This window comes from Kogia breviceps, chromosome 5 (assembly GCF_026419965.1).
Source record: "Kogia breviceps isolate mKogBre1 chromosome 5, mKogBre1 haplotype 1, whole genome shotgun sequence".
Lineage (NCBI taxonomy): Eukaryota > Metazoa > Chordata > Mammalia > Artiodactyla > Physeteridae > Kogia > Kogia breviceps.
The window spans coordinates 124,225,259-124,297,347 of record NC_081314.1 but is presented as its reverse complement, the minus strand read 5'-3'; the positions used below and the strand labels follow the sequence as shown (position 1 = coordinate 124,297,347).

The window sequence follows — 72,089 nt, the reverse complement described above, 5'->3', positions numbered from 1 at the left end:
ATCACAAAGACAATGAATGAGGAAAAATATGACAACATCAAAATTTGAAAGTGGGGGGAGCTCCCTGGTGGCTTGGTGGTTAGGGTTCTGGGCTTTCACTGCCATGGCCCAGCTTCAATCCCTGGTTGGGGAAATGAGATCTCACAAGCCATGGCCAGTGCAGCCAAAAAAACCCAACCAAACAACAAAACAAACAAACAAACAAAAATTTGAAAGCTGGGAAGATTAATGAAAGGTAACTGATGTACCAGATCCAAGAGTATTGGTTCCCAAGATGATGATATAAAAGCTGATAAGCACTGATTATACACAAGTCTTGGGAATTTGTGGCACTGGGCAGCTCTGGAAGTAGGGTTGAAGCTAGAGCAAAAAATAAGAAGCAGTTAGAGCCTCAAGTCCCCTATTTACACCCCCAAAAAAGCCCAGAAGTTTATTTTTTGGAAAAGCTAAAACAGAGGGCTCTAGGAGAGCTGAGGGACTGCAATACTGAACAGAAAATTTTAAATATTCAGAGACTTTCCTGGTGGTCCAGTGGTAAAGAATCCGCCTTCCAATGCAGGGGACGCGTATTCAATCCCTGGTCAGGGTACTAAGATCCCACATGCCACAGGGCAACTAAGCCCACGCACCACAACTGCTGAGCTCACGCACCTCAGTGAGAGAGCCTGTGTGCCACAAACTACAGAGCCCACGCACTCTGGACCCCATGCACCACAACTACAGAGCCCATGTGTCCTGGAGCCCGTGTGCCATAACTAGAGAGAGAAAACCCTCACGCCGCAACAAGGAGCCCACACCACAATGAAAGATCCCTCATGCCACAACTAAGACCTGACGCAGCCAAAGAAATGAATTAAGTAAATGAATATGTTTTAAAAATATGTGAATGTTGGCATTTTGGAAACAAAAACTCATCCCTGCCCCTACTCCTCTTTCTTTACCTGGCTCTCAGCATGCTAGCAATCAGGTCTAAGCCTTCCAGAAAGGAGTTCAAAACTCTTTCTTTAATGAATCCAACCCAACTCACTAAAGAAAAAACGCAAAGGGAAAGCCTAGACCTGCATTGTCCAATATAGTAGCCACTAGCCACTTGTAGTGATTTACATTAAAACTTAGATTAATTAAATTAAAGCATCATTTCCTTAGTTGCACTAGCCACATTTCAAGTGATCGACAGACATGTATGGCTATTGGTTATGGTACTGTACAGTGCAGACAGACAACATGTGGAGTAAAGATGACGGACTGAACATATTCATTTGGTTTTTATACTTGTCTGAAACCCCATTAAAGCATGGTAAAGAATTTTTTTTTCAAGACATCAAATCACAAGGACAATGAATGAGGAAAAATGTGACAGCACCAAAATTTGAAAGTTGGGGGAGCTCATTGCATAAAGTTATATTAGATTGCACTGGGTCTACACAGATCTTTCGACAGCAGAGTCAACAGCCTCCACTCTCACACGCTGTGTGCCACACTCTCAAATATGTGCAGACATGAAGGGTCGCCAGATGTCTAAGACATCTTTTAACACAACAAAAAGAGAACTGAGTTACAACTTAATAAGCAAACTGGAAGAACCACAGAACATACTCAGAGAAAAAACATATTATCACTGATATCTTCATGGAGGTAAGAAAAAATAATTTCTCTGAAACAAGTATAGCTTGTTGTAAAAAAAAATCAATACATCAAAATATAAGATATTAGAAATTTTAAAAATACAATGACATAATTGAAAAACTCAATAGAAGTGTTAGAAGATAAAACTGGAAAAATTGCTCAGAAAGCAGAATGGAAAAGAGAGAAAATAATCAGAAAATTAGAGAACAAGTTCATAAGTTCAACTCCTTTTATTTAAAGGAGTTCCCAAGAAGCAGAACAGAGAAAATGAGGGGAGAAAATTATCTAAGAAACATTTCAAGTGAATTTCCCAGAACGGACGGAATGACCTAAGTATCCAGACTGAAAGAAACTCCAGAAAACCCAGGCAATGGCTGAAAATAAACCACACCAAAGTCACATCTTCATGAAATCTTAAAACACTGGGACAGAGGCAAGCTTGGGGTGGAGGCAGGGGGATGGTCACTTTAAAATATTGAGACTCTGAATAGTTTCACATTTTTTTCAACAGTACCCTAGAAGTACAAGAGCAATGCCGTAAAAAATTCTGAAGATAAATAGTTCTCAACATAGATGTCTGTATCCAGCCAACCTATCAATTAAGCATGAGGGAAGAGTAAGGACATTTTCAAATATTCAGGGTATCAAAAATTTTACATCACCTGCACCGTCTCTCAGCCACTTAGAAGCTGTGCTTCACTAAAGTCAGTGAATAAACCAAAACAAAGAAAAGGAAGGAAGCCATGACACCCTAGAGATGGGCACCTTACAGGGGAGAGATATGGAGAGAATCGCAGAGCCCTGGTTACAAGCAATTCCACGATCACAGGTGTGTGAGGGCTCCAAGAACAGCCTTTCCAGATTAGGACAGGCTAGCCTGCTACAGGAGGGAGTGCTTCAGGGATTATGCAATGTCAGAATACCTGAACACATCAACAGATTTAAGCGATTGGCATAAAGTTTCAATTAAGTATGCAGAGAAAATTGATTTTTTAAATTAAAGGACAATTTTTTAACCCAAAGAAAACACAGTTGTGAATGGGAAAAATAATCATGCTAATAATTGTGGGAGAAATCATTGTATTCCATAAGGCATAGCTGTGAATAGCATTTACAGCATCATACTAATGCAATAATTTTGCTCTGACTCAAATTAAGAAATAACTATACTAGACAGATGGGGAGCAAAAAAGAATGCATATGTTGGGGTGGGGTGAAAGTATGAGGACTAAAGAAAAATTATCAGCTTCCAAAATGGCATATGTTAATATTAATAGATAATGACTGAAACAAATCCAGAAAGGAGAAATTAGCATAAAATTTAGAAAAAAGATCATAAAGCTAAGGAAAAAACAGAACAAAGAGTTGAAAGTGGTTGCTTCTGGGTGTTGGGGATCAGGGAGGGTTGCTGGAGCAAAACTTGCTAACGTGGGACGTTGATTATTTTGAATTAAAGTTGCTTGAGAAACAACTGGTGTAAAAATGACATAAAAAACCACTCTGACTCCCCGCTGACCCACTGAAAATAAGAAATAAATCTCCTATGTGAAGGTATCCTCCCTATACCAGTAGGATAGAAAGCATCTTTATTGCCAGAGTTAGGGAATTCGAGGCTAAGAAAGCTGTATAAGTAAACTCTAACTGTTTTATTAGTTTGCTATTCTAAGTACAAGCTCTTTTGTTTTGTTAAATCTTCACAAGTAATTGTTTCTTTGTCTAAAAATGATATATATAAATAGTCTGCTTTGGTCACTTCAGGGCTCCTAGTTATATAAGACCTCTGTTCAAGCAAATTACATTTTTTTCTCTGTGTCAATTTAATTATTAGAGCAGCCAAAAGAACTCAGGAACGGTAGGGGAAATTTTTCACCCTCCTCAACAGTTGGTGTAGTCAATAGGATACTGGCTGAACCCCACTCCCCAACCCCCAGTCACCCACTCACTTTGAGCTACTGCAGCTGAGAGCTCCTTGAACCTCTGACAAAAGCTGACAGAAGGTAAGAGTTCTTACCTCATCAACTTCCTGGATCTCTGCCTGCAGAATGCAATGGAAGGGAAAGTGGTAAGAATCCTTTTTCTCTCTTTTAAAATTTAGATTAACAAGAGAAAATATGTGTGGAACTTGTTTCTTGGACACAGAAACTCTGGTAAATTTGGTAATGAGTACTGATCCTTTTCCTCCCAGAGATGATCACTATTTTCTTTGTGTTTGTCTTCTGTGTCATTTATCATAAGGGGGAAAAACCATAGGACAGAATGCAAGAATACCCCCTATAAGACTGCTGTTCCAGCCAGCTTCACAGAACCAAGTTCACCACTCTCACCAGATGGAATTCTGTTTAGACAAACTTTCCTGTGAGTGCCCTATGTAGAAACCAGATGAGGTTTTTCCTTCCAGCTTTTTCTGTGTCCTGAGAGCTTGGCCTTTTGACCAATGAGGATATTCTCTGTGGTCTCTGCCATCCAGAGGGTGTACTTATTGGGGTGCACCTTGGTGACTAATTAAGTAGACTAGGGTTCTGAGACACAAAGTCACAAACAGCACTCTCTTTGTCCAGTGATGCCAGTTCTCTGGGGAATTTGTCATAAGGGGCCTTTGATGTCTCAACCTTCGTTGTTTGTTAGCGCTGAAAAAATCCCATTCCAGTGTCACAGATTAGCAAGTTTGTAACTGGAGTTGTCTCATATTCTCAAGGGAGACCAAAGACACCATTTTCACTACACCATTCTTACCAACTGTATCCACAAAAGGCTTTCACTTTCTTCGACTAACTGAGAGTGAAATTTCTGGATCTTAGAAGGGCTGCATACTCTCTGTGAGAGGCCTCTTGCATCTCTGGTTAAGCAAAAAAATGTTTATTGGCTTGAAAGGAATTCTATGTGTGATCAAACTGTATAAGATTTAATAAATTTGTTATAAGGGTTTTAAAAGTAAGCTTTAATATCAATAGGGTACATATGGAAAACTGCAACTTAATTTTCTTTAATCTGCTAGAACAAAGTTTGATTGGACTATTGGTATGCTCCTGATAAGAGATTGTTAAAGGTTTTCTGTACCTTTTAAAGTAATCTGCCTTAAAGCAAAAACAGAAACAACAAACAAAATAAGGATTTTGTGTTTTATGCAAAATAATTTCCTGTGTTTGCTATCTTCATTAGTTCTTTGATTACTTAAGTAAACTGAGTCTTTACAATATTAAAAAACATAAGGCTTTTTACAACTATTTAACTTTCTGTATTGGCCCATTAAGTCTTTGTCACTTTGGTTAAATGATAACTAAGTATTGTTTCACAGTAACCTATGAGCCTATTTGACCAAGTGTTTTAAAACCTTTTGATATCTCTGACAAACTTCCCCAAATCAAATTCTAAATAAAGTCTTACTGACCTGCAAATAACTTTGGGGTTTTCCAGAAGCCCCTGGAACACCTGAAAAGATTTGTTCTCTCTCCTTATAAAAGAGAGGTTAAACTAATTAGGTTCATTTGGTATGTTAAATTACATGGGAAGTACTGTCAAATAAGTGATGATAAACCTTCTTAGGTTACATTTTATATATATATATATATATGTGTGTATGTACATACACACATATATATATATAATGAGTAAATGTTATTAATATAAATTTCTTTAAATTGTATGAAATTCCTAAAATTTGGATGTCCTGATATAATGTTATCAGTCATAATTCTAGTTATTATCTTCAGTGTTTTATTCACAGAAATAACCAAATTTTCTTGTCACTTGCACTGTAATGGACTCTCATCAAGACCTTCAGCCATGGCCATTTTTAACTCTTTTATCATTTAGACAGTTATACTCATTTGCTTTTACAAAAGCTTCCTGCAAACATGTTTCATCTTCAGAGAAGTTCATGGAAGGGAATCCAAAAAGTACTCTAGAATATAATTTCTGAATATAACTTTCAAATCATACCATTGAACTGGGTAAAAATTTACAGAACGCTAGTGAAAAACAACAAATGGCTTGATAAAACTAACAAAAGATCAAGATGAACAAGAATTAATTACATGGGGCTGAATGAACTAAGGAAGATGATTATAATGTTTTATGATATTTTTCACTTGAAACTTTGCTAATTTTTAAAAAAATGTTTTGTTTCTCCAGATTTAAGAAAAACTTCTCTTTTATCTAACTTAGAGCATTTTTGTTCTTGTCTTTTAACAGTTTAGAGCAATTTGGTAAATTATACCTTTGTAAGTAGAATAGAAACATTTATCCTTTTTCTCCCTGACTGATCCCTCCAGAACTCAAAAACTCATAATGATTATTCTTATTTTCATGGCAATATAGTTATCTCCATAAGTTCAATAAGAATCTGTTCTCTGGACTTCCCTGGTGGCACAGTGGTTAAGAAACCTTCTACCAATGCAGGGGACATGGGTTCAATCCCTGGTCCAGGAAGATGTCACATGCCACGGAGCAACTAAGCTTGTGCACCACAACTACTGAGCCTGCGCTCTAGAGCCCGCGAGCCACAACTACTGAGCCCACATGCCACAACTACTGAGCCCACGTGCCCTAGAGCCTGTGCTCCTCAACTACTGAAGCCCGTGAACGTAGAGCTCATGCTCCACAACAAGAGAAGCCACTTCAATGAGAAGCCTGCGCACTGCAACGAAGAGTAGCCCCCACTCACTGCAACCAGAGAAGTCCTCATACAGCAACAAAGACCCAATGCAGCGAAATATTGAAAAAATGTTTTTAAAAATAGAATCTGTTCTCCTTGTAACAGGACACAACTAGAAACATTGGTTGTTGTATTGCCAAGGCTTTAGCTGGAATTTCATATTTGAGAATATATTCAGATATGACCAGACAGCTTTGAGGAACTAAGACAGACTTTATGGAGCCAATACAGCCCCTTGGAAAATCAGCCTGGTACCTTGCTTATAGGGGTCCCAGAAACCTTACCAGGTGTGTAAGGAAGGTCACTTCCTGGCAGGCCCAGGAGCCTCAGGATATTTGGGGAACCTCAAGAAGAGAGGGATTCAGCCACACCTATAGATATTGCAGGTGATGTCTGATGGCAAATATTTGGCTTGGCTTCTTAGCCTTAAGAGGCTATTAAAAGTTCAATCTGAAGATTCCTTATGAAAAGTTCCAGCAAAACAGATTTTTAAAAATCTATATAATAATCACTATTCTTGCTGAACTCATATAAATAACCAGACCAAATTTATTAAATCTAGACTTATTTTGCAAACAAATTAGTCTTAAAGGCCATCTTTGGTAAAAATGTAAGTGATATATTTTTTTTTTTTTTTGCGGTATGCGGGCCTCTCACTGTTGTGGCCTCTCCCGTTGCGGAGCACAGGCTCTGGACGCGCAGGCTCAGGGGCCACGGCTCACGGGCCCAGCCGCTCCGCGACATGCGGGATCTTCCCGGACCGGGGCATGAACCCGCATCCCCAGCATCGGCAGGCGGACTCTCAACCACCGTGCCACCAGGAAAGCCCTGTAAGTGATTTTAAAGAGGAAAATTATGTTTCAGTAGAAGCTATAAAACACACTTGCAGATATCAGCTTCCAGCTCTTTTTTTTTTTTTTGCAGCTTCTAGTTCTATTCATTTTGAGATTTTGTTTTCTACCTATAAACTGGACGGAATCTTCTATTCTTCTGGTATCCTCCAATATTTGGCTACAACTCTTGAAATAGGTTTCTAATTTTTCCTCTCATCCTTTTGACTTGGAATCATTGCCTAAGATTGCCCTTTTTCCTGAAGCCCTGCAAACTGAAGCTAGATGACTTGATATAAACTTCAGAGAAATCACCAAAATTGCTCATATTTAAGCAATCTTCTTCATGCCTGTTGATGTGTAGGCTACTCAAAAAGTTTTCCTGAACACCCAGTAACATCATCAGAGACATTTCAAGCTGCAGAAGGTGCTTCAACCCTGATATTGAGAAATCATCTTGACTAGCTGCTCCCTGAGCTCAGAAACTGATTTATAGTTCTCCAATCATTAACCTCTGTTTTTCTTTTATTTCCATAGATACACCTTTTATTAAATACCTGATTGCTTGTGCAATGTAGGCCTGACTTTGGGGGCCCACTTGCATCACCACCTCCTGAAATGAATTTAACTAAACTGACCTATTCTCAAGACTAAGAAACTGATTCGATGAAATAATAGAGCAATCTATCAACTCAGCTTTTAATATGTGAAATTTCCAGGGACGTTTCAGAGGAGGAAACTGTTGGGGCTCAGGGCAAGCCACCCCCAAATATGCCAAAGTGACATATTAATTATTTTGAATTAAAGTTACTTGAGAAACAGCTGATGAAAAAAAGGGTTATAAAAAAAAAAATTCTGACCCTCCTTTTTCCCCCTGAAAGTGGGAAATAAATCTCCCATGTGGGACTTCCCTGGTGGCACAGTGGTTAAAAATCCTCCTGCCGGGCTTCCCTGGTGGCGCAGTGGTTGGGAGTCTGCCTGCCAATGCAGGGGACATGGGTTCGAGCCCTGATCCCGGAAGATCCCACATGCGCCACAACTACTGAGCCTGTGCTCTGGAGTCCATGAGCCACAACTGCTGAAGCTAACGTGCCTCGAGCCTGTGCTCACAGGAGAAGAAACGCAGCAGGAGAAGCCACCAGGATGAGAAGCCCGAGCGCCGCAACGAAGAGTAGCCCCCGCTCAGCACAACCAGAGAAAGCCCGCGTGCAGCAACGAAGACCTAACACAGCCAAAAAAATAAATTAAATAATTTTAAAAAAAAAGAATCCTCCCGCCAATGCAGGGGACACAGGTTCGATCCCTGGTCCAGGAAGGTGCCACATGCCGTGGAGCAACTAAGCTCGTGCGCCACAACTACTGAAGCCCACACGCCAGAGCCTGTGCTCTGCAACAAGAGAAGCCATCGCAATGAGAAGCCTGCACACTGCAACAGAGTAGCCCCCGCTCGCTACAACTAGAGAAAGCCCGCCCGCAGCAACAAAGAGCCAACACAGCCATAAATAAATAAATAAACAAACAAACAAATAATTTTTAAAATTTCCCATGTAGAGGTATCTTCCATATACCAGGAGGATAGAAAGCATCCTTATCACCAGAGTTAGGGAATTCAAAACGAAGAAAGCTGTAGAAACAAACTCTGTTACTTCTTCATTAGTTTGCTACCCCAAGCACAAGACCATTTGTTTTGTTAAATCTTCACAAATAATTGTTTCCTCTGTGTAAAAATGATATATAAACAGCTTGCTTTTGTCGCTTTGGGGGTCCTATTTCTATGAAAGCTCCATACCTATGAATTAATATTTTTTCTGGTTAATTTGTCTTGTGTCAATTTAATTATTAGAGCAGCCAAAAGAATTCAAGGTTAGAAGAGAAAATTTCCCCCTCCCTGACATGGGTAAAGAGAAATAGATGAGAGAGACTAAACTTTTTTTTGCACTTTCCTGTTGGGTTATTTTATTTCCTAAATTTTGCACACATATAACTGATTTTTTTTTTTTTAATCACGGGGAAAAGTTACAGGGGAAAAAAACCCACACCTGCAGGCCAAATGTTGTATAAATGACTACTGTGTCTTGGGGAAATCTTCTAATGACAGCATCATACACAAATTCCGTTCACCCCCAGAGTTGCTATCTCTTCTAAGCTTCCCACAGGTTTTCTGTTTTATGTCATGATGCCTGCCTCCAAATTCTTCAGTTTCCCTATGGCCCCTCCCATGTCTCACCTGCCTGTATTTCTTGCTTAGAGTTATGAATCTAGTACTTCTAAATAGTTCTATATGCTTATCTACATCTGTAATTAAAGTTTTTGAGAACTGGAAGTATGTCTTGTACTTCTTTGAAAACCTAGCACCTGATTCCATTCTTGCAACAGTGTGGATACACATAAATATTTCCTAGTAATTATTTATTGAACATGTATTATGTGATACAGTCACTGTATACATGTCAGTCATCTAAGCTAAAACAACTCTGCAAGGGGAGTTTAATAATTGTCCTTTTACAGATGAAGTGGGGAAAAGAGAAAGGGCAATAAATTTTCACCATAATTCTGAGTGTAAGAAATATCACATTTCGGGCTTCCCTGGTGGCGCAGTGGTTGAGAGTCCGCCTGCCGATTCAGGGGACACGGGTTCGTGTCCCGGTCCGGGAGGATCCCACGTGCCGCGGAGCGGCTGGGCCCATGAGCCACGGCCACTGAGCCTGCGCGTCCGGAGCCTGTGCTCCGCAAAGGGAGAGGCCACAACAGTGAGAGGCAAAATCACATTTCTTCGTTTTATTTAAATCAAATTGAGCTGCTTAAAGCAGCTATAAACTGGCAGGAAATTCTCTTTCAGTCATTTCTGGACTACCTTCCTCCACTCCCATTTCCAGGTGATACAAAAGTTGAGGACGGGACTGTCTTTTGCAATCTAAACTATTGAAAGGAAAGCTGTGGTCCCCACTGATCCCCACTGTATGCTGATTGTCTAGGCCACATGGATAAGCTTGAACAAGAGTATCTGTCATCCCCATTCCTGAGACCATGGCTCCTAAAGGCCTTCCTCCCTAGCATCCTGTAGGAGCCCCCTCGCTGGGAGTTAACAAGCAGGACCTGGCTGGGCTACCTCCTTTGAAAACCACCCAAACCTCTTTCCTCCTGCTTGTCTCAAGGAATTGCTGCCAGAAGTCAGTTCTATCTCCACTCCCAGCAACCCCCCAAAGCCATTATCTTTCTTTTCTTCCACTCTGTGTGAGGGGGCATAATCCCCTCAATGAGTATAACTTTCCAAAACATGCCCCATCCCCCTAAAAAAAGAATGAAGCTAGCCTCTGTCTGACAACATCTGGCTTTCCATTCAGCAACCCAAGGCCCCTGGGGCGAAAGAACACAATGGCTTGGCTACTTTCTTGGAATGGGAAGGGGAAAAAAATCCTTTAGCGGTGAAAACAAAGTGAATTTTTTTTTTAATTGTAGAGAAAAGAAATTCTGCCTCCAATATAAATACACATATATAATATAAACATAGAGAAGTATTCATATAATTATAATATACACAGTTGAATGAGTGCCTGTGTGAAAAGGAGATTTTCACTGTAAAAGCAGTAACTTTTATTACAATGACTTGTCTCATCCTCCAGTCTTCTACTATTGCCTTTGAACCACATTCCAAACCCAGGGAAAAAACATGTTTATAAAACTGCAAAGGTCAAGGCCAGTAATGGAAATTGATTTTACATGCTCAGTGAAGTGTTTTTAAACCCATGGAACAGTCTAAGGGAAAAGAAATCTATTTAATTACTAGACAGTCTTTTGTAGCCCATTAAAAAGGCTCCACAATTGTCCACCTCTCCTGAACCAACTTAACATAAATCCCTCCCATTAAAAAAGTGCTTAGAAATTGCACAGAATGTGCCCTTCTGAAGAGATGAAAACTACAGAGGATGAATTCGAACTGAGAATAATGATTCCTACATGAAGACAAGCTGCTTTCTTTAAATGTTTTTAATGAGGCAGAAATTTTCACTTGAAGCTCCTGCCCAATACCTGAATAGCTTGTCCCTTTGAACTTGTATTTTTCTCCCTTCATTCTCTGTTTGATGAGATAATGGGTAAGTAATCAATAGCCTTTGCTTCAGGAGCAATTATGGTGCATTTCTGCCTTTATTCTTTTTGAATTTCAGTCTATCATGGTCCACACTAAAAATCTTTTTCCCCGCATTTCAAAGCAAATTCATGATAATCTGAAATATGATTTTACTATTATTAACAATTGACTGCTTTTTAAATTCTTACCAACTTTAGATAGAAAATAAAGAAAAATAAAACGACATGTAAATTAGATTTAAGGAGCTGTATATCTGAATAACTACTTGGTTATACAAGCAAGTGTGCTTTTCTTGATAGGTCAGTGCTAAATGAGTTTCCTGGGACAACTGTCCTCCAGCTAGGGAAGTCAGGTTGCAAGTCCTTCTAAAGATCAATATGTTCATTAGATCATTAATTTAATTAATTCCACTTAATTAAAGTTCTTGAATAAGTATATAGTCAAGCACTATTGTCTGGAATTTTAGTCGTCTTTCTATAAAGCCATAATTAATTAATTATGCATTAACTATACAGTATCTATTCTAGGACACTAACTTGAAAACCATGATTAATCGTTTTGTACTACCACTACTGGTTTGAAACAAATTATATTTCAGATTGATTTATAGTTCCCTCTCCCCATACTAACAAGACTTCACTATATCATAACTGTTATTTCAAAGTAGGTACTCATCTAAAGCTACTCCTACCTTCTTGTCTTAACTGAAATTTACCTTTCACCTGATTCCTTCCCTTGCAGCCCAATTCAGTGACTGTTGCTTCTTTCAATTGGTCCTAAACCTGCCAGAGAGTTGCCATTTTTCTTCTTCCACACTGTGGTTTCCAGGTCTTGTTTTTTAAACAAACTTCAATAATTTCTATTGCTCTTTTGAAATTCATGTTATTTGCTTCTATGAGACCCACCTCAGCCAATTATCCATGACCTTCCATAAGTTTTTTTTAAATACTTTGATTTAATTTATTTTATTTTATTATTTATTTATTTTTGGCTGTGTTGGGTCTTCATTGCTGTGCACCAGCTCTCTCTATAGTTGCGGTGAGCGGGTACCCTGAAAGAAATGCTGTAATTTCCTTCACCATAACCAGTGTCAGTAGATTGGCTTCACTGCACATGGGTGAGCGGATCCAAGTTTGGCTTGGTCGTAGGTGTCCTTACAAGTGAGAGGTGGAGGGAGATTTGACACACACAAAGGAGAAGACAATGTGAAGACAGAGAGATTTGAAGATGCTGACCTTAAAGAGTGATGCAGCCACAAGACAAGGAATGCCAGTAGCTATCAGAAGCTAGAAGAGAAGAGGAATCTATTCTCCCTTAGAACCTCAGGAGTGAGCATAGCTCTGCCTACACCTTGATTTCAACCTAGTGATACTGATTTTGGACTTGTGGCCTCCAGAACTGAGAAAGAATAAATTTCTGTTGTTTTAAGCCATCAAGTGTGTGGTATTACAAAGCCATAGGAAACTAATATACTATCCAATTCTTTACCTTCATTCTCTAAGACTCAGCCATCTATATAGTGCCAAGAAGTCATATAGAAAACCAGTAGAGAAGGACTAACAAAAGCCCATGAATACTCTCAAGAACAAGGGAGTAATATCAATATCTTTAAATATTACCAAAAGGTTGAGATAGAGATTTTAAAGTGCCTATTGGATTAGGCAATTAGGAAGTCTTTAGTAACCATAAGAAGAATAGTTTCAATATGGTAGTAGGGGTGGCAATCCATATACAGTATCCAGTAGATTGAGCAATGAAGTGGAAGTTAGAAAGACAAAATTAGTAAGACTAGACGCAGTTTTCAAACATCATGTTTGTACACAACTGATGCTTTAGTCACAGAACCGAGGACCCACAAAATTGTTTTAATTTATTTTGGAATCTAATGAAAAAAATAACTTTTAGGTCAAAGAAAGTGTTTTAATATATATTAATATGTTTATCTTTGTATAAGTGCAATTGTAAAATATAAATGTAAAATCATTTTTTTATGGAGGAGGGGGGCCCATGAAGGCAAAAATGCATAGGGCTTATGAAAGTCATTATGTGGTCCTGCCTAGGAGGGGCAAATAATATAAGAAAAAAGGGAAATATTAAAGGTGCCAACTAGGGACTTCCCTGGCGGTCCAGTGGTTAGGACTCCATGCTTCCACTGCAGGACGGGTTTGATCCCTGGTCAGGGAACTAAGATCCCAATGCCGGCCGTGCAGCGTGGCCAAAAAAAAAATTTTTTTAATTAAAAAATAAAGGCGGCCACTAAAGAATGTTGCTCGCCACCCGGTTCTGCAAGAATTAAGTCATTAGCCACTGCAGTTGCTGACCTTCAACACACACTGAGAGGAATTCAGGACAGAGATCAGGAATGAGGCACTCTGTGCTCTGGGAACACTGACAGAACAGACTTTCTGCTAGTTAGATACTTTCAGGAGAAAATTTTATGAACCCCAATTCTTGCATCTTCCCATACTTAGAAAAGCACTAAAATTATTAACAGAGACAATCTGTTCCTCGTGACTAACAGTGACCTTCTGCCAAGATGTGTGTTTGATTACACATACTCCTTCTCCCAAATCACATACATGCTGACCTCCCCGCTGACCTCTTTGGAGAAGTTCTTCAGAGTCATCTGAGACACTGTCTTCTGGTATAATCCTCAGGAAGTCCCCAAATAAAACTGAAACTCACAGCTCTAACACTGCATTTTTAATATATATATATTAATTATTGAAGTATAGTTGATTTACATGTTGTCTTAGTTTCAGATGTACAGCACAGTGATTCAGATAGATATATATATTCTTTCTCAGATTCTTTTCTTTTATAGGTTATTACAAAATATTGCATATGGTTCCCTGTGTTATACAGTCGGTCCTCGTTGGTTATCTATTTTATATATAGTAATATGTGTATGTTAATCCCAACCTCCTAATTTATCCCTCCCTGCCCCTTTCCCCTTTGGTAGCCATAAGTTTGTTTTCTATGTCTGTGGGTCTATTTATGTTTTGTAAATAAGTTCATTTGTATCTTTTTTTTTAGATTCCAAATATAATTGTGCATTTTTATTTCCGTCAACAAATCAGAGATCTTAATGAAACTATTATGAATTTATAGTCAAAAGAGCAAAAGACCTAGAAGAATAAAAGATGATCGTGATGAGGGATGGAATGTAAGAGTTTTAAGTTTTCAGAAATGGAGAAGGGTCTTACAGATGATAAGCTCTGCGATGTGGTGGTGAAAGGTGGAAGGGAGGCAGCTGTTGTAGTAAAAGAGATCAAGGACCATGATAGTAGGAGGTTGAGAAGGTCATTTATGCTGAAGTGATCCAGGATGGTGCAAAGGTTAGAAAGACTAGGATTACAGATGGACCAAAGATTTATGTAGAAAAATAAACACCAAAAAATTTCAAGTTCTATAAGAAACAAAGGAAATGTTTTCTCATTTGTTTACAAAATTCACATTATGAGGAATTTTGAGAAGCTCCTTAATAAAGTTTTATAATAATGAAATCTATTTTAAGTATTTCTTTTCTGCCAAAAAAATATGTGAACTTCTTTCTTTTTGTGTTTAATTGATGTAATGGACATATAACATTACATTAATTTCAGTTGTTCATCATAATGATTTGATGTTTGTATGTACTGCTAAATGATCACCACAATAAGTCTAGTTAACGTCTGTCACTACACATAGTTACAAAAGTTTTTTTCTTGTGATGAGAACTTTTTTTTTTTTTTGCAGTACGCAGGCCTCTCACTGTTGGGGCCTCTCCCTTTGCGAAGCACAGGCTCCACACGCGCAGGCTCAGCGGCCATGGCTCACGGGCCCAGCCGCTCCACGGCATGTGGGACCTAACCGGACCGGGGCACGAAACCGTGTGCACTGCATTGGCAGGCGGACTCTCAACCACTGCACCACCAGGGAAGCCCGTGATGAGAACTTTTAAGATCTATTCTCTTAGCAACTTTCAAATATGCAATACAGTATGATTAACTATAGTCATCATGCTGTACAGAATTTTTTTAAATTATCTCAAAACAGGGACTGTATAGGTATGATATAAAATATGCAATTGGAGAGATTAATAAACTAAACCCATGTGAATAAAATTGTTCTGCCTGACAAACACCAAAACCAAAATGGCAACTTAATAAACTAGAAAAAAAAAATATTGCAACTCCTATTTCAGTAGAGGTATATTTTCCTTATTATATAAAGACATGCAACAAAATAACAGGAAAATAGGTAAGGGTCTGCACCCAGTTACACCATGGTGCAGGGGTGGCGGTCCCCACACTACCAAACAATTCTCTGACACAAGTTGTATGTTCTTCTACAAATTCAACTCAATTCTGACACTATCTACCTGGAGGTAGCATCAGATTCCACAGATTAAAGGTTCAGTGCCACAAGAATCCCCTCTACTTCAGATGCCAATCATAAGTTCAAGTTGTTACCTGTGCTTCTGACCTACCGGCTATAAACTGGAGGTTCCCACAACTCTATCCTTAGGTTTGATTAATTTGCTAGAGGAGTTTACAGAACTCAGGAAACCCATTTGTTCACTAGATTACCAGTTTACTACAAAGTACATTAAAGGATACAATCAATAGCCAGGTGGAAAGATACATAGGGTGAGGTCCTGAACAAAGAAACTTCTATCTTCATGGAGTTTGGGGTCCAGCATGGTGGCACATGGAAGAGTTCTGTTTTACCAACCTGGAAGTTCTACAAACCCTCTCCTTTTGGATTTTTATGGAGGCTGAATTACTTAGGCATGATTAAATCATTGATATTTGATGATTAATTTGACTTCCACCCCACTCTTCTCTCTTCTCTGGAGGTCAGGGGATAGTAGCCCCAACCCTCTAATCACATGGTAGATTCTCCTAGCAACCAGCTCCCATCCTTAGGTGTGGACTAAAAGTCATCTCATTAACATAACAAAAGATACTTTTAAATCACTCTCATTACTTAGAAAGTTCCAAGAGTTTTAGCTCTGTGTGAAAAAACGGGACCATTGCAGATATATATATATAGAGAGAGATAGATATAGATATATAGATATATATAGATATATAAAGATATATAATATGTTTAATAAGATACATATATATCTTATTATAAAACACACTGTCAAAATAGGCAAAGGAGATAGCCAACAATTCACAGAGAAGGAAATATGCTGTTAAACATTTAAAAAGTTGCTCATCCTCACTCAATGTAGGAGAATCACAAACTAAAATTTCAATGAAATATTTTTCAATTATCAAATTGGCAAAGGTAAAAAAATGAATAAAATATGGTGTTGGCAAGGATAATGGGAAACAGACTCAAATATCACTGATAGGGGCTTCCCTGGTGGCGCAGTGGTTGAGAATCCGCCTGCCTATGCAGAAGACACGGGTTCGTGCCCCGGTCCAGGAAGATCCCACATGCCGCGGAGCGGCTGGGCCCATGAGCCATGGCCACTGAGCCTGCGCATCCGGAGCCTGTGCTCCGCAACGGGAGAGGCCACAACAGTGAGAGGCCCGCGTATCGCAAAAAATATATATATATATATATCACTGATGGGTGTGTAAATCAGTACACAGCCTATGGAGAGCAATTTTCTTAATATCTACCACAACTTTTTTTTGTGGTAACAATGGAATATTTATGTGGGAATATCTTATTACACATGTAAATAAATACACACAATTCCCCACCCCCACCCTGCACACACCTGCGTACACACACACACATTTTCCTATCTAACATTTCTTTGGAAAGAGAAAGGACAGAGAGCTCTAGAAATTCTTGAATAGAAACCAGAACATTTTCTACCACAACTTTTAAAAAGCAAATAATTTTGACCCAGCAATCTCACTTCTAGGAACTGCCACCACAAATAACTTGCAAATATAAAAGGTGACACAGGTAAAGTGCTATTTATAGCAGCCTCATTTGCAATGGTAGAAAGTTTTTTAAAAGAAAATTTGCATATACTGATAAAAAATTTTTTTTAAATCTTTTGTTAGTACCTATCAATAATTACTTTAAATGTCAGTGGACTAAATACTCATATCAAAACACACAGGGTGGTTGGTTTGATTAAAACAAACAAACAAACAAACAAGACCCATCTGTATGACGCTTACAAGAGACTTACTTTAGAACTAAACACACACACAGACTGAAAGTGAAGAGATGGAAGAAGATATCTCATACAAATGAAAATAGCAGGAAATTGAGGGTACCAATACTCATATCAGACAAAACAGACTTTAAAACAAAAGTCTATAACAAGGAAAAGAAGGACATTATATACTGATAAAGGGATCAATACAAGAAGAGTATATTACTCTGGTTAATATTTACACACCCAATACAGAAGCACCTAAATATATAAAGCAAATACTATCAGACATAAAGGGAGAAATTGCCAAGAATTCAATAATAGTAGGGAACTTTAACACCTCACTTACATCAATGGACAAAAAAAATCAATGAGGCAAAAGTGGCCTTAAAATATACAATACACCAGTTGAAATTAATAGATATCTATAGGACCTTCCATCCCAAAGCAGCATAGTAGACATTCTTTTCAAGTATACGTGGGACATTCTCCATAATAGATCATATGCTGGGCCACAAAACAAGTCTCAACAAATGTAAGAAGATAGAAATTGTATCCAGCATTTTTTCCAACCACAACAACAGTATGAAACTAGAAATCTCTTATAGGAAGAAAAATGGGAAAAGCACAAACACGTGGAGACAAAACAATACGCTACTAAAAAACCAATGGGTCAATGAGGAACTCAATCAGGAAATCAGAAAATACCTCGAAACAAATGAAAATGGAAATACAACTTTCCAAAATGTATGGGATTCAGCGAAAGTAGTTCTAAGATGGAAGTTTATAGCGAAACAGGCCTTTCTCAAGAAGCATGAAAAATCTCAAATAAACAAACCAACCTCCTATCTAAAGGAATTAGAAAAAGAAGGACAAATAAAGCCAAAAGAAGAAAGGAAATAATAAAGATCAAAGAGCAAATAAATAAAATAGAGGCAAAAAATAGAAAAGATCAATGAAACCAGGAACTGGTTCTTTGAAAAGACAAACAAAATTGATAAACCATTAGCTATGTTCATCAAGAAAAGAGAGAGGACTTAAATAAATAAAATAAGAAAGAGGAGAAATAACAACCAATACCACAGAGATACAAAAAATCATAAGAGAATACTATGAACAGTTGTATGCCAACAAATTGAACAACCTAGAAGAAATGAACAAATTTCCAGAAACATACAATGTTCCAAGACTGAATCAGGAAGAAATTGATAATCTGAACAGACCAGTCACTAGTAGTAACATTTAATTTGCAATTTAAAAAAACTCCTAGAAAACACAAGTTCAGGACTAGGCAACTTCACAGGCAAATTCTACCAAACATATAAAGAAGAGCTAATAACTATCCTTCTCAAACTATTCCAGAAAATTGAAGAGATGGGAACACTCCCAAATCCATTGTACAAGGCCACGATTACCACGATACCAAAACCACTATCAAAAAAGAAAATTGCAGGCCAATATCTTTGATAAATACAGATGCAAAAATCCTCAACAAAATATTAGCAAATCGAATTCAACAATATATAAAAAGGATAATACACCATAATCAGGTGGGATTTATTCCAGGGATACAAGGGTAGTTTAATATCTTCAAATCAATCAACATGATACACCACATTAACAAAAGGAAGGATAAAAATTACATGATCATATCAATACACACAGAAGAAGCTTTTGACAAAATTCAACATCCATTCATGATAAAAACTCTCATCAAAGTTGGTTTAGAGGGAATATGTTTCAACATAATAAAGGCCACTTATGACAAATCCACAGCTAACATCATACTCAGTGATAAAAAGCTGAAAGTTTTTCTTCTAAAATCAGGAAAAAGACAAGGATGCACACTCTTGCCACTTCTAGTTAATGTAGTATGGAAATCCTAGCCACAGAAATCAAACAAGAAAAAAATAAAAGGAATTCAAATTGGAAGGGAAGAAGTTATCACTATTTGCAAATAACATGATATTATACATAGAAAACCTGAAGTTTCCAAAAAAAACTATTAGAACTAATAAATGAATTCAGTAAAGTTGCAGAATATGAGGTTAATATACAGAAATCTGTTGCATTTCTATACACTAACAGTGAAATATCACAAAGAGAAATTAAGGAAACAACCCCATTAACAATCACATCAAAAAGAATAAAATACCTAGGAATAAACTAAACCAATGAGTAAAAGACCTATACTCTGAAAACTATAAAAGACTGATGAAGGAATTTGAAAATGATACAAAGAAATAGAAAGATATACTGTGTTTTTGTATCAGAATAATTAATATTGTTAAAATGTTCATACTACCCAAAGCAATCTACAGATTTAATATACTCACTATCAAATGCCCATGACATTTTTCACATAACTAGAACAAATAATTGTAAAATTTATATAGAACCTAAAATTTATAAAGACTCAAAATTGCTGAAGCAATCTTGAGAAAAGAAAACAAAGCTGAAGGTATCACACTCCCTGACTTCAGACTATACTACAAAGCTACAGTAATCAAGACAGTATGGTACTGGCACAAAAACAGATTAATGGAACAGAATAAAGAACCCAGAAATAAACCCATGAACTTATGTTAATTAATCTATAACCAAGGAGGCAATAATATATAATGGAGAAAAGACAGTCTCTTCAATAAGTTATGCTGGAAAAACTGGACATCTTCATGTAAAGGAATGAAATGAGAACATTTCCTCATACTATAAACAAACAAACAACTCAAAATGGATTAAAGACCTAAATGTAAGACCAGAAACCATAAAACCCCTAGAAGAGAACATAGGCAGAACATGATTTACATAAATTGTAGCAATTTCTTTTTTTTGGATCTGTCTCCTAAAGGAAAAGAAATAAAAGCAAAAATAAACAAGTGGGACCTAATTAAACTTAAAAGCTTTTGCACAGCAAAGGAAACCATCAACAAAACAAAAAGACAACATACTGAATGGGAGAAAATCTTTGCAAATGATATGACCAATAAGAAGTTAATATTCAAAATATATAAACAGCTCATATAACTTAATGTCAAAAAAACACAAAAAAAAATTTAAAAATGGGTAGATTTAAATAGATGTTTTTCCAAAGAAGATATACAGATGGGAAACAGGCACATGAAAAATGCTCAACATCGTTAATCATCAGAGAAATGCAAATCAAACCCACAATGAAATATCGCCTCACACCTATCAAAATGACTGTCATCAATGGCAGTAGAGAAAAGGGCACTCTCCTACACAGTTGATGGAATGTAAATTGGTACAGCCATTACAGAGAACAGTGTGGAGGTTCCTTAAAAAACTAAAAATAGAACTACCATATGATCCAGCAATCCCACTCTTGGGCATATATCTGGAGAAAAACATTGTTCGAAAGGATACATGTACCCCAATGTTCATTGCAGCACTGTTTACAATAGCCAAGACATGGAAGCAACCTAAATGTCCATCAATAGATGAATGGATAAAGAAGATGTGGTACATATTTACAATGGAATATTACTCAGCCATTAAAATGAATGAAATAATGCCATTTGCAGCAATGTGGATGGACCTGGAGATTGTCATACTAAGTGAAGTAAGTCAGACAGAGAAAGACACATATCATATGATATCACTTACATGAGAAATCTAAAAAAAAAAATACAAATGAACTTATTTACAAAACAGAAACAGACTCACAGACTTAGAGAAGGAAATTATGGTTACCAGTGGGGAAGGGTGTGGGGGAGGGATAGATTGGGAGTTTGGGATTGACATGTACACACAGCTATATTTAAAATAAAATGCCTTTCCACAAATAACAAATGTTGGCTAGGATGTGGATAAAAGGGAATCGTAGCACACTGTTAGTGGAAATGTAAATTGGTGCAGCCAGAGTGGAAAACATTATGCAGGTTCTAAAAAACCCAAAAGAGAACTACCATATGATCCAGCCATTCCACTGCTGTGTATATATCCAAAGAAGTTAAAACACTAATTTGAAAATATACATGCACCCGCATCTTCGCAGCAGCATTATTTACAACAGCCAAGATATGGAAGTAACCTAAGTGCCCATCAACAGATGAATGGATAATGGATATATATATATAATGGAATATTACTCAGCCATAAAAAAGAATGAAATTCTGCTATTTGTAGGAATGTAGATGGACTTAGAAAGTATTATGCTTAATGAAATAAGTCAGATAGAGAAAGACAAATAGTCTGTTATCACTTATATGTGGAATCTAAAAAATAAAACAAACAAATATATATAAGAAAACAGAAACAGATTCACAGATATGGGCAACAAGTCAGAGGAGGGGCAAATAGGGGTATAAGATTAAGAGATTAAAAACTACTATATGTAAAACAAATAAGCAACAAGGTATATTGTAAAGTACAGGGAAATATAGTCATTATTTTATGATGACTTTAAATGGAGTATAATCTGTAAAAATATTGAATCACTATGTTGTTCAACTGAAACTAATATTGTAAATCAACTATACTTCAATTAAAAATAAAAATAAAGGGACTTCCCTGGTAGCTCAGTGGTTAAGAATCCACCTGCCAATGCAGGGGACACGGGTTCGAGCACTGGTCTGGGAAGATCCCACATGCTGCAGAACAACTAAGCCTGTGCGCCACAACTACCAAAGCCTGCACACCTAGAGTCCATGCTCTGCAACAAGAGAAGCCACCGCAATGAGAAGCCTGCGAACCACAAGGAAGAGTAGCCCCCGCTTGCTGCAACTAGAAAAAGCCCGTGCACAGCAACAAAGACCCAATGCAGCTATAAATAAATAAATAAATAAAAAATTTTAAATGAAAATAAAATACGTTGTTAAGCAAAAACATGAAAGGTTTTAGAACAGTGCATATAATATAATAATATTGTACCATTGTCTATTTCTAAAAACAAATAATTTATATATAAATAGGCATATATATTCATATATATGTATAAATATGCATATATATTTTTATATATGCATATGATTGTATTTTCATAAAATATTTCTGGAAGGATAGCCAAAAATTGGTGATAATAGTTGCTTCTAGAGAGGGGTACTGGAATACCGAAAGACATGGGGAGAAGATAATTTTCATTTCACACTTTTTTATGAGTAACTACTTGTCAGAGTCCTCATTAATCATGGAAGTGACCCAATTACTTGAGGCAGGTGAGTGGGTGTTAGAGTTGTGTATCACACAACTCAAAGACAAAGGGCTTTTTGGATATGATTGGAGAGTCAAGGTTTGAAAGTTACTAAGAAGGTCTAAGTGAATATCATCTGCTGGTTCAGAGATACAAATGAAGAGAGAATGGCTAACATGTTTAAAGAAAGCTACCTGAGTAGTGATGATGTCAAGGAAAAGCCAAGTTTACATTAGGACAAGGACACAGTGAGTTCCTATAAGAGATTGAGGATTTTGTGGAGAATGGAATAATATTTCTAGAGAGCAACAGAAAGGGTTGTGAGAGAGGTCAGCACTGGGAAGCAATGAGAAGATGACTCAGAGGAAAAGAAGCACAGAGCATGAAGAAGATAATAAGAAAGAAATGCCTGAGGAGCCTGCATTCTAGACCTGAAGGTAAGGTGGGAGGGGGAGGCGGAATGGGGAGTTAGTGTTTAATGGGTACAGTTTCAAGTTTTAAAAGGTGAAAAATGATGATGAGAGTTGCACAACAATGTGGATGTACTTAGTGCCACTGAACTGTACAGTTAAATATGGTTAAAATAGTATGTTTTATATTATGTGACTTTTACCACAATAAAAAAAACATTGAAAAAACTAGTGTATTGTATACATGAAAGTTGCTAAGAGAACTTAAAATTTCTTACCACGTACAAAAAAATTAAAAATGTAGCTATGTGAGATGACAGATGTATTAACTAGTCTTATTAACAAACGTGGTAATCATTTCACAATATATACATATATCAGATCATCACTTTGTACACCTTAAACTTACACAATGTTACATGTCAATTATATTTTAATAAAGCTGGGAAAAATATCACCTGACATGTTAGTTTTGTTTTTTTTTTTTTTTTGCGGTACGCGGGCCTCTCATTGTTGTGGCCTCTCCCTTTGAGAAGCACAGGCTCCAGACGCGCAGGCTCAGCGGCCATGGCTCACGGGCCCAGCCGCTCCGCGGCATGTGGGATCCTCCTGGACCGGGGCACGAATTCGCGTCCCCTGCACCGGCAGGAGGACTCTCAACCAGTGCGCCACCAGGGAAGCCCCTGACATGCTTTTTAAAAAAACAAACAACAATAACAAAAACCAGGTATCTAGGTCACACCTCCCAATCTGATTTAATTATTCTAAGATAGGGACCAAGAATAATATTTTTTTAAACTTCCCCAGGCAATTCTCTGTATAGCCAAGGTTGAGAGCTAATTTACTTCAGCACCTTTGTTATAAAGATAAAGGAACTAAGGAAGATTATCCAAGGTCTACCATCTAGAAAGTGAAGCTAGAGTAGGAATCCAAGTCTCCTGCCTCTGAGTCTAGTACTCATTCCCTGGCATCACGTTGCTTTGACCCATGATTCTGTCCTCTCTCTCAGCTTCACTTGGCTCTTTACCCAACCTTAAGGCAACAATTAAAAATACCCAAATTTGGGCTTCCCTGGTGGCGCAGTGGTTGAGAGTTTGCCTGCCGATGCAGGGGACGCGGGTTCGTGCCCCGGTCCGCAAAGATCCCACATGCTGCGGAGCGGCTGGGCCCGTGAGCCATGGCCGCTGAGCCTGTGCGTCCGGAGCCTGTGCTCCGCAACGGGAGAGGCCACAACAGTGAGGGGCCCGCGTACCGCAAAACAAGCAAACAAAAAACCAAAATGTGATGAGCATGGCCCTCACATGGACCCACATGTCCAACGCCCAACACCTGCGGAAGCCCAAGCCTCTACTTCTGTTCCATTGTGCACTGTTGCTGTGCATTGCTTGAGAAAGTTGCTGAATGGTGCCTGTTGGCCCACTACCTATTCATGCTATCTGATCTCAGCCTGTCCTCATTCTGCTTGGCCATCCTTACTTCACTCTTTTTGTTCCTTTTCATGTCACCCAGAGAGGTTGCTCCAAACTTGCCTTAGTTCTGTAACCCCTAGGCCGATTAAACCATCTGAAATTAATGCCATCTATTTCCCTAGCCTCTCCTCTGCCTGAAATCACCTCTATATTTTCATCTATTCTTTTTTCACGTCTATCTTTTGCCTGTGATTAGATTTAACATCCCCCGCCTTTTTTTTCTCTGATATATGTTTTCTCTGTCTCCCCCTCTTTCTCCAGTCAGGCATTTCTTCTCTACTGCCTCTTCCCTCTCTGCCTACAAACTTAGGAGTTTTTCCCATCCTGAATGCAATGCTTCCCTTTCAATTACAGCACTATTAACGCTACTAAATCACCACCCACTTTTCTTTCTCTGCTTAATTTGTCTATTGGACGGTTTACAATCACTGCCTCAGGGTTTCTACCGCCTCGCTGTAATGTGACTTCCAACATCCATCTGCTGAAACCATGCTCTTATTTATATATACTGGATTACTTGTCAAAATGAAGCTTTATTCATTGTGCTTGCACTAAGGAGCACTCTCCTTTCTTTCGCCTATTTTTCATTACGTTGCAGCATTGCATTCTCAATTTTATTTCTCCCCCCCTCTCTTTTCTGCCTCTGTCTCTTCTGGCTCTCAATTTTCTGACCATACCTCAGTCCCTCAGACTGTGCCAGTGGACTAGCAATACTGCTGTGGTCTGGGAGTTTATCAGACATACAGGATCTTGGGAGCCCACCTCAGACCTACTGAGTCAGTCTGTCTTTCAATAACATGCCCAGGTGATTCATATACATGGTAAAGCTTCAGAAGCATTGCTCTAATTTTCTGCCCTTGGCCATTTTCTCTAAACTTTGTTCACTCTATTCTTTTTTATTTATTTATTTTTTTTGCGGTACACGGGCCTCTCACTGTTGTGGCCTCTCGTGTTGCAGAGCACAGGCTCCGGACACGCAGGCTCAGCGGCCATGGCCCACGGGCCCAGCCGCTCTGCGGCATGTGGGATCTTCCCGGACCAGGGCACGAACCCGTGTCCCCTGCATCGGCAGGTGGATTCTCAACCACTGCACCACCAGGGAAGCCCCAGGGAAGCCCCAGGGAAGCCCCTGTTCACTCTATTCTTGATCTGATCCCAAACTCCGAGTAACCATTCTAAACAAAAATTCCCAAATTTATTCCCCTGACCACGAGTTCCTTCCATCCTTTTTCAATAAGCTTTTGAACATCGGCTATGGGTCTTCAATGGACAATGTATCACGTTCAAAGGAAGTCTTGATCTCTTCCCTCTGTTCTTTCTTCCTTATAACAATTAATGAACACTTTCCCAGGCACCTGGGGTCATAATTTTTTGTTGTTGTTAACTTTGATTCCTCTTTCTCTGCAACTGACCTTCACACAATAGTCGTAATTTGTTCCATCCCTTAAACGTCTTTTGCATTCTTATTACTTAAAAAACAGAGAAAGGTAAATAGATGATAATCACTTATGATGAGTTATGAGACAAGTATTCTTCTAGGAGCTTTACAAACATAAACTCATTTAAACTTGCCCTTGTTGGACAACATTATCTAATTATCTTGCCCCCTTATAGACTCTGGTCATTTTTTACTTGGATCTCTGCTATTGCCCACCTGCTCTGGTCACCTGCTTACTTCTACACTCTCTTCAATCAAGGAAGTTATGATGAAAATCCTAACTAACCTTTGGGTATAATATAAGCTTTACAGAGTAACTCCACAAGGATTATCTTATTTAACTCTCACAAGAAAAACAAAAAAATCCAAAAAAACTATGAGCATGGTGTTATATCTCCATTTTATAAATAAGTAAAATAGGATTCTAAGTATTTATATGATTTGTTCAAAACCAACAGCTGACTTCTTATACTTATCCTGTGCAGCTGTCTCTTCCTAAAATACAGATACAGCCTCCTCTTAACAAAACAAAATGAAACAACTTTGATGTCTTCTAAGCCCCTACAGAATGATGCAACCCACCTTTCCAGTTTTAACTCCCCTACACCCTATTCTACAATTACTCACTATTCCCAGAATGTTACAGTGCTTTCCCAATTCTTCTTCTATTCACACTATTCCCACCACCACCTGCAATGCCCTTTTTCCCATCACCATTCAACAAAGCTCTCCCCAACACTCAAGGCCTGCTCAAATGGCCTCACCACCAAGATACCCCTAACCCTATCACCTATGGCAGGCCAAATTAATGCATGCTTTCTCTCTTTTACCAAATCATTTAGAGCATGGTGAATCAGAGCATTGCTTCTGGAGTCTGCCCCTGGATTCTAGGCCTGGCCGTGTCATTTACCACCTATGGGCCTTGGGCTTCAGTTCCTATCAGTGAAGTGAGAACGGTAATAGCACCCAGCTCATTAGGTTATGATGAAATACCAGGCACAGGACTAAACACAGATACACAGCAGTGACAAAACTGATAAGGTTTCTGCAGCTATGAAGCTTCATTCAGAGGGGGAAATAAAAATAAATGTGGCTATGTAAATGTCAACAGCAAAGCCCATTAACAATTCCCAGGAAATAAAATTAAAATCTGGGTAATAAAATAAAGTCTAACCTTTTTCTTCCTTTGCGCTTGGTGTAGTCTCACTTGCTCATTGGGTGCCCGTGCAGAGGCCTCACACCTGGCCCTTCAGACCAGAGTTCCTGGTATGAAACGGCTGTGCCGACACCTCAGCTTGGGACCGTGGGCAGAAGGCGCACACAACACGGTGATACAAGACGGCGGCAGCAGGCGGTGTGCAGAGACGCCAGGCCTGGCGCTGCGATCTGGAGCGTGAGCCGCGCAGCCGCAGAGGCCCTGCGAGAACTCCGCCTCTTCCTCTCCCCAGTGAGGAGATCCTTATAAAGCAGCCCTGCGCACGGCCTGTTAGGTGGAGCATGTGCTCTAGAGCTGGAGCACACTTCCATTCTCTGATCTGAGAATGCTTTCCTTTGCTTCTGAACTGAGCTCTGTCTAGTCTCATTCTATGGCTCGAACCCCCTGTCTTAGCTAATTACTATTTAAAAGCCCTCTAAGAAGGTGGAAAATGAGCAGGGCTGATCCATTCAAAGTGCTGAAGGAAGAATGCTCCAGGTGGAGCAAACAGCATGTGCAAAGTACTAGAAGAATGAAAGAAATGGGTATGTTTGCAGAACTGACATGTCCTGTAGCAGAAGCCTAGCAAGTGAAGGGGAGAAGAAACTGAGATGAAGTTGGAGAGAGAAACCTGGTTCATAAACGACGGTAAAAAGATTTTATTACATTTGAGTTTTGCTGGGAAGAATTGAAACATTTTAAGTGGACAAACAACATTGTCGAAATTTTGTTTTTAAAAGAATGCTCTGGAGAAAAAAATGAAGGAAAGAGAAAGGGAGGGAAGGAGGAAGGGAGGGAGGGAGAAAGGAAAAAAGAAAAAAAGAAGGAAAGAAAGAAAGGGAAAGAGAGAAAGAAAGAAAGAGAGAGGGAGGGAGGGAGGAAGGAAGGAAGAAAGGAAGAGAGAAAGAAAGGAAAGAATGAAAAATGGATGCTGATGTTCGTAGAAATGAAACAACCATGTTCACATATTAGCACAGGGGCTGGTAAGCACTTAACTGGAAAATTATATCTTCCAAAGGTGCCAGCACCAATATATCCCATCCCACATGCTTTTCTTACAATATGATGTTGGCACTCCACTGTCAAGAGGTGGAGTCTAGGTCCCCTTCCCCTGATTGAGGTAGGCCTATGACTAGAGCAGTAGTGATACCATGTGACTGCCCAGGCTAAGGCATAAAAGACAACAGAGCTTTGTCACTGAAACCCACCCACCATGCGGTGAGGAAGCCAAGCAGCTACATGGAAGAGCCACAAGAAGGTGTTACAGCCACCGCCCAGTAGAGATACCAGGTAACAGCCGGAACCAACCTCTAGACCCTTGAGTAAGTGAGCCTTCAGGTGATTCTAGCCTTCAGCTTTGAGTCACTCCAAGTGATGCAGAGTAAAGCAGAGAGAACCTGTCCCTGCCAAACCCTACCAAAATGCAGACTTGTAAACAAATTAAATGTTGTCATTGTTTTAAGCCACTAGATTTGGGGGTGGTTGGTTGCACAGCATTAGAAAAACGAAGAAGTAAGTGTTAGTATTAATATCATGTCTGCTAATTGCCTATCCAATAGTATCTCGCCCCTTCCTTTTTAGAATCAGAACCACAATTTTCTTTGGAGCAGCAAAATAGCCAGCCAGAACTTATTTCTCTAGATACCTTGCAGCTAAGGGTTGACATGTGATTCATTTCTAGCTAATGAAATGTAAGTGGACATTTATTGTTAGGGCTTCCAGGAAAGCTATCGTATTTCCGAAAAAAAAGGGACAGTCTCAGTTAACAGGTATCTTTTGCCTCCATGTTTCCCACCTTACTGCCCAGAACTTGAATACAAAACCTGGAACCATCTTGCAATAGTAAAGGTCTAGCTTCATGGGCGTGCAACCCATGTAGTTGCACAGGGCCCTGAGTTGTGGTTTAATGTTCCTGAAATTCTTAATGTTTGAACAAGCCCCCCCCAGCATTTTCATTTTGCACTGGGCCCCACAAGTTACATAGCCAGCACTGGTCTCACACTAAGAAGAGCTGGAAGTTAGAAGGAGCTAGTGTCCCTGAAGTCTTATTGGAATAGAAGAGCAGACTTCTGCCCTTGGTGCTTCTTGCTGACATAAAGAAAATAAACCACTTTCTTGCTTAAGTCACTCCAGCAGAGCTCAATGTTGCTGATACCCTCTTTAGCACTCACCCCTGCTATCTCAGATTAATATAACTGGGTATCAAAGTTTCCCTTGTTACACTATAGGAATCTATCAGTACGTAAGAGCCAAGGCATTTCTCACTGACCGTGTGTTCTCTGTGGACTTTAGAACAGAGCTTTCATTCAGGGGCATCTCCTAATTCTAGGCAGCATGTTAAAGATAAGGACTCTGCCGCAGACACATAAAAAGATTGTTCCATACAATGCATTAAGTAAAATTATAGAGCTAACACACTTTGGGGGAAAGTCAATAAATGTTTGATAAATGTAACTGTGAACAGTTACTAACTGTCACCTCAGGTTTGCCATCAGCCCAAGAATGGCACCTTGGTATGTGGTTTTGTCGAACGGTTTTATTATACCTCTCTATAGCTTGATTAGGAAACCAGACCTATGCATGCTTATCTATTTTCCAGGTTTGGGGACAGTACAGCTAGCCCTCCATATCCGTGGGTTCCACATCCATGGATTCAACCAATCGTGGATCAAAAATATTTGAAAAAAATCCCAGAAATTTCCAAAAAGCAAAACTTGAATTTGCTGTGTGCCAGCAACCGTTTACACAGCATTTGTATTGTATTAGGTATTATAAGTAATCTAGAGATGATTTAAAGAATAGGGAGAGGGCTTCCCTGGTGGTGCAGTGGTTGAGAATCCGCCTACCGATGCAGGGAACACGGGTTCGTGCCGTGGTCCGGGAAGATCCCACATGCCGCGGAGCGGCTGGGCCTGTGAGCCACGGCCGCTGAGCCTGCGCTTCTGGAGCCTGCGCTCTGCAACGGGAGAGGCCACAACAGCAAGAGGCCTGCGTACCGGAAAAACAACAACAACAACAAAAAAAAACACAAGAATAGGGAGAAAAAAAAGTATTATATGCCAGTACTACACCATTTTAAATAAGGGACTTGAGCATATGCAGATTTGGGTATTGGTCCTGGAACCAATCCCAAAAATGTGCTCTGCCCAGGAATTTTAGGGCACTGACACTATTCTGTATAATACTATAATAATGGATACACTTGCCAAAACCCATTGAATGTACACCCCCACAAGTGAACCCTAATGTAAGCCATGAACTTTGGGTGATAATGTGTCACTGTAGGTTCATTGTTTGTCACAGACATACCACTTTTGTGGGGGAGATGTTGATACTGGGGGAGGTTGGGGAGAGCTGAGAGCATTCAGGGAATCTCTGTAGTTTCCACTCAGTTTTGCTGTGAACTTAAAACTGCTCTAAAAAGTAGCACTTACAAAATTAAAAAATATAAAGTGTATTAAAAAGAGAAACTATTCAAAAACATTTTTTATAAAAACAATTTTATACATTTTAATGTATCACCTTTAAGTATATTTTACAGAAATACTTCTTTCCTTTGGGGGTTTCTCCTGCTAGATTTGACTTGTGTTGTGTTCTCTTAATTCTTGAACATGGGCGGATTACATATGATCTTGGCAGTGAGTTAACTGAGAGGCAGTCAGGCAGAGGACTTAATTGCTTAGCCTTTGAAGTCAGAGAATCAGACAATTTGACCATATGAGTTTGGGTCTGTATGACACCTCTGAACCTCAGTCTCCTTATTTGGAGAACTGGAATAGTAACAGTCATTGTTATAGACTTGTTCTGAGGAGGAGTAAATGAGGAGATTTAAGGTACCTTGTACATACTGTGTGCTGAATAAACATTAGTACAGTGGACTGTTATTGATTCTGGCCATTCATAATCCATTCCCTCTAAGTTTGGTAACCACATCCCTATTTCCCTTCAGGGCAGTACCTCTGCCAATCTCAGACCACGTGGTTTTGTTGACGCTGGCCCCACCCCAACTCCAGCTGGTACGCTGGACACAAGCCAGAGCCAGTCAACTCATCACATTCCCCAGGCCAGGCCAATTCATTTAGGGATGGGCAAGCAACCCAACTCAGGCCGAGAATACAGTAAGACTTTTGCTGAAACTTCTGGACAGAGTCAGGCACTCTTTTCTTTTCTTTTAAATTTTTTTTAAAAAATTATTTATTTATTTATTTTATTTTTGGTTGTGTTGGGTCTTCGTTGCTGCACGGGCTTTCTCCAGTTGTGGTGAGCAGGGCTACTCTTCTTTGTGTGGTGCGTGGGCTTCTCATTGCCGTGGCTTCTCTTGTTGCAGAGCACGGGCTCTAGGCACATGGGCTTCAGCAGTTGTGGCTCTTGGGCTTAGTTGCTCCACGGCATGTGGGATCTTCCCAGACCAGGGCTCGAACCCATGTCCCCTGCATTGGCAGGTGGATTCTTAACCACTGCGCCACCAGGGAAGCCCAGGCACTCTTTTCTAGTGGCCCTAAGGCTGAGAAAATGTAAGGTCTGGGGCTGCTGTAGCCCTCTTATTTTTTGCGGGGGGAGGGAGGGGGATTGTAAACAAAAATTTATTTCTCGAGAAGTCCAAGATCAATGCCAGTAATTCCAGTGTCTGGTGAGAGCCCACTTTCTGGTTTGCCGATGGTCATTTTCTTGCTGTGTCCTCACATGGCAGAGAGATTGAAAAAGCAATCATCCTTCTCAAGTCTGTTCTTATAAGGGCACTAATCTCATTCATGAGCGCTCTACCCTCATGACCTAATTACCTCCCGAAGGCCCCACCTCCAGATTCCATCACATTGGGGATTTAGGCTTCAACATCTGATTTGGGGAGGATGTAAACATTCAGTCCATAGCAAGGAATCAATGGTTTATGAGACATTTGATAAGATTATTTCAGAGAACATCCTGGGGTACATTTTATTTCAAAGAAATTATTATCGTGTCCAGCCTTTGGAAGAAAGAGAGCATAAAGTAAATTGTAAACTAAAAATATCATTTATGTCTCTGGTTTATTACTGTTCTAAAACCCTTATTCATGCATATTTTACTAATTTGTTATAATTTTATTTAGGTTGAGAGTCATCACTCATTCTTTGAAAGAATTTAAGAAATAAATAAGTTTAACTTAGTAATAAAATCTACCAGCTTTGTAATCAGCCTAGTTGGATTCCTGGTTATGCCATTTACTGTCTGTATTTGGGTAAGTTACTAAACATCTCTAAATCTTAGTTTCCTCATCTATAAAGTGGGGATAGTGCCCTTCTCTTCAGTAGTTGTGAAGATTAAAAGAGGTAATGTAAGTGCTGTAGCCCTTTTAACATCACAGGAAGAGAGGATGTCTAAGAACGGCGTCAGAGACAAGAGCAGAGAGCCTGGGAGAGAGAAAATGGACCCTAATGGCATCACAAGTCCCTGCGCCTTTTAGTTATATGATCAAATAACCTCCCTTTTTAACTTCAGCCGACGTTGGTTGAGTTTACTGTCCAGGGCAAGAAAAGAGTTGCAACTGATTCAGCTATTATTACCAATGAAAATGTTATTGAAAAGATGATGTACATCAAGGTTGAAGAACATAATTGAGATATAATATTTTAATTACTCAAAATTATACCAACCTGACAATTACTTTTGCAGTCTGCATATTACTTCAGAAAAACAGAAGGGAACTCTCTCAACCTGGTAAGAGGCATATATGAAAATACTACAGCTAATGTCATACAAATGGTGAAAGATTGAACACATCCCTCCTAAGATGGGGAACAACGCAAAGACGTCCACTCTCATCATTTCCGCTCAGTGTTTTAATGGAGGTTCTAACACTATAATAAGGTAAGAGAAGAAAATAAAAGCAAACAGATTATAAAGGAAGAAACAAATCCCTATATATTCACAAATGACATGGTTACCTATGTGAAAATCGTAAAGAATCTGCAAATAAGCTACTAGAACTAAAACTGAGTTTAGTAAGATGGCAAGTTTAAAGTCAATATAAAAACATTGTATTTCTGTACATTAGGAATGAACAGACACTGAAGTTAAAATTTACCATTTACAATGGCATCAAAAACATGAAATGCTTAAGAATAAATTTGACAAAAGTTGTGTGTGACTCAAACACTAAAAATTACAAACATTGCTAAGAAAAATTTTAAAAGACAAGTAAATTGAGAGAGAAAATGTGTTCATAGATTAGAAGACTCAATATTGTTAAGATGCTAATTCTCTCCAAAATCTGCAAATATATTCAAGGCATCCGAGTCAAAATCCCAGGAGGCTACTTTGTAGAAGCAGCAAGTTGATTTCAAAATATATATGAAAATGTAAAAGGTTCAGAATAGCCAAAACAACTTGGGGAAAAAAGAACAAAGTTACAGGACATTTTGGGTTTTTAAAAGTATTTTTCTAGAAGTCATTTCTAGGAGTATAATTATTGGATAAAAGGCTAGAAACATCTTTAAGAAAAATGAATCTTATTAAAATAAATTTTGCAGATAAAAACTGTTTTAGATTTACAATATTTTAAAAGTAAATTCGTAGTTGTCACGAGCTTGAGAAATGCCTGAGAGACTCCGTCCTTCAGACCAGGTGAGAAGGAAGAGGGAAGGAGTGAGAGTGTGGCAAGTGAAGTATATGATGGACAGGGAGAAAAATCTAAGTTACTAAGTAAGTTAATATAGTGGTAAATTTACTAATAAGTAAAAGAAACATACCCTATTACACAGAGGATATTTACAAATATTTGATGCTTATTAATTATGCTTTAATTCAGCAAAAAGTAATAACATCAATTTTTAGAAGCTCCAGAAACTGCACTGAACTGGGAATCTGCTGACCTAAAACTTTAGTACTGGGCCTATCACTTATCAGCACTTGGACAGGTCACTTTACTCAGCTGGGTCTGAGCCTTGATATTTTCAAAAGGAGCCTACTCCATTAAAAATAATGAAATAATGCCATTTGTAGCAACATGGATGGGCCTGGAGATTATCATACTAAGTGAAGTAAATCAGACAGAGAAAGACAGATATCATATGATATTGCTTATATGCAGAATCTAAAAAAAAATGATGCAAACAAACTTATTTACAAAACAGAAACAGACTCACAGATTTAGAAAACAAATTTATGGTTACCAGGGGGAAGAGTGGGGGGTGTGTGGGGGAGGGATAGACTGGGAGTTTGGGATTGACATGTACACACTGCTACATTTAAAATAGACTTCCCCCAGAGACTTCCCTGGGGGCCCAGTGGTTAATACAGGGCGTCCAGGTTTGATCCCTGGTCAGGGAACTAGATCCCGCATGACACAACTAAAGATCCTGCATGCCGCAATGAAGATTCTGTATGTCACAACTAAGACCCGGTACAGCCAAAAAATAAAATAATAAAATAAAATAAAGTAGATAACCAACAAGGACCTACTGTGTAGCACGGGGAACTCTGCTCAATACTCTGTAATAACCTAAATGGGGAAAGAATTTGAAAAAGAATAGATACATGTATATGTATAACTGAATCACTTTGCTGTACACCTGAAACTAACACAACATTGTTAATCAACTGTCCTCCAATATAAAATAAAAATTTTTTAAAAAAAGGAGGCTACTGAAGGAAATAATTTCTAAGAGCTCTGTCCAGACCTATGCTAAAAATTCTATTTAAGATTTTCTGTGTTTTTGAGATAATTTCCATTCATTTCTTCTCTGTAGACTACAACTCCTTATAATTTACATATTTTTTTGGTAGAATATTACTCTGGGATTATTGTGGTTGTGTTCAAGGAATGAGAGGCTATGAAATGGTTTTCCCTTTCACCATCCAGGAAGAGTAGTCATTTAGCATGTTTCCGTCGTTGATTATGGGTACTTCTATTTTTTCTTCTTTCTGCAGTCCTCCAATATGCAGTCTTTGACACATTACATGCCTGAAATAGCACGTTATTTCTCTCTACTGATTTCTAGAGGAAAGCTAGAGTATTGGAGGATACATGAGTAAACTAAAAAAGGTTCAAGATTCTAAATAAAAATAACTAGTTCAAGTTCACCAGCCGACCTTTCTCTAGCTACATCTGAAAGGGTCCCTCTGATATTTTTGTAAGTCTGATTCCTGACTTAACTGGAAGAGCTATTGCGCTTATCAGGCTCTTGATTCAAAAAGATAGCCTATTTAGGCTATCTCTTTTTAGTGTATAAAGCCAGAATTTTAAAAAGATATGAAACGTGAACGAAATTTTGCAAAATCTTAAAAAGTACTTTTTCTTTTCGCTGTGGTAGAATGAGGTACCCCTACCTTATTCTGCCCTAAGCAGGTCCCAGATGGCAGATCCTCCCATATAGAGCTCCACTATTATGTAGAGTTTAAGAGAAATGAAATCTCTCCTCTGAAGATCATACCCCTGGGTTCATGACCTTTTGCAATTTTCCTTCCTCTTCTGTTCACTTTATTCCAGAACAAACCTTCGGTCCAAAAGACCTGCTAACCTTTACTAGTGCGTGTGAGGCTATTTTGAGATATTAGCTTCATATAATTAAAGAAAATTCCAGACATGGTCTCATGGTATACAATTCCCTTAGCACAGGTTTAAAGAATTAGACTTAAACCTTGGGACCATCTTAATTATAGCTCTAGCCAGAATCTAAACTCCCTGCTTCAAACCCTTCATACCTACAGACACGGGCTTTGACCCAAGTCTTTTCCTTTTTTTCATAAATTTATTTATTTATTTATTTTTGGCCGCATTGGGTCTTTGTTGCTGTACACGGGCTTTCCCTAGTTGTGACGAGCGGGGTTTACTCTTTGTTGCAGTGTGCGGGCTTCTCTTGTTGCGGAGCACGGGCTCTAGGTGCTTGGGCTTCAGTAGTTGTGGCACGTGGTCTCAGTAGTTGTGGCTCGCGGGCTCTAGAGCACAGGATCAGTAGTTGTGGCGCATGGGCTTAGTTGCTTCGCGGCATGTAGGATCTTCCCGGACCAGGGTTCAAACCTGTGTCCCTGCATTGTCAGGCTGATTCTTAACCACGGCGCCACCAGGGAAGCCTCTCTTCCTTTTAGTTTTAAGTATAAGTAAAACCTCTAATGATCAACTGAATTGCCAAGTTGGCTTGTGTCTCCTAAATATCGCCCTTTGGAAACCTTGACCGGTTTGTCCTAATCTCCTGTTAGCTGAGCCTCCAGGCCAATATGCAACTCTGTTATTCTGCTTCCTTTCCTTACCTGTTCTTTGTATAATTCTTCCCATCCTTGATCTTTCCTAAAGCTGTTAACTCACAGCGTATTGTCTTAGATTTCCCTCTAAGCCCTTAAACTTTGTATGTCACAGACTTTTAAACTCAGGTCCCAATTTTGTTTATTTTTTTTAAAGATTTTTTTGATGTGGACCATTTTAAAAATCTTTACTGAACTTGTTACAATATTGCCTCTGTTTTATGTTTTGGTTTTTTGGCTGCGAGGCATGTGGGATCAGAGCTCCCCTGACTAGGGAAGGAACCCGCACCACCCCACATTGGATGGCAAAGTCTTAACCACTGTACTGGCCGGGAAGTCCCTCAGGCCCCAATTTTAACCTGCAGATTGTACAACCCTTCACTCTTGAAGAGATAAGTGAATTTTGTCAACTTCAAATGGTCCACTCTGAATCTCTTACTATGTGGTACTGAAACTGGAAATTAGTTATTTATACCCAATCCTCAAACGTGTTTGCTACTTCCTGCTGAAAGTTTTCCAAATTCAGACTTTTTAGAATAGTATGAAATAAACCTCATCTTCCTTTTATTGTCACCTCAATCAAGTGGTGTCTAGTTTACTGCACTTGGGGGTGTTAGGCAGCACAAACAAATGTCTTTAGCTTCACTCTGTCTTAGATGGTAGTAATATGGAGAAATGTATAAAATGAAAATGATATCAAGAGTGAATTTTTTTAAAAAACTAAAATCATTAATACTTTCATGTTGATCTTACCAGGTCTCTATGAAAATAGATATTTGATACATTTGAGGTGTTGCTGGAGTCTACATTGATTGATTACTGTACACTAGGTTTCTAAAGTAATTGTGGCAGTGTTTTAGCCACAAAAATTATTTCATTAAAAACGAATACAAGTTGACATCTGTGACCACTATCTCACACTTGAGTAAAAATAAAGTCAGCTGCTGCCTGGCTGCAGCAGAACTTTTATTTGACACTTTCAAATACTTGGCTTAAAATGAAGTAGTGTGCTGGCCAACAAAAAGCAAAAGAGCGTGGAAAGCAGCGGGGTGATGAAATTGGCTAAGAGCAAGACATTTGCAGTCCAACTGTTTTATTTTATAGTCTGACTATAAAAGCAACAAACTGTAAAACTATACTAAACCATTTACCACTGAATTCCATAATACATGCTTCTACAGTGTGTCATAATCTATCCTTTTCCTAAGGAAAAAATTCTCAGCTTTATATTTCAGTCAAAGAACCCACAATGTCAATTTAACAGTTATCTATTTAGGGGGCTTAATACATTTTTACTATTCAGATTTCCATCACCCTCTTAATACTGATCTTTCTACAATTATCTTAACATCTACACTTGATGTCTCCATTTTTTCAAATTTGATTCACTTTCTTTGGTAGATGTAGGGGAGCTGGGGTGAGGCTTTATGTTTCTCTGCATCGTCTCTCTCTCACTTTCCATTTCTGCTTCCCTTGTCTTCTTGATCTATGCCATTTCACTTTCTACACAGGCATTCCCTTTTCCATAACCCACCACCACCCTCTTTTGGAAAGCATCTCTCCAATTCTTCAGCTCCCATAAGAAGCTGACTCAAAGCTGAGTGGGGAGCAGAATTTACTGATGGTACAGAGCAAAAGACAGAGGGTTATACTGCAGAGCAATATGGAAAATAAATTATAAATAAATATTAGAACAAACTCAGCATGTGGGATATTTTAAATGACAACCCAGTTTCTTTGATAAGACAATAGCATGAAAAACAAAGAAAAAGAGAAGGAAGAAGGTCTTCTCTAGATTAAAAAAATTCAACAGTCAAATTATTCAAATGCAATGTTTGAGACAACCAAGAATATTTTAATATGAACTGGATATTTGACAGTATCAAAATGATATCCAAGAATTATTATTAATTTTGTTAGGTGTGAAAATCGCATTGTTATTTTTAAAAGTTACTAAGTTTTATTTTAAAAACTTTTTTAGGGCTTCCCTGGTGGCGCAGTGGTTGAGAATCTGCCTGCCAATGCAGGGGACACGGGTTCGAGCCCTGGTCTGGGAGGATCCCACATGACGCGGAGCAACTAGGCCCGTGAGCCACAACTACTGAACCTGCGCGTCTGGAGCCTGTGCTCTGCAACAAGAGAGGCCGCGACAGTGAGAGGCCTGCACACCGCGATGAAGAGTGGCCCCCGCTCGCCACAACTAGAGAAAGCCCACACACAGAAACGAAGACCCAACACAGCCAAAACAAAAATAAAATAAATAAATAAGTAAAATTTTTAAAAAAACAACATATTTTTAGAGATGCATCTTGAAGTATATGGAAGTGAAATGACAGCATTTCTGAGATTTGTTTTCAAATATTCAGCAAAGAGAGAAAACAGATTGAGTATGGGGCAAACTTGATAACCGTCAAATCTTTATGGATATGGGGGCTTTGTTGTACTATTCTCTTTTGTATGTGTTTAAATTTCATACAACTTTCTAATTTAAAAAGAAAAAATAACATATTCCTGTTCTTAGAACTTCTCATTAATCCTGAATCTTAGAAATTTTCACTGGCGTTTCTTCTCCATTTAAGAACTAGCCCAACATATTTTTGGGTTGCCTTGATTTCTTCCTAGAATCTAACTCTTAATCTCCTGCCTACATCCAAACCTCAAATGTACATTTATTTCCCACCCAGGGTAATTTGGAGTATCCTGGGTTAATATGGCTGTACTCAGAGAACCTGATATCCATAAACAAAATTGTCCATCCAGGTGTTTTCCTATTTGTCCTGTAACGTCAGTGATTTCCCTTTTCTCTATAGGTAAAATTCATCATTCGCCCTTTAAAAATACTTTTAAAACACCTATATTGGAGCATTAAAATGGTGTGTTATTATTTTACTTCTCTGTCTTCTCCCAATAAAGTATAACCTCCTTGAAGACAGCTACTGTGGTGGTTAATTTTATGTGTCAACTTGACTGGGCCACCTGGTGACCAATTATTTGGTCAAACATTATTCTCAGTGTTTCTGTGTGGGTGTTTTTGAATGAGATTAACATTTAAATCAGTAGACTGGGCAAAACAGATTGTCTTCCATGATGTGGGTGCGCTTCATTCAATTAGTTGAAGGCCAGAATAGAACAAAAATGCTGACCCATCCTTAAGTCAGAGAGAATTCCTGACTTCAAACTGAGACATTGGCTTTTTCCTGCCTCTAGACTCAAACTGGAACATTGGCTCTTACTGAGTCTCAAGCCTGCTAACCACTGGACTAGAAATACACTTGGGTCCCTAGCTTTCTGACTCACCCTGAAGATCTTGGGATTTCTCAGCTTCCGTGATCACATGAGCCAATTCCTTATAATAAATCTTTATGTGCACACACACACACACACACACCCTATTGGTTATGTTCCTCTGGAGGATTCTGACTAATATAGAGACCATATTTTACGTATTTCTAAAGAACCCAGAACTGGTACAGTGCCTAACAAAGAGATGTTTCTTTTAAAGGTTTGCTGAATGACTTGGTATTTCATTTTTTTTTAATTTTTTTCTTTTTTTAATAGGAGATGGAGCAATCTGCTCTCTCTTTTTTAAAAAAAATTAGTTTATTTATTTAATTTTGGCTGTGTTGGGTCTTCGTTGCTGCATGTGGGCTTCCTCTAGTTGCAGCGAGCGGGGGCTACTCTTCGTTGAGGTGTGCAGGCTTCCATTGCGGTGGCTTCTCTTGTTGCAGAGCACAGGCTGTAGGCACACGGGCTTCAATAGTTGTGGCTCGTGGGCTCTAGTTGTGGCACAAGGGCTTAGCTGCTCCGCAGCATGTGGGATCTTCCCAGACCAGGGCTCGAACCCGTGTCCCCTGAATTGGCAGGAGGATTCCTAACCAATGTGCCACCAGGGAAGTCCCTGAATTGGTATTTTAATACACTGTTTTTATTACCTCCTAAGTGTAAGACTTAGATTTGATTATTTATTTGTTTATTTATTTTTTAAAAAAGGAAAAGTTGGGCCCTACATTGGAATGAGAAAATGTGAATTCCTTGCTTTTTAAAAAACGCAACTAAAATGTTAACCAGCTAAAAAAAAGAAGGAAACTAACTGAAGCAGACCAAAATTCAAATAGTTTCCATGTTTTATTGATCCATTCTTTAAATTTTGTCACATCCATTTTTTATCAAACTGGGTCTGAATTTTCTCATCATGGACCATGAATCTGGCTCCTTCTCACGTGTCTCCCTGGCCTTTCATCCCTCTCATCTTTCTCAGTAGCAGTTTCCTAATAAACTGCTTTTATCTTATCCTAAGATTTTCAGCAGGTCTTCACTATCTACATCCTTTATTCTGGTATTCAAAGTTGCTCACAATCTGATTCCAACCTACCTTTTCAGGCTTGTCTGTCATTAAACTTTCAATCAAATCCTCTGCCCTTCCCCTTTGACACACTGAACTAAATTTACTCCAGTTCTTAGAATGCCTTCCCCCTTACTCTTATCCACTCCAAATTCTGGAATTAGAAAACTTTGGTTCTAGTCTTTTCCAATACAACCATGTTGTGTGAAATGGGGCAATTGTCAAATAACTTCTCTGGAATTCAGTTTCCTTATCTGCATGAAAATGAGATAAGACAAGAGGATCCTACATTCTTTCACAATTAAAAAAAAAAGTTATGGTTTCTTCACCTTTCAGGACAGCTGTGTCATTTTTTGAACACAGAACAGTTCTTGAGTATCACTTATGAGCAATGAACGCCTGCTCCATGAAGCCAACCTGAACACCCCTATCCCATCCCTAACAGCTTGACTTGCTGACTCCCGTGTACTTACTGTCTATGCCATTCATTTGACGTATATTATTTTTACACCTTATCTTAAATATAGTATTAGCTCCTTAATAGCAAGAACTTACACTTCTGCATATCCTTGACAGATAAAGTTCTCAAACTTTGAAGAGTATAACCTGAGAAACTTGTTAAAATGCTGATTCCCAAGTCTCCCATCCACCTCTTTCAAATTCTGATTCAGTAATTGATAATCTACATTGTAATAAACACCCCCGCACCCCATCCCATGATTCTGATTCAGGTGGTCCAGGGAGCACACTTAGAAAACAACTCAAAGTTGTTTTCCGTTGTGTATAGCACATCCTCTTGCTTGCACTTGGGCTCAAAAACATTTTTTTGAAAGTATGTTTTAATTCAGAAGGAGAGATATACTTGCACTGACACAGATCTAAACTAGAAAATAGCTCAGGAGGAAGGGGAAACTCTAAAATTTTCTGCCCATGTTATCAATAATATTATCCAAGAGGAAAGAAAAGGAGAAAATGCGTAGGAAACCAAGGAGACTGCACAAGGTGCTGCCTGATGGATCAGCTACAAACAAAAAAGACATCAGCTGAAACCCTCAACAATGGTGAAGGAAAGGCTGTCAGGGTGAGCTGATACTTCTCAAGCAGCTGTTTAGCTAAGTCCAGAGAAAGTGTTCAGATCCCTGCTCAGCTGCAGATGGAGACAGACAACAAAATCTTCAAAATTTCATTTTGTGTTCCTACTTTGCCCCAAGCAAACTTAAATAAGAAAAAACAAAACAAACCTCACAGAGGGGTGGGGTGAGATGGTGGGGTTAAAGAAAAAGAAGTAGTGGTAACTTTGAGAGGATTCATATCTTGGATCGTAGAGTCACTTATAGATTGAGAGTGTATTGTCAATCATCTTTGAGGAAATATTTAAAATAAGAGAAGTATAAAGCATTTGCAAATGAGATATATCCTAATTTTGAGAGAAGGAATAAAGTGGGTTCTGAAAATTACAGACTTGTGCTCTTTCACAATTTTAAAACAGATTATTAAAAAGCTTGTCAGGGCTTCCCTGGTGGCGCAGTGGGCTTCCCTGGTGGCGCAGTGGTTGAGAATCCGCCTGCCGATGCAGGAGACACGGGTTCGTGCCCTGGTCCGGGAAGATCCCACATGCCGCGGAGCAACTAAGCCCGTGAGCCATGGCCGCTGAGCCTGTGCGTCCGGAGCCTGTGCTCCGCAACGGGAGAGGCCACAACAGTGAGAGGCCCGCATACCGCAAAAAAAAAAAAAAAAAAGCTTGTCAGCTCTTAGAGATGGAAGAGATGAAAACTTTTAGCTAGTTTAGGTATGCCAAGGACATGAATGTCAAGCTCCTTGTTTTCTTTTAGGATAGATGGGGAGATGCTATAGAAGTTACAACTAATGATTTCAGCAAGGCATTTGACAAACTAATGATATTCTTACGAATAAGATTTTTTTTAAGTTGTTCTATTAGGTCAATTCAGAGTTAGTTGACTAATTTTTTTCAGACATGATTAATTGAGTGAAGCCTCTGGGGCTTTCTTGGTGATTTTCATTAATTCAACAAATATTTATTGAACATTTCACCATGTGCCAGGAACTGCAGTTGGTAGTAGGAAGCCAATGGTAAATAAATCAAAGTCCCTCATCTCAAGGGACCTGGTAGAGGGAGAAAGATAATAGACAAGTAAATGATTATATTCTGTGTCAGGTACTGGTGAGAAAAAGAAAAAAAAAAGGTTAAAGGGAAAAAAGAGTAAGGAGGGATTTCTTCTAAAGGCTGTTTAGAGAGGCTGATAGGATATGGTAATAACAGATCTTTAGTTCAGAGACCTGAACAGATGGAATGAGCTGTTCAGTTATCTGAGGGAGAATATCCCAGGTAGCAGGACAGCAAGTATATGCGCCCAGAGATGGAAGCATGCTTGGCCAAGAGGCCCTCTGATAGGCAGAATGACGGTCCCCCAAAGATGTCATGTGATTAACTCCCAAAACCTGTGAATTTGCTATATTATATTAAGGCAAAGGAACTTTGCAGATGGAATTAAAGTTCCAGACCTTAAAATAGATTATCCTGTATTATCCAGGTAGGTCCCATCTAATCACATGAGCCCTTAAGGCAGAGAACTTTCTCTGGCAGCAAGAGAGATTTGGCAGAAAAGGAAATCAGAGAAATTCCAAGTGAGAATAATACCACACACTGTTGCTGGCTCTGACATGTGTGGTCCCCAGAGCAAGGACCAGAGAGAGGCCTTAGGGAACTAACAGCAGCCCTTAGCTGACAGCCAGCGAGGAAACAGGGACCTCAGTCCTATAAACATAAAGCATGAGATTCTGCCAACAACCAGAAAAAACAGCTGAACCAAATGAACTTCTGACCAGCAGAATTATGAACTAATAAATCTGTATTGCTTTAGCTGCTAAATTTGTGGCAATTTGTGGCCTTTTGTCATGGCAGCAATAGAATACTAATAGACCATGACAATGAATTGAAATGAGGCGGGGAGTGTAACAGGAGATGAAAGGGTGGATTGGAAGAAGGTGAACAAGGGGGCAGCTCCTATGGGGTCTTGCAGACCATTGTAAGGCCTTTATCTTTTACTGTGGGTGAAATGGGGAGTCAGTGGGGGATTGATGCAGGCATAACATAATCAAACTTATGCTGTAAAAGGATCACTTTGAACTACCCTGTATAAGAATCCAGTTAGATGGATGTTGCAATAGTTCACACAACTGTATAAACTTGGGGAAATTGTAAGGGAGAGAGAATGTCAGGTTCTGGGTACATCAGGCTGAACTATATAAAACTGCCATTTGAGTGGGTCAAAAAGAATAGAAAATCAAAGGATGAGTCAAGAGGATTTGCTCATAGATGGCCTATGGCATGCTTGGGAGAGAGGAGTCATTGTTGATCTCCAAACCATCTTGAGCCAAGGGTAGAAGGGTGGTACTGAGATAACAAACAATGCAGAAGGAGCAAGTCTAGAGGGAGATTGGGGACCAGGGGCAGAGAAGGGTTCATCTAGGGCCTTATTATGTACGAAATGCCAATCAGACTCCAAGTGGAGATGTTCATTAAGCTGTTAGATAACACAAGTCTAGAGTTCAGAGGATTGTCTGGAACCGGAACTATTAATTAGGGACTGCTCTCAGATCAACGGTGTTCAAAGCCTTAAGATGATGAGTTCAAATACCATGGAAAAGAATGTAAAGAGAGAAGAATGGTACCTCCTGGCTTACCCCTTTTTGAAAATCTCTCCTAGATCGTATTTTTTTTCTCTGATTTGTAAACACAAATAAATGAATAATCCCACAAACCAAAATATTTTTTAAATATTTAGTTATGTATTTAATGAATTACCTGCCTTAAAAATAATAAAATTGGGGACTTCTTTGGTGGTGCAGTGGTTAAAGATCCGTCTGACAATGCAGGGGACATGGGTTTGAGCCCTGGTCTGGGAGGATCCCACATGCTGCAGAGCAACCAAGCCTAGAGCCACAACTACTGAGCCTGCACTCTAAAGCCCGCGAGCCACAACTACTGAGCCCATGTGCCACAACTACTGAAGCCACGCACCTAGAGCCCGTGCTCTGCAACAAGAGAAGCCACCAGCCCCCACTCACGGCAACTAGAGAAAGCCTGTGTGCAGCAACGAAGACCCAACGCAGCCAAAAATAAAAAGATAAATAAATAAATAATAATAATAACAATAATAATAAAATTGAATAAAATCTGTACCATCACAGAAAATCCAAAATAAAGAGTCATCACTTAATTTTAGTTAGGTCTTCCAAATTAAACACAGATAATAGAGCTGAAATAGTCCAGTGAAATCAGCATAAGCTGCACAATCATATCAAAAGACTAGTAAATTATATTATTCTGTTGCTCTGAGACATTTTAACATCCTAGAATTATATATGTTTCTATGTAACATTTATGCTAAACATCTGGCAAGGAGTATTATTTTTCAATTCATTTTGATACCTCAGCGTTATGAGAATTCAGTATTTACATGTCTGCAATTAAAAACAAAAACAAAACAAAACAGAAAATTACTAACCCAGCAACTTTGTTCTTTGTTTTCTTCTACACATACTGTCCCCATTGTGTGTCAGTGGTTGCTTATGATATGGGTCATAGCTAGTTTATTACTCTCACCAACTTTCCTGCTGGGGAAAAAAAAAAAGTATTCGTGAGCACTTTAGGCTAGTATAAAAACACTTAAAAAAAACCCCAACTCTATCATCAATCTTTCTCTCTGTATCATGACTCTCTCATTCTCTGTCTTATTCTCTCTCTCAGATATAAAGGTTTTATTTATACATGTATGTTACACAAATATCTATATGCATTACAAATATACATCTAAATATATATCTGTATATATACATATATGTCATATATATATATATAAAACTTTTTGTATCACAAAGAGTTGCTGAAATCTTCCTACAAGATAGAAAAATTCCTGACCTGCTGCAATTATCTAAAGTACCTAAAATACTCCTATAAACACAATTGCAAAATATTTTCTCCAACTACATCACAAAATATTAACGTACTAACTTTAGTTCCATGTTTTGAGCCTCTCCTGGGCTGGGTGTGGGGTGGGAATATGCTCTTTATGGTAACATCTATTGGATCATCTGCTGACAAAGCAGAATTTTTAAAGCTTACACATAATCACCCTAATTAAGCCATCAAGTGTCAGGACTTGCTGTGTGAATTTGATTAACTCTAGCCATCTCTGTGGTGCAACTGATGTTAACGCATCAAGGGACTGACTCTGCCTTGGGAGCAATTTCCTTATGCTTATGGCCTCTCCCCCTCCCCCTTCCTGTACTGAAAAAGTATTAAGGAAGGTTTGCAATGCTGCCCTCCAAGTCTGTGAAACTTCCTTTTAGCTGGGAGCCCAATCAAATCCAAAAGCTTTTTTTATGCTTACATTACTATTGCCTTTATACCTTTCTCTGGCACTTAGCTTATCAATATAATACAACTTGTAATATGTAAGGTAGATTGTTCATGTCTCTAACTTACACTAGATTGTGAGCAACTTATTTGTTCATCTTTTGATCCTCCCTAATGGACACACTGTCCCCAATACTCTAGCACAAATATTTGATATCATTAAGCAGAAGAAGCCACTTGAAGACCAACATCCAATCTTTCCTACCCCCATCCCCAACCATCCCCATCACCACACAACTGACTGAAAAGAGCAAAGAAACATAAAATCAAGGGGACTTGTTTTCTTATTGAAAGCATGCTTTACAGTGTTCACTAAGGGATTTATCTTTTTAAACCTACTTATCACATGCCTTTGAGGAAATACTATTGAATGAAGGTCATTGTGATGGTTAATCTTATGTGTCAACTTGGTTAGACTATAGTGCCCAGTTGTTTGGTCAAACACTAGTCTAGATGATGCTGTGATTGGTATTTTGTAGACGTGATTAACATTTACAATCAATGGAGTTTAAAGGAGATTACCCTCAATAATGTAGGTGAGCTTCAACAAGTTGAAGGACTTCAGAGCAAAAAATGAGGTTTTCCAGAGTAGAAGGAATAACATTCCTTCCTCAACACCTTAACATAAAAATCACCCCTATGGATTCTGGACTCAAGACTACAACTTTAACTCTTGTGTAAGTTTCCAGCCTGCCGCCTGACCTACAAATTTCAGACTTGCCAGCTTCCACAATTGCATGAGCCAATTCCTTAAAATAAATCTCTGTATCCATATATGTATCTGGAGAACGCTAACAGTTGTGTTTCTAAGCAGTTCTTTTACAATATTTCTGAATGTTTTGCTAAATGAATATATCTATATTCTTACTTTTGTTATACTGAATAACGGTAGGAGTTTATATACTACTTATTAATGGAAGTCTGTTTCTCTGTTGGTATGAAGAACAAGAGAGTATTGTCAAAGGAACCCAACAACAATGGCACCTCTTCTGGCAAGCATGGAAATCTTACACCAGAGGTTTCCAGTATGAAGCTCTATTTGAGTCCAGAGTGTGCAGCCTACGTAAGCGCTATAACCTACACATTTGCCTAAGCTAGTTCATATGAATTGACAAATCCTAATCAATTTCCAATAAAGAAACTGAGAAGTTTAATCAAAATATTTTCTTCCAACAAAGATGGGCTATAGTTGGGGGTGGGGGCAGGGAGGAGGGTTTTAAGAGTTAATGCAACTCAAAATAAGAGGTTGGTTTGACCAGTTTCCATTGCCTCATTCATCAGGAGAGTTTATGTTGTGACTCTTGGAAGTCAGTTTTATTGCATGATGTAATGGAGAAAATAATGAAGATTACAAATTTTCTTTATGCTTGTGTTTTTTTAAACCACTGCCAGTTTGTGGCTATTGAAGAAGTCAAAGCAAAGAAAGTATTATAGATTTAGTTTGTTTTAATTTATCCAAGTGGTTAGATCCTGGAAATTTTTGAAGAAATATATTGAAGTGTTTTTAAAATTAAAAAGTCTTAAATCCCACTTGGTAGACCTCCAAAGGCCCCCAAAGGCTGCACATTTTCCCCTGATGTTACATAACAGAACTCTCTCTGTCCACTATAAAAGAGGATGGTTTTGTATTCAGACTCAAACTTGACATGTGGATTGAGAAGGTGTTGCCTGACACTGTTCTGTTTTCAATGCTGAACTTCTCTGAGCTCAAAAGGAATAACATATTTGAAAGAGTTACACTGTTATTTAGTGAAAAAATAAGTCCTGATTTTGGAAGCTATTCATAGATTTTGGTGATTGTTGAGTTGTGGTCTCTGTGAGTTTGTGATACAACCACAGGATGTATGTGATTATAGAGGCCCTGCTCTATTTAGGTGGCTCATTTTCCAAAGAAACAGCTTGTGCTAAAAGCAAACTACATCTATTAACACACGATCTTAGTGAACATTTAGTTAACTGAGAAAAGAAACTGTGAAAGGAAAAATCCATATTAATGGGTAACTGTATCAGCTCTGCTCCCCTCTTCCAGCCTCCTAAAGAGGAGGGTCCTGACTTGAGACCAATTCTTTTGGGCTTGTGTGGTTCTGAACTAGGAGGAAAGAGAGCTGGGGGGAAAGATCTAAAGCACACAGCCAGGACTGGAGAAGAGCAGGGCGTTTTGAAAGACAGAGGCACACAAGCAGCTACCTTGTGTGAGAACAGTGGATGAGAGAGAAAAGAGAAGTGTTTTAAGATACACTGTTATTTATCTGCTTCGCAGTGTGTAGGCTATGACAATATTTTGTATTTTGAAATTAGGTTTCAGGTACTTGCCTGTGTGTTTTGAGGAGAGTACTGCTCTAAGAATGGGCCATGTGGGTCACAGATTTATAAACATCACACAAAATACTAATCTTGAGCTTTAGAAATTTCTGGACAAATTCTGAGTAGTGTTTTGCACTGCCTAGCTATTTTATGAAATCGTAGAGAGAAAAGCTTTCATCATAATAGCCTCAATAACCTCAGATTGTTATGAGATTAGAATGAATGCACCTTCATATCTCCTAGAATAGACCAGGGTGTGAGTATTAAGTATCCTCCTTAAATTGACGAGTGAGTAGCTTTAGGTAGAACAGTATACTTTTTTATTTTTAATACAACTAAAGTTTATTGTACTGGTTTGGGAATTGCATATTTTTTACTGCTAAAAGCATTAACTTTTGAATTGCGAATAGGCTATACACCATCAGTAACACAAATTTAAAATATTCATAGAACTGGGCTGAAAACATGCTCCCAGGCGTATCAGGCAGTGAAATATCTGGTCAACGTATAACTTGAACAATCATTTTTGAGTGACTTACAATATGTTTTGGCTAGAAACAATGAAAGCTGGCTCTCTTTTAATTAAAAAAAGTAGAAATATCTTGTCTTTTTCTGGCCTGTTTAATGCATTAAAGTGCTTTCACAAAACTAATACCATGGCGCCAGTTCAATACAAAAGGTTGGAAAGATGTTCCTCTTTTTTTTCATAAAGTTAACGTACCTTTTCCACATTTGTATTTGTTCAAAGATTAAGCTTTGTATCTGGAAGTCCTTGACTAGAAGTGGCTGGGAAATAGAAAGCTTGGACTCTGAGGTTTCATTCAGCCAACATCCATAGATCCCCTCCTTTGTGCAAGACACTGTACTCAGTGCCAAGCTGGGACACAAGGGTCAACAGGAGGCAGTTCCTTCTCTGAGGGAGCCAAGAGCCCGGCCAGGGAGGGGCCCAACTAGGACTTCGAAACAAACTTAAATATCACAAGGCGGCTGCACAGCTGACATGCCCGTAACTATCACGGCAAGGAAGACCATCACTCCACAAAAGCAAAGTTCGCCTTCCGTCTGATCTGTGCAGACCCCCACGCCCCCAAACCCATCCCCGAAGCCCCAGGTCTAGAGAACTGGACCTCTACAGAGCAGGGTCTAGTATTCGCCCTCCCGGCCGGAGCGTCTCAGGGCGCAGGGCGACAAGGAGAAACGAGAGGGGAAGCAGAGGCCCAGGCAGAAGAGGGGAGGTGGCCCACGAGACCCCCGAAGACTCTGCAGCAGGTAGGGCGGGCTGGCGAGGGTCCGCTCGGCTCTCAGTGCCGTTCCTTCCCGAGGAGGGAAGCCCGCGGTGCTGCGGCCCTCGCCGTCTGACCCGAAGGTCCGCTGGCGCGTCGCAAGACTGAAGCCGCTTCGCGGCTCAAACAGCGAGGCCGGAGCCTTGGGGGCGGGACGTCGACGAGGCCCCGCCCCCGTCTCCTCCCCCCCCAGGAGCGCGAGCCGGTCCCGCGCGGCGCCATCCCTTTCCCGGGTCATCGCCCCTCCCCTCTTCCGGGCCGCGAGCCCCCAGAGCGCGGCTTCAGAGACGCGCTCGCTCGCTCGCGCGCGGCTACCAGCCCGCCCTCTCAGCGCGCGCTCGGCCGCCCGACGACGCGGGAGCCGCACGCGCCAGACGAGGCTCGCCGCGCTCATTGCCGCCGAGCGCCGGCCCGCTGAGGCGGCGCCCTCGGTTCCCGGCCAGGAGGGAATCTGTGGCCCCAGAGCGGAGGCGGCGGCGGTGAGGTGAGGAGACCGGGCCGGGAGGAGGCGGACATGGCGGGGTTGAGGGCTTCGGAAGGAGGGTGGTCCGGGCGCCTTTGCCGCCACGTCGAAGGCTCGCGGGCGGGCAGCGCGCGGGGGAACCAGGAGGAGTGCGGGGTCGAACCCGCTTGCATCGGCTCTGGCCCGGAGCGAAGGAAGGGCTGGGGACGGATGGGGGCGGCCCGCGAGGGTTTCCGCGGGACCCTCAGCGGCATCGCGACGGAGGAGACGCCGCCTCGAGGCTCCTGCCACGTTTTAACCGCGCGTTACCTTCTGTTCGCGGTGGGCGACAGCCCTGCGCCTGCCCACGCCCCCTCCCCCTCCGCGTCCGTGGGTTTTCTGGAGCCGGGGATCCGGCTCGCTGTCTGGGGGGGCGGGGGGGGGGGTCGCGCCTGAAGGGAGCCCGGTCCTTGAACCCAGGGCTGCCGGAGGCTGGAGCCTGCCCGGGGGCTGCGGACCCTGCGAGGCTGTTAGCGGGAGGAAGGAAAGGGGGCTCGGGGCGCTGCCCCCTTAACTCAGGAAAACCCGCGATTGCAGAAGTTGGACGCGCGTGCAGGCCGTTCTTCCAAGAGTGGGTGGGGACGTTTGGTGCCTACTCACCCGGCGCTCTTCAAACCCAAGCGCGAGTGCCGAGCAGCAGGCTTGGATGGCTTACAAAGCCCAACTCCCGGCCCCGTGGGAATCCTGTCGCTCGGGGTCCAGAGCCCGCTTTGTGTCGCCGCGGAGGCTGGTCGAGGGCTCGTCACCCCCCGCGGCCGGGACCTCCCCCCGCCCCCCCCCCCCTTCCTCAACCTGGGGAACGTCTGTCGGGAGAAACAACTTGTTTCTAGAAACGGCCGCGATGAAGCTTTTCGTTACAAGAGAGGGAAAAGTACAAAGTTATAAACTCCTGGAAGGCAGGACTGGGTTTTCCTTTGGGTTCTCTGCCCGCCGCCGTGAGCTGAGGAGCCTGTGGAACAAAGTAGAACTTGAGGAGCAGCCGCCTCGGTGACTACGTCCCAGGATGACGTCACCGTGCGATGTTTAAAATGGGAGCTTTTCGCTCCGAGTGTGGGTGGAGGAATTGCGGCGACTTACTCGAGACGCCTAAGGGCTTCTTGGCCCTGCTAGCTTCTGGTTTCTCTCTCCCTGACCTCATAACTCTCCCCTCTAGGGCTGCCCTTCTGGTACTCCTAGAATACTGACCGGTGGAGGTGGGTTAAATTCTCAGCTCTTCCAGGCATCATTCCCTCAAACTGGAAAAAAAAAAAAAAAGTAATTCCATATGACTCATCTTGTGTTACAACCCAAAGCAACCACTAAGTGGTTCTTTTCCTTCCTTTCTTCCTTTCATTTTTTGATATGAAACAGAGAAGAAAAAAATAAAAGGAAAACAAAAACAGATATGTGGAACATAGTTGGCCAATTTAATGAATGAGAATGAGCTAGTTAGGGATTGAGTACCTTTCTTGTTTTCTTTGGTGGGGTGGAGGCTAATGGAGTTCCATCAGCAAGTTTCATCCCAAACCATGTATTAAATTGCAGTGGGTTTTCTTTTCCATCATAACGTGGTGGAGTATAAATATAGCTTTATAAGTGGAAATGGCTGACTTTTTTTCAGGAGGAGGCTGCACAGCAGTTGTGGAGGGCTGGGGTTGTGTGCAGCTGGCCATAGAAGGTAGACTTGGCATTCTAGGGTTCCAGGAGGAAGGTTTGGGTGTCTTCCCATCTAGCATCAGGGTGGCCATGGCTGCCAGCACACCTCTCAAATAACATATAGAATTTATTTCACACTGAGGTCCCTTGTTTGAATTTGCACAAGGAGGAAAGGAATCTTATGGGACTTTAAGAGCAAGTTTGAGAAAAGAAAAAGGAAGCTAACAGAATCAGCTGCATTTTTTAAATGTGAAAGAACACAAACTATAGGCTGGGTTGGTCAGTTTTTGCACTAAACATAACAGGGGCTGTATGTCTTTAATAATTGGCTCTGAAAAGGTGATGTTGCTTAATAAACGCAGCATCTGAATAACTCCAAGTTACTTACAGCAGCCAAATGAATGAGCTCATCAAGCAAAGACAGAATATACATCGAAACAACCCCAGTACAAGGTTTTTGCCTTTATGCGTTAATCAGTGATAAATCAGACCTGTCATTTAAAAAGAGTCCTTCTTGAGGCAGTTCCAATATGCAGCTGAATCTCTGATTATTTCTTTTAGATTTTCTGTGAATGACCCTGAATTTCCACTCCCTTAAATACGTTTTGATAGAGCTGGGGTTTTTTGGTCATATTTTTTAGGTAATAAATATATACCTATTTTTTAGGTAATAAATATATTTCTGTTCTTGTAAGAATGCTTATAGAAGCTCGATAATGGATTTGTTTTCCTTTGTGTATAACAGCTTTATTGAAATATAATTTCAATACTATATGATTCACACATTTAAAATGTACAGGTCTTTGGTTTTAGTACATTCTTGAAATAATGCTTAAGAAGCTTGATAATGTATTTTTTTTCTTTGTGTATAACATCTTTATTGAAATATAATATCAATACTATGCGATTCCCCCATTTAAAATGTACTGGTCTTTGGTTTTAGTACATTCACAGAGTTGTATAACCATCAGCACAGTCAATTTTAGGACATTTTCATCACCTCAAAAGGAAATCTTATACTCACTGACATCACTCCTTTCCCCCCATCCTCCTACCCCTAGGCCACTAATTACTTTCTGTTTATATAGATGTGCTTATTCTGGACATTTCATATAATTGGTGTCATACAGTATTTGGTCTTTTGGCTTCTTTCCCTTAGCGTAATATATTCAAGTTTCATACATGTTGTAGCACATATCAGTATGTCATTTCTTTTTGTTGCCAAATAATATACCACACTTTATTTGTCCATTTATCAGTTGATCAACATTTAGTTTATTTCTACTTTTTAGTTATAAATAATGGTTCTGTGGACATTTGTGTACAAGTTTTTGTGTGAACATATGGTTTCATTTCTCTTGGGTATAGAGCTAGGAGTAGAATTGCTAGGTCATATGGTAGCTATATATCTGACCTTTTTAGGAACTGCCAAACTGTCTTCTGTAGTGGCTCTACAATACTGGATTTTAAAGTAGACTTTTTTATGTTTTAAAATACACGTTATTTCATAGAACTTTAAACTTGAATTATTGTAGCTAAATATTGACACATTTAGCAAAAACTATATAGTGGTATCATTGTAAAGCTTCTCTTTGAGTGATATCTCTGATTTTATTTTAGCTAACAGGAGCAATTTGGTGTGTTCTCTTTACTGAACTCCTTTACAAAGCTAGGAGATAAGACTCTTAAACAGTATTTTATAATAAGGTCTTTATGGCATAAATTAGTGACTGTTCCTTACTCCAGATATGAGCCAGTGAAACACAAGATAAAATTAGAAGGAGGAAGGGGTGCTGCTGTAAAGGAGGGATATTTTGCAGAGCTTTATCTTCAAGTTTTGATGTTTTGGTTTTTTCAGAAAAACTATTTTATCTTTGCAGGGCAAGATGAAGAACGAAATTGCTGCCGTAGTCTTCTTTTTCACAAGGCTAGTTCGAAAACATGATAAGTTGAAAAAAGAAGCAGTCGAGAGGTTTGCTGAGAAATTGACTCTAATACTTCAAGAAAAATATAAAAATCACTGGTATCCAGAGAAACCATCAAAAGGACAGGCCTACAGGTAAAGGAATAGCTTGGACAGTTAGATTGGACTAAATGAAGAGGCTGATCAGCTCCTCAAATGAGTGCCAGGCCAGAGGAATGATGGGTGTGTCCAGTGCATGCCTTTCACAGTTTATCTGCAAAATACCCAACTCAGGAGTGTCTCAGTTTTATTTTTTCCTTATTCACTTTAAAATACAAATATTCATTGTTGGAGTCCCACTGCTTGGACTTGGGGGGCCAATAGCATAGGCTCATGGGAGTTAGTCTTGTGGTCATAGTGTGGTTCCTGAGTGTTTTTCTTTAAGTATCACAGGTAGTTGAGGGCTTTCCCAATTGTAGAAAACCCCTAAAACTATCACTTAAAAGGGGGCATGGTAAGGGTTGAGGGAAATGAGTTCCTTGTATTTAAAAGTAAATTACATGTTACGTGTTAAAAGTTTTTTGGCAAATGAGAACTAAGATTATTAGACACCTAACATGTTCTTGACACAGGAATAATTTCATTTGTACTGTGCATAATTCGTTGTGGTAGAAGCCATTGTAACCATTTTATAGATGAAGGTTACTTACCTATGATTCACAACTGGTAAATATTAGCTCTGGGATTTGAATTCAGGTCTCACTGACCCTAAATTCTTATGAGCTTTCTGTATACAGTCCTCCCACAGCCTTGTCTCTGAGAGTGAAGGCAATTCTCACTCCCAGCTATCTTTTGTACTGTGGTTTATAAGTTACATTTACAGTTTAAAGAAGAGCAGCCTCCTGTAAAACATGTCCTGGCATGCTCACTCTTTAGTATTTATGTGACTACTTGGGAACCTAAGTTGAGAATATTCTGCAAAACTCAGCTGTCAAACCATGCCCCATTTGTGGATGTGACCAAAAAAATAAAAGTGGAACAGTTGTGACTATCATGAATACAGAAATTCTTTTATTTACGCATATTGCTGCCCCCAAAGATTCCTCCACAAATCAGCCCTTCACAGTAAAAAACTTCCTTTCAGTCGCTGAGCTCAGGAAAATGTAAAACTGTTCATGGAGTGTGCAAGAGAGGTGAAAATATGATTTGTTTAGTTCTCATTTGCTAAAAGCCAGGTGAGCATATTATCTGTTGAAAAGAATCAAAGTAATTGATGTATTTTCCTTTTCATTTCTATCCAAAGAGGTTTCCTAGTATATTGGAAAATGTGGGGAGTGAAAGTAGAAATGTGGATGTTCTATATAAAGCACTCAAGTTACTGTTTTTTATCCTCTCACTTGATTCTCTTAATTTTTTTCTGCACATCTTCATTTTTGATAGAGTGAACAGCTTTTGTGAATTAGAGCTGTTCAAGCTTTTTATACTGATGTAATTGACATTGGACTAAGGCTTTTGGAAGTGCCAAGCCACCGTACTGAAAAAGGAGACACTATCAAGTAAATGCTTAAAGGTCAGACAGTGTACAATTTTATTTCCATTAATTCTAAAAACTTGAGGAAAAAAGTTAGCCACAGGATTAAATTAGCATATAATCAGAAGTATCATTATTGAGTCATTTTGAAGCCGTCTTTGAAGTAGAAAACTATTAGAGTTAATGGTGGGTCGTTTCTTTTATAAAAATGCATAGACTATAGGATTAACCAGAGTTAGTAGACTCTTCAATCCGTTAAGTTCTTTTTCTTCTAAAGTTTTTATAAATTAGTATGTTTCTCTTATACAAATAAGAGCAATTTGGTAACATTATCAAGATCTATAAAAATATTCACAGTCTTTTAAAAGTAAATCTCCTAAAATCTATTCTAGAAGCATAATCAGAAATGCAGACAAATATGTATGAATATGGATATTTCTTACACTTTATAATTGCAAAAAAATTGGAAAGCGCTACACTGTCAACATTAAGTAAACAATGGACTATTTTTATGCAGCTTTTAAAATCTTGTTTTTGAAGAGTGGTTAATGGGTAAATTGTCGCAGTATCTAGAGTGAAAAAAATAGCATAAAAATATGTAAGGTATGCAAATTTTGTTGAAGCGAGTCTCTATTTAAGCATCTATATTTACATATATTTTTTTAAGCTTAGAGCCTACATCTCCTCTCCCTCATTGTAGATAAAAAAAAACAAACACATACATCTAAGATCTACCTTACGCTTAATTGCTTTTGATCCTGGTGCACGTGGGACTTTTTTTTTTTTTTTTTTTTTTTTGCGGTACGCGGGCCTCTCACTACTGTGGCCTCTCCCGTTGCGGAGCACAGTCCTGTTGCGGGGCACAGGCTCCGGTCGCGCAGGCCCAGCGGCCATGGCTCACGGGCCCAGCCGCTCCGCGGCATGTGGGATCTTCCCAGACCGGAGCACGAACCCGTGTCCCCTGCATCAGCAGGCGGACTCTCAACCACTGCGCCACCAGGGAAGCCCCGACTTGGGACTTTTGAATCAACCTACACAACATTAGAATCTGTAACATAGGACCATCTTACAGAAAGGAATAAAGAGTATCTTACATGGTTTAAAATATTTTTTTTTACTCTGAATTTGCTAAATTGTTAACGGTGATGTCACAATACGTACAGGCATAATAGGGTTGTTTAATAAAGTGAACTTTGGCATCTGGTCTGAATCTGAACTCTGGATTCATTACTTTCTAGCTGTGTAATTTTGGGCAAGTTACTCAAACTCTCTGCCTCCTTTCTTTTTTACAGTGGAGAAAACAGTATCAAACTCACAGGATCATTGTGAAAATTTAAAAAGTTAACATAGGCATACCTTATTTTATTGTGCTAGTTTTGAGCAAGGCTGTCAGTGCCAGTTTTCCAACAGCATTTGCTCACTTCGTGTCTCATTTTGGTAATTCTTAACAGTATTTGAGACTTTTTCATTATTATTTGTTTTGGTGATCTGTGATCAGTGATCTTCGGTGTTACTCTTACAAAGACTTGCTGAAGGCTCAGATGGTTACCATTTTTTTAGCAATAAAGTAGTTTTTAATTAAGCTATGTACATTGTTTTTTTAGACATAATGCTATTGCACACTTAATAGACTACAGTGTACTGTAATACAACTTTTATATATACTGGGAAACTAAAAATTTGTGTGACTAGCTTTATTGAGATACTCGCTTTATTGCTGTGGTTTGGAACCAAACCTGCAATGTCTGAGGTATGCCTGTACATGCAGAGAGTTTAGAAGACTCTCCATTGCATGGTAAACCTTCAAAAAGAGTTACTATTAGGGCTTCCCTGGTGGCGCAGTGGTTGAGAATCCGCCTGCCGATGCGGGGGATACGGGTTCGTGCCCCGGTCCGGGAAGATCCCACATGCCGCGGAGCGGCTGGGCCCGTGGGCCGTGGCCGCTGGGCCTGCGCGTCCGGAGCCTGTGCCCCGCAACGGGAGAGGCCACAGCAGTGAGAGGCCCGCATACCACAAAAAAAAAAAAAAAAAAAAAAAAAAAAAAAAGAGTTACTATTATTATTATTATTTAGAAATACGTATTAGCTGTTACCTAATGAGAACTTTTTTCACTGTTTTAAAGGAAAGTTGAAATTAACTAATAATTAAACTTTAAAAAATTTAAATAGTACCTTATTCTGTTGATGTTACAGTATTGTATTTAGTAATATAATCAGTATTTGTCGATTAACTTATATTTTCCATATTTTTTGGGGTCTGAAGAAGTAAAATGACTTAATCTAAATTCACCCAATAATACTAGTACTCAGGACTCGTACTAAAACCTGGGTTCTCTTGATTGATTTCTTAGTTGTAGGCAGTAAATACTTCATTGTAGCTAACGTTTCTCTATGTAAGTAGAATACTTATTTTAACAGGTATTTTTGCATTCATACTGAGAGCCATCTTTGAGCATTCTGTTAGGTAGCTGTGAATGGGATTACTTAGGTTAGAAAAATTGTAACAGATGGGAATTCCCTGTCAGTCCAGTGGTTAGGACTCTGTGCTTTCACTGCTCTGGGCATGGGTTAGATCCCTGCAAGCCATGTGGCGCAACCCCCCCCCCAAAAAAAAAAAAAAAATACACAGTGGTTTAGAATTTTTTTTCTCTTTTTCGATAACAAAAAAAGAAAACTCGAGTAACAGAGGTTAAGTGAAATAAGCCAATAACACTTTTGGATTTTTTTTTTTAATTAATTAATTTATTTGGCTGCGTTGGGTCTTAGTTGTGGCATGCAGGATCTTCTGTTGCGGTGCGCGGGCTTCTCTCTCATCGCAGCACGCAGGCTCCAAAGTGCACCAGCTCAGTAGTTGCAGTGTGGGGTCTTAGTTCCCCGACCAGGGATCAAACCCACGTCCCCTGCATTGGAGGACGGATTCTTAACCACTGAACTACGAGGGAAGTCCCTGGTTATATTTTAATCTTAAGTATATGGTATGAATGGTTCTGTGTCCTTGACTGATTCAGTATTTAGAGAACAATTATAGGTAAGGCATAGGATACCCTTCTTAAGCAAGGTAACAACAGATCAAAACTTGTCACAAGAATTTCCACATATTATTTGAACCATTGGTTGAGGTCTTTTGTGAGTTGGAGATTTTGTTATATAGGAATTTGGCCTATTAAAACTTTTACCTTCAAAGCTCTAAGTAATTTCATGCAACTTTCATACTCCTTGCTCATTTAATGTACGTGTGAGATTGAGTAGTTTCTGTGTGAAATGAAGTAGAGCCAGTTCTAGTGATTTCCCTGTGCTCACACAGACTCTTCTTTCCACCAGGCTGGGTAGTCTTGATGATGCTGCTGCCTCTTTGCCTTTGGTTCAGATTTATTATCTATTTAGGATAGATATTCCTGGGTTCTTTGCCAGGGTTCATTTTATTTTTTTAAATTCACGTTGGCAAATACTAATAGATATAACAAAGTTTCTGATTTACATTTATTTAAAGCTATTAACATTACTCCACTTTGTTGTAGATGCATTCGTGTCAATAAGTTTCAGAGAGTTGATCCTGATGTCCTGAAAGCCTGTGAGAACAGCTGCATTTTGTACAGTGACCTGGGCTTGCCAAAGGAACTCACTCTATGGGTGGACCCATGTGAGGTGTGCTGTCGGTGAGTTCTTAAGTTTGGCAGCTAAACTGATTACCATGCTGGAACTGATTTTATGAAATTCTCTCAGGTACTGCCTACGCATGTATTTTTATAGCCAGGAGCTGGTTGTTTGGCTTTCTCAGCTGTGAATTTTGTAAACTATTCTTCTTGGAGGTGATAGTGAAAGACTGGTTACATTCCTGTTTTACAGCTAAAGAAACTCAAAAACTGATAGAGCAGGGGGGGGTTTTAGAGCTTTACCAAGAACTCTGTTGTAGAATTTAGACACCTAGACTCCCTGTAGGTCAATTATATCTTCTTTCATTGGTGGTGCCCTTGTCTTTCCCCTCTTCAAATTAGGAAAGATGCTAATACCAAATAATACTGGATATTAACTTTTGGTTGATTTCTGTTTCTGTTTATTTCTACTCTTGCCTCCCTCCCCCTTTTTGGTTTTTAAGTGGCTGAGTGATATTTTCATGGTTTTATTTTCATAATGGAAATTATTTCTTGTCTCCTAATGAGCAGAATTGTAAAAGGTGAGTGTTAGGTATGAAATCTAATTGAACTTCATTCATTCTAAAAATACTTATTGTGGGCTTCCCTGGTGGCACAGTGGTTAAGAATTGGCCTGCCAAGGCAGGGGAGACGGGTTTGAGCCCTGGTCCAGGAAGATCCCACATGCTGTGGAGCAACTAAGCCCATGCGCCACAACTACTGAGCCTGTGCTCTAGAGCCCGTGAGCCACAACTACTGAGCCCAAGTGCTGCAACTACTGAAGCCCATGTGCCTAGAGCCCATGCTCCACAACAAGAGAAGCCACCACAATGAGCAGCCCTTGGACCTCAATGAAGAGTAGCCCCTGGTCCCTGCAACTAGAGAAAGGCCGTGCGCAGCAACAAAGACCAAAAACACAGCCATAAATAAATAGATAAAAGGGTAAATAAATAAATAAAATTAAATTTTAAAAAAATACTCATTTTGGACCAGGCATTCTTAGTTGTAGGGTTTTTAAAAAATGAAAGTGACATTCTTCTTTCAGGCAGTTCAGAGTGTAATAAGGGAGAAGAAAGAATAAGCAGATTACAACAGAGTGTGATTTGTGCTATAATAGAAGTATGTACAAAATGCAGTAGTTGGTGGCACAAAGGAGAAAGTTACTGCCTCAGGAAAGACTATAGTCAGCCCTTGGTATTGGTGAGGGATTAGTTCTAGAACATGCCCCTGCCCTGGCCACATGCGAACACACACACACACAGAGGCAGAGGCAATATCCTCAGATGCTCAAGTCCCTTAAATAGTGTAGTATTTGCATATAACCTATGCATAACCTCCCATATACTTCAAATCATCTCTAGATTTCTTATAATACCTAATGCAATGTAAATGCTGTGTAAATAGTTGTATATACAATGTGAATGTTATGTAAATAGTTGCTTGAATTGAAAAAAATTCAAGTTTTGCTTTTAGGAACTTGCTGGATTTTTTTCCCCCAAATGTTTTTGGTCTGTGGTGGTTGAATGCATGGATGCAGAACCTATGGATATGGAGGGCTGACTGTAGAGTAGGTGATACTTGAGCTGAGTGGGGAAGGATGAGTTGCAGTTGACTAGATGACAAGGTTGGAAGGACGTTTCCAGGCAGGAGGAACAGGGTGAATAAATGCATGGAACCCCTGAGTAATTTCCTACAGCTGTTCCTTTAGGGTTTTCTCTTTGGTTTAGAGGTACAGTTCACCCATTGATTATAGTAGAGGTGCTTTTTGATGCAACCCTAATGTGTTCCAAAGGTGGTCATAGCCTTTGACCTGATCTCCAGCAATGAAAGTGGTGGTGAAGACATGTTGGAAAAATACATGGTAATCCTGCAACAATTTTCTGGACCACCCTGGAGCTGCTTGATATAAACTGGTGGCTTATATAAGCTTATTGCTTTGGGAAACCGGGTGTAGGTAATAGATTCTCCAATACTTATTTCTCAGAAAAAGGAAGAGCAAGATACCTCAATTTTTGGTCTAAGAAGGTCAAATATTTTTAGAGTCTGGGACTAATTAAGCACTTACTGTAGGTCAGGATCAGACTTTTTTTTGTAGACTTGGACCACTGAATCCCTGCAGAAGACCTCAGTATACAAGAAATAGCTATGACAAAGTTACTATATTGAAATGTTTACTTTTTATGAGGCCCACACTTTGATCATGATTTACTCTTACTTAACACACAGTTCTTTTAAGTTAGTTGTGTAGTTTTTCAGCCCATAAAAAATTACGTGGCATTTGAAAGGGGACTGTTCCTAGTACAGTTGGCCTTCTGTATCTAAGGGTTCCACATCCATGCATTCAACCAACTTTAGTTCAAAAATATTTGTGGGGGGGGAAGTTCCAAAAAGCAAAACTTGGAATTTGCCATGCCATGCAACTATTTATATAACATTTACATTGTATTAGATATGATCAGTAATCTAGAGATGATTTAAAGTGTATGGGAGGGTGTGCATAGGTTGTATGCAAATACCATGCCATTCTATTTAAGGTACTTGGGCATCCACAGATTTTGGCATTGCGGGGGAGGCAGGGATGGTCCTGGAACCAATCCCCCAGGATACTGTTGTCATAAAGCTACAAAAAAAAGTAATAGTCTGACATAGAGGCAGGAAGAAAAAAGCAAAAGAGTTGACCGAAGTATATTATCACAACATCAAATAATGAATAGTTAATACAACGATCTTAAATCATTAGGGAAAAGCTTCCATATTCAAGGATGTTTAAGAAGTTGGCTAATTATATAAACATTTTGGACATATTTATTTGAAATGCTTAAACTACATCTTGGCACCTGAAGATAAAAGCTTTAGTTACATGGACATTCTACTTAAGTGGATACTTCATTACTTGATGATGCCAGATAATAAAAAATTACTGTGCTTTAATCTTGTTAATATAAGAAAATCTTTGCATTCAGTAGCCTTCTAATTATTTTATATATGATCAAAATTTTGCCCCAAATTGGCTATGATGTGAGGTTTTTCACGGTTTATAGAAATTATTGTTATCTTCAGAGTATGAGTGCTCATTCAGTGATGATAGAAATCCCAGAAAAGAAAGACCTGTTAGTGATTGGGTAGAGGTGATTGCTATAAATTAATAGAGGAGACTGAGATATTAGTGCTTTTGGACCAAAACTGGAACTATTCTGAAAATTAAAGCTGGGGCTTCCCTGGTGGCGCAGTGGTTGAGAGTCTGCCTGCCGATGCAGGGGACACGGGTTCGTGCCCCGGTCTGGGAAGATCCCACATGCTGCGGAGCGGCTGGGCCCATGAGCCATGGCCGCTGAGCCTGTGCGTCCGGAGCCTGTGCTCCGCAACGGGAGAGGCCACAACAGTGAGAGGTCCACGTACCGCAAAAAAAAAAAAAAAAAAAAAAAAAAAATTAAAGCTGATATAGCAGTTATATAATTGAATAAATATCTGAGTCATTAAAAATAATAACTCATTGGCATACTAAAGACTAAGATTATGAAAAAAGTTGAAATGCACTCAAAGAGAACATTCTTCATAGAGTTATTCCATCAGGATAAATATTGGAAGAGTGCAAAGTGTTATATAGTTAGAAATATTTCACTAAGTGAAATATTTGAGAAGATACTGAATAGACAACAGATCCTATAAGGAGAAGGCCTGCAAATAGCTGGCAGCTTTATTATCTACTCAATACTCTGTACTTCTTTTTTTGTTTGTAATTTCTATAATCCTTTCTTTTCCTGATAAAGAGCAATAGATACTATTGATTTGTTTCAAATTAACTCAGTAGGCGTGAATGTTTTAGCAATGTGTCACTGAAAATTGGAAAATTTTAAAGTTGTCCATTACGAATTCTGAGGAATTAACTGCACATTCTAATGTTACAGTAATATAGTAAGCAGCTTCACTTACCCTGAAGAGAGCCCTCATACCAAAATACTACCACGGTAAAAATGCAGAACCTAACTGAGCTTGAGTGTCGAAGAAACCTGAGTTAATAAAGCTGATCCTTCAATCATTAGATGTCTGCCCTTGGATTAGGTTTCTGTTTCTAAAGAGGCAAGGATTTTTCTCAAATTTCTTGCCTTTCTGTTTTGCTTGAATTTTGACTCCATTAATGGGCAATACTGAAGGTAGGCCTAAGCCCATTGTTAATACTGCTGGCATTAATATATGAATTAACCTTTGATTTTATTGAAATTTGTTGCATCTTTAAACCTGGAGAGGACCAAGAGGTAGATTTCCACTGCTACAACCCAAGGCTAAGTAATCTTGAAATTATACTTCATGAACTCTGTGTTGTGAAGAACCCTTCCCACTGTTGAGGCATCTTCTCCTAAGAAGAATCACCAGCTGAAGACTAACCACTATCCAGCTATCTTCAGCTTCCTCATTCTACAGATAGGAAACTAAGGCCGGGAGAGATTAAATAACTTGCACCTGGTAACAGAGCTAGTTAATGACAGAACAGAACCAGAAACACATCTAGTGCTCTTTCCACCATCCTGCAGCAACTCCTTTTATGAGAGAGACTGAAAAAGAATAGAAAAGGAAATTATGTACCATATTTAGATTGCATTTATGGCCCCATCCAGCCTATGAGAAGGGAAGATAGCATAGTTGAAAGAAATAGAACTCACCTGTGAGACTACTTGATTGCCATTTAAACTTTCAAAGGCTTTGTTGCAGTTAGGCCTTTTACTTAATTGTAGATGTCATCCTGATTCAGAAATAATTTGAGACAAGAATTATCATGAATGAAATTAATTGAAATCATAGTCAATTAATCCTATTTTCCGTTGATTTTATATTTTTTAAGCTTAGAATCACTTTGTTTAACTTTAATTACATGCTATGTAAGACTGCTTAACAATTCACTTGCTTTGTCCTATAACTTCCTAGAAATAGTTTCATAGTGTTTATGTTGTGCAATCTATTTGAATGGATCTGTGGGTTTCTCCTCTGTCCTCTCAATGAAAACTCCTAGTTTTACTGTGCGTTGTGCTATTTTCCCTCGTTGCAGAATTTATTTTCCTTTTTTCTACTACCCAACAGCCAAAGTTATATGTTCTGACAATTATTTTTCTTAGATCAAAGCTTTAAAAATGTTTTAGAAGGATAAAAACGTTTGCTTAATTTAAAAAAATTAAGATGAGGGGTAAGCATTTATCATAGGAATCTCTATGAAATCAGCAGTATAATTCAAGCAAAATCCTTTTATTTTCCTCAACAGTAGTTTTTTTTTTTTTTCCCCTTTAATTTCAACAGTTGCCTCAGTTCTCGTTTTTGTCAGTGTGGATATAGGAAACACGGGCCTCTTTTTTATTTAATCGTGGTAAAAGTAAATCCCATAGGAAATGTCTGGTTGATTTTTGACTTGAATTACTAGGATCTACATTATCAGTGTCAGTTAAAAATTTGTTAGAAAGTTCTGTATGGCCAGTTTCAATGTTACATACAAAAATGTAATCAAAACAATGAGTTTCTCTGACATCATAAACAACTATTTTTGTCAGGAGGCAGTAGAAAAGAAAATTGGAAAAGAGAATGAGGTCACTTTTTATTTGTACTTTAATAGACCAGAAGTAGAAAATTGTGGCCTGCCTGTTGGCATGGAGCTGGGTTAGGGTACTATAGATGTAGAATCAAGTTCTGGGAGGGTTCCTTCTTTGCCTGGGATTGATGGCATGTCCAGACCTGTTCAATTGTTTTTATGGACATTTCTTGCTTTGTTGATGTGACCTCAAGGTGTGTAAGTTTTTTGTTTTTTTTATTCTTAGGTATGGAGAGAAAAACAACGCATTCATTGTTGCCAGCTTTGAAAATGAGGATGAGAACAAGGATGAGATTTCTAAGAAGGTGACCAGGGCCCTTGATAAGGTTACCTCTGATTATCATTCAGGGTCCTCTTCTTCAGATGAAGAAACAAGTAAGGAAGTAGAAGTGAAACCCAATTCAGTGGCTGCGACCCCCAGCCCCGTGTACCAGGTAACCATGAAGTGGCTCCATATTGAAGGTCATGAGCAAGGCTTGCAAGGTCATTCTAGGTAGTACTGCTTATATTGCCCAAAGTTTCTGAGTTGAAATTCTGGATCACAGTTCTTGCCTTCCCACGCTAAGGGGAAGCTGCTTCCTCTGAGATGAAATAGGCATCCTGAGTCATTTTATCAAAGGTCTGCTTTACTAAATAAGTGGGATGAATACATTGTAAAAACAATAGAAAAAATCATTGTGATAAAATATTCCTGATGTTTTAAAAATCCTATTGCATTCAAAAATAGCCACTCATTTTTTTGTAGCCTTTAACACTTCCAATTTGTTCCTAACTTTCATGTTCTTTCCCTTTCTATGATTAAAGAGAAACCTCACTAAATTATTCTTTAATTTTTCACTCAAGCCAAACAACATCTTTCTTTGCTTTAGCATTTAAAGAGTCATATAGCTTCTAATACAAAAATTTAAAGAAGTCCTTTGAGTTTAGCCTTATTCTGTACGTGTGGTTTTTCTAATTTTGAGTATATGTATATATATATATATATTTTTTAATTTTATTTATTTATTATTTTTGGCTGCATTGGGTCTTCGTTGCTGTGCGCAGGCTTTCTCTAGTTGTGGTCAGTGGGGGTTACTCTTTGTTGTGGTGCGCAGGCTTCTTATTGCGGTGGCTTCTCTTGTTGCAGAGCACGGGCTCTAGGTGCATGGGCTTCAGTAGTTGCAGCACACAGGCTCAGTAGTTGTGGCTCACAGGCTCCAGAGCGCAGGCTCAGTAGTTGTGGCACATGGGCTTAGTTACTCCGTGGCATGTGGGATCTTCCCAGACCAGGGCTCGAACCCGTGTCCCATGCATTGGCAGGAAGATTCTTAACCACTACACCACCAGGGAAGTCGCCTTGAGTATATTTTTAAATATACCTATTTTTATTAATTTGGCCTTAATTAGACATAAACATACCAGGTTTCTGGTAGGGTTTGATTTGGGCTAAATGAGGATTTAGACCTTAATGAGTAAGAAATCAGAGTATCATGAGTATGAGAAACTGAACCTTTAAATCCAGGATACATTTATATAATGAACATCCTTTCAGTATAACTTAATTTTTGAGTTCTTAATTTTTTTTTTAATTGTTGAATTATCCTTCCTAGGCTTGAGAGGAAGATTAGTTCTGAAGATTATCACATTCTTAGGGGTATATGTATATGTGTATATTATAACATATGCACCTGCTTTTAAAAAGAATACAAACCAAAACAAAAACTTGAAACAGTATGAAAGAGTATAGGGGCTTCCCTGGTAGCGCAGTGGTTAAGAATCCACCTGCCAATGCTGGGGACACTGGGTCGAGCCCTGGTCCGGGAAGATCCCACATGCTGCGGAGCAACTAAGCCCATGTGCCACAACTACTGAGCCTGCACTCTAGAGCCCGTGAGCCACAACTACTGAGCCCACGTGCCACAACTACTGAAACCTGCACACCTAGAGCCTGTGCTCTGCAACAAGAGAAGCCACCGCAATGACAAGCCTGTGTACCGCAACGAAGAGTAGCCCCCACTCACCGCAACTAGAGAAAGCCCACACATAGCAACAAAGACCCAACACAGCCATAAATAAATAAATAGATAGATAGATAAATAAATTAATTTTTTTTTAAAAGAGTATAATAGTGACATGTCCTCCTCTTCCCACAATGACCAGTCTTGTGCCCTTGCATGGAGGTTTTCCTTACCAGTTATTTTTGTATTCTTCCCAAGAGATTCCCTATATAGATAAGTAAACATAATATTTGTAATTCAGGGATCATTTTTAAGACCATTGACATAAATATTTTGGACGTTTTTTTCCTCTGTATGATGTATTATGTACTACAGATTACCATTGTTAAATTGCCTGGAATTCATTCAGATGTGTGCTAATTTTACCTCAAGAATTTTGTTACACAGCAAAGCAAGAATGTAAATTCCAAATTGAACTGATTGCTAATTTTTTCAAGGAAATTGACCTTTAATTTTTAGATTTTCTTTTAAAGTTAAATTGTATTTGTTTTCCCCTATGTTGAAAGACTATTAGGATAAAATTATAACACAAAGGCATAGAAATTGAACTGTCCTTTATGTGCTTTTCTCCTTGACATTATATTCACTTACAAAACATTTCATGACTGAGAAGCATAGCTCTTAAAATCATTGTGCAGAAAGCTGGTGCAGATGGTCCACTTTAATCTTTTTTACCTATCCATTTTTCCATCTTGAACCTGGCATTACCAAGATCCTTAAAAAAGAGGTTATCAAAGTGTGGGCAAAATAATTCTGAGCTTGGGGTCTTTGTTCTCTGAGGTGGCGGTCTGTGTTTTCTGAAAGGAACCTCTAGAGATAATTCTCTACTAATTAAGAATGAACATTATGTTATTTCTCCCCAAATTGATCTATAGTTTCAACTTGCTATCAATCAAAATCACAAAAGGCTTTTTCTAGATAAAATTTAAAGAAAGGAGAATCAAGTCAGTGATCTCACACTAATATTAAGTCATTATGTTTATCAAGATAGTGTGATAACGATTTAAAGATATATAAATATATTATTGGAACAGATAGAGAGTCTAGAAGTAGACCCATGTATGTACAATTTTGTTTTTGTTTTTTTTTTTTAAAATAAAAGTGCCAAAGCAATTCAGTAGGGTAAGTCTACAAGAACTAGTACTAGAACAATTGGATAATCTATATATTAAAAAAAAAAAAAAAAAGTGAACCTAACTGCTACCTGATACCATACATTAGAAAACTAATTTGAGGGACTTCCCTGGTTGCACAGTGGTTAAGAATCCACCTGCCAATGCAAGGGACACAGGTTCAATTCCTGGTCTGGGAAGATCCCACATGCCGCGGAGCCACTAAGTCCATGCACCACAACTACTGAGCCTGCGCTCTAGAGCCTGCAAGCCACAGCTACTGAAGCCCTTGTACCTAGAGCCTGTGTTCTGCAACAAGAGAACCCACTGCAATGAGAACCCCGCTCACTGCAACAAAGAGTAGCCCCTGCTTGCTGCAACTAGAGAAAGCCCACGTGCAGCAATGAAGACCCAGCACAGCCAAATAATAAATATTAATTAATTAATTAATTAATTAATAAAAAGAAACCATTAAGAAAATGAATGGGCAAAAGCATAGACTGGGACAAAATATTCTCAATACATATATTTGTCAAAGGACTTGTTTCCAGAATATACTTTAAAAATCACTCCTATAACTCAATAATAAAAGACATGATCCAATTAAAAAGGGCAAAAGATGAGAATAAACACTGTACAAAAGAAGTTATAGGGCTTCCCTGGTGGCGCAGTGGTTGAGAATCCGCCTGCCGATGCAGGAGACACGGGTTCGTGCCCTGGTCCGGGAAGATCCCACATGCCGCGGAGCAACTAAGCCCGTGAGCCATGGCCGCTGAGCCTGTGCGTCCGGAGCCTGTGCTCCGCAATGGGAGAGGCCACAACAGTGAGAGGCCCGCATACCGCAAAAAGAAAAAAAAAAAAAGAAGTTATATAAATGGCCAGTAAGCAAATGAAAAAGGTGCTCAACCTTATTTGTCATCAGGAAAATTCAAATTTAAACTGCAGTGAAACACTACCTCCAGAATGGCTAAAATTAAACCGTCTGACAATACCAAATGTTGGCAAGGATGTGAAGTAGCTGGATTCATAAACTGTTGATGGGAGTGTAAAATGGTATAACCACTTTGGAAAACTGGCATTAACAAAGTTAAATATGCATCTGCCCTATAACCCAACAGTTCCACTCCTAGGTATTTAACAAGAGAAATGAAAAAAACAAAAATCTACAAAGCCTCATATTAGAATGTTTATAACAGCTTTTTTCATAATCCTTTAAAAAAAAAAGGAAAACAACCCAAATACCCATTAACAAGTGAATGGGAGGAAATTGTGTATTCATTCACACAGTAGGATAATAGCAATAAAACAGAAAGAACTAATAATAGACACAATACGGAAGGACCTAAAAAACATCTGATTGAGCAAAAGAATTTTGCCGGGGGATTTCTTGGCGGTCCAGTGATTAGGACTCCCCTCTTTCACTGCAGAGGGTGTGGGTTTGATCCCTGATTGGGGAACTAAGATCCCACAAGCCAGGTGGTGTGGCCAAAAAAAAAAAAATTGCGAGATACAAAAGAATACATGCTACATGATTCCATTTATATGAAGTTCACAAACAGGGAAAACTCGGTCTGGTGATAAAAATCAGAACAGTGGTTGCCTGTGGGATTGTGTCTGCTTTCTGACAGTTTTAAAAGCTTATCAACACCCCAATGTACAAAGAAATGAAAACATTGCACTTTGCTACTGGTTCGTAGTATAGGTCAATTAGTTTGAACTCTAAATTCTTTATTTCCCCATTATTGTAGATAATGAAGAATTAACTGTGATAAGGTTATTCAATGCTGCATTGTTTTATTTGCTTTTGTGCATTTCTTTTTATATTAAAAGACTGAAAGCAGCCTAAATGTACTATCAACAAGACACCAATTAATTTAGTTATGGCATAGTCATTCCATTACTGTCTAGCTGTAAAATGACAAAAAAAGTCATTATGTACTGAGATGAGTGTCTCTGAGATGTATTTATCAAGTGCAAAAAGCAGTATACAGAATTTTGTGTTTTTATAAATGTGTATAAAGATGTATACACAAGTATATTAATAGAATATCTCTAAAGATAATCAAACAATTGATTAGTGTCAGCTGCCTCTGAGAGGGTAGCTGGTAATCACATAAAGAAGAGAGACTTTTTTCCACTGTATACAATTTTGTACCTTTTGAATTTTCTATCATGAATGCAGTGCTGTTATACAGAATATAAATTTTTAAATGCCTATGCTAGGAAGAGCAGATTAGAAATCAGAGAACTCAAACTCATAGTCACAGGGTGTGGCATTCTGAGCAGAGAGGTCTGAAACTGCTGATAACATTTTGAATGATGTGAACTTGATGTCCCACTTGACTTATGGGATAACCTAAGACTGTTTTCCAAAATGCTGAACTGGCTACATTAGAATCACCTGCAATGTCATCAAAATACTTGGCCTTTCTTCCTAAAGTTTTGTTAACTATTGTTCAGTAGACCAGGACTGGGGCATGAACATTTTGTGTTTAAAAGCTTCTTAGGTGATTCTTTTGCCAGCTGTGGAAACCAGTGGTCTAAAACATGATGTGTCCTTACAAGCTTCTATTCATTCCGTATTTTCATCTTCTTTGGTTGAAATAGCCAGAAAATATCCAGTTGCTTTAGAGTGCTGTGTTTGAGTTTATTCATTTTCACTCATTTAGTAAAAAAACACTGATTGATCACCTATTATATTTGAAGTTTTTAACATATTTAGACTTGATTGTAGAAATGTGCCTTAGACTTACTCTTAGGGTTGTGGGTGAGTGATTTTGTTTTTCTTTAATGAGTAATCTGGAAGGTCACCTAGTTTTTATGTAACACACGACTAATTTTTTCTTTTTATTAACTTACTGTTTTCTCTTCTTTACAGATTTCAGAGCTGATATTCCCGCCTCTTCCAATGTGGCACCCTTTACCCAGAAAAAAACCAGGAATGTACCGAGGGAATGGTCATCAAAGTCACTACCCTCCTCCTGTTCCATTTGGTTATCCAAATCAGGGAAGGAAGAATAAACCATATCGTCCAATTCCAGTAACATGGGTACCTCCTCCTGGAATGCATTGTGACCGGAATCACTGGATTAATCCTCACATGTTAGCACCTCACTAGCTGCTTTGATTCTGTTGGTGTCATGTTGAGAGAAGGTAGAATAAGCCTGACTGCATATTAAAAGTTCATACTCAAAGTAGTAAAGTTAGATGGGCTAAACCATCAAACTTATTTTTATAGAGAAGTTATTGAGAATAATCTTTCTTAAAAAATATATATGCACTTTAGATATATTGATATAGTTTGAGAAACTTTATTAAAGTTAGTCAAGTGCCTGAGTTTTTAATATTGGACTTGAGTATTTATATATTGTGCATCAACTCTGTTGGATATGAGAACACTGTAGGAGTGGACGATCTGTTCTAGCACCTTTGAGCATTTACTTTATGGAGAGTATGTTAAGTTATTTATACACAAGGAAATCTATTTTATGTCATTGTTTAGAAGAATTGCGTGAAATCATGTAGTTGCAAATAAAAAGTAGTTTGAGGCATGACAATGTGTGCTTCTGTTCTGTGCATAAAAAGGGAGAAAGCAGGGCTTCCCTGGTGGCGCAGTGGTTGAGAGTCCGCCTGCCGATGCAGGGGACGCGGGTTCGTGCCCCGGTCCGGGAGGATCCCACATGCCGCGGAGCGACTGGGCCCGTGAGCCATGGCTGCTGAGCCTGCGCATCCGGAGGCTGTGCTCCGCCATGGGAGAGGCCACAGCAGTGAGGTAGGCCCGCCTACCGCAAAAAAAAAAAAAAAAAAAGGGAGAAAGCAAAGGGTATCTCACTTCCATGTGTTTAAATATTTAGCAAAGAAAAAAAACAATGTAACAATTATAACTTTTCTTTAAAAAATGGACTTTTTATTAGCCATACCTTTCCCAAAGGCTGTAGTATCAAAAGATTCACATAAAACGTCTAAAGTTTGTTAGTAGTAGATAATTGAAAATATAAATATAATGAAACATCTTTCAACCATTAGATTCACTATACGTAGGATTTTCCTAACCAAGAATTTGGCCTGTACAAATTTTGATATGACATCTGACTTACATGCGTAGTGCCATGGCATAAAGCAGAAATGTTCTTACAGCTACGCTAATTTCTGTGCCTTGTGCTTTTTTTCAACATGTTAAAGTCTTTATTAGAGGTCTAAAATAAAGCCAAATAGTACAGTACTTCAGATTCTTCAGTAGTCCATATTTATACCACTGTAATGCCATCAGTCTCGTAAGTATACTTGAACTATGAAAAGAGAAAAAAAGATATAAGAATTTAGGTTTTTTCCTGAAGGTAAATTTTTAAAAACTAAAAGATCATTATGTTTTCCAATTACCTACATCTTTAGATTTCTAGTCTTAAATTATTTGACTTACCAGAAAAATCACAACTTGCTAATAAATCCTTGGATGTCCTTGGCTTTTCCAGATATTTCTGTTGTGTTTGCTGATAAATTCTATTGATGTACAGACTACCAGAAAAGTGCACAAATTTAAGGATACATAGCTCTCAAAGGTTTGAAGCATGTGGAATTCAAAATGTCTGCAACTTCAACAGAAAACTTACTTTTAAACTTTAGAGGCCTGTGGTTT

General features: G+C 39.1%; 1 protein-coding gene across 2 annotated transcripts; it reads left to right on the top strand.

The window, feature by feature from the left end:
* The first annotated feature begins 49,815 nt into the window (after positions 1 to 49,815).
* BTG3 (BTG anti-proliferation factor 3) lies at positions 49,816 to 71,010 on the top strand. 2 transcript variants are annotated; one of them, XM_059065620.2, is made up of 5 exons: positions 49,830 to 50,051; positions 53,585 to 53,763; positions 58,656 to 58,793; positions 64,571 to 64,778; positions 70,332 to 71,010. In XM_059065620.2, exons 2-5 carry the CDS (start codon positions 53,591 to 53,593, stop codon positions 70,569 to 70,571), a joined length of 759 nt encoding a protein of 252 aa, XP_058921603.1. In that variant the 5' UTR covers positions 49,830 to 50,051; positions 53,585 to 53,590; the 3' UTR covers positions 70,572 to 71,010. The 2 variants fall into 2 exon arrangements, with proteins under 2 accessions (XP_066891045.1, XP_058921603.1); XM_067034944.1 differs by lacking the exon at positions 58,656 to 58,793 and having other exon boundaries at positions 49,816 to 50,051.
* Positions 71,011 to 72,089: the final 1,079 nt, after the last annotated feature.

Coding starts and splice junctions, on each gene's coding strand:
- BTG3 (XM_059065620.2), top strand. CDS start 53,591: ATGAAGAACGAAATTGCTGCCGTAGTCTTCTTTTTCACAAGGCTAGTT. Junction 53,764..58,655: donor TCAAAAGGACAGGCCTACAG/GTAAAGGAATAG, acceptor ACTTTGTTGTAG/ATGCATTCGTGTCAATAAGT. Junction 58,794..64,570: donor CCATGTGAGGTGTGCTGTCG/GTGAGTTCTTAA, acceptor TTTTATTCTTAG/GTATGGAGAGAAAAACAACG.